This window comes from Daphnia magna, linkage group LG2 (genome assembly GCF_020631705.1).
Source record: "Daphnia magna isolate NIES linkage group LG2, ASM2063170v1.1, whole genome shotgun sequence".
Lineage (NCBI taxonomy): Eukaryota > Metazoa > Arthropoda > Branchiopoda > Diplostraca > Daphniidae > Daphnia > Daphnia magna.
Window position 1 is genome coordinate 12,712,419 of NC_059183.1, and position 70,633 is coordinate 12,783,051.

Genomic DNA, 70,633 nt, shown 5'->3' on the forward strand with positions numbered 1-70,633 from the left:
GAGGGAATTTGACGTGTTGAAAAAAAAAGAAGGGAAACGACAAACATAAAAAAAAACAAAACAAAAAAACAGGGAATATATTTATATAATAGGCTAGTGGTTTAGCTGTATATACACACTTGGCTACTGTATGTATCGTTTCAGGCGTTTTTTTTTTCACGCTTGCAACGTTTATGTGTAATGCTGAGACTGTCGTAAAAGAAATTCACAAAAACGGGTGGAAGTAGACCAGTAATTATTTTTCAAAAAAAAAACAAAAAATGGTTTGTGTTTGCAAGGACGAAAATTCGAATAACTTCTGTTTTAGCTTTTTCATTCTTCCAACATTTGCAACAGTTTAAAATCCCGAAATGTTGATCTGATTCCTCCTTACATCTTGACAATTACAAGATAGTCGTACTATAGCCATATTTTATATAGAAATATATCGAAGCTGTTTGAGAAACCTCAACTGATGGAGCGTGATGTTTCACATGGTGATCCTGCGTGTGTGGCCCTATAAATATAGCCCCAGCGTATAGTGTTATATCCTATATAGAATATAACTGTGAGACAGTTGGAGACAATGTTTATTGCTGGCTGCTGTTGTATTCTGTTCTTCTTTTGTTGTTCTGCGGTGTCATCGTGTGTGTATATAATGCGATCACGCCCGGTGACTATCCGATATATATCTCTAGTCGTTGCACTTTCTGTTATGTTTTATTGTATGGCCATGTTTTCGTTATATTTCTTTGCTGTCTAGTGCAATTAAAAGTCGTAACAAACGGGCCCAATAAGTCAATGGACCGTCTTCTTGTTTTCCCCAAAACGTTGTGTCCAATAGTCACGCTTCACGTGTTGGCTAGTGGAAAAGTAAAGTAGCTGATCCATTTCGATTCCTGATTCCTTGACGTAAATAAGAAAATACAATAGGACAAATGTGTCTAATTGTCAGCACGTTCCCTGTCGAGCTATTCGATCGTTGGCGTTGTGGCTGACTTCGTTTGTCATCAGCACAGCATCCACTTGATATTTTGCGTCTCTGTGTTATACTCAATTGTTTTTCGCTTGGAATCGTTTTTTTTTTTTTTAACTGTAGACCAGTTTTCCACGTGTAGGAAACCAATTTTTTGTTGTGTTAAATACATATTTTCTAACCCAAAAAGGTCTGTGAACTTTGAAGACGGTTATTCCTGTTTGGTGTATAATTGAATTGACAAGCCATTGATTTCTCTCCCCATCAAATCAACTTGAAGGAATGTCCTTTTTTTTAAAATCTTTTCAATGTTTTCTCTCCTTTTTTTTGGAAAAAAAAAAAAATTTAGTTTCCGTCTACGTCCTAACACACCCGTTTTTAGTATATATTCTTTTTTCTCCCTTGTACAAAACGTTGTATAAGAAAGCCAAGGCCCTTCTCGACGGAAAACAACAAGAAAAAAGTTACACGCGGGCGCAGACGGCCCGGAAAAAAAAGTCAGGACGTACGCAAACAACAATAGAGGCTTGATGAAGTATAGAGACGAGGCTCAGCAAAAAAAAAAAAGCTGCTCTTCTTCCTCCCGACCACGATAATCACAGAGGACAGTCACTGCAACGCATTTATAAGAGCGACTATTTTTTATATTTCCTTGTCTGCTTGTCCGTTATGTTTATATTTCCATCTCCCATTTTGTTTTTCGTCGTGTGCTCGCTCAATAGATTGTCTCGACGACTAGAATCGTTTTCAAGATTCCACCTATCTCATGAACTTGAGTCTCCCCGCTGCGTAAAATGGCTCACTGCCGTCAACTCTTTTTCGACATCCTTCCTGTTTTAGCCCTCACAAAGTCTGTGTTTATACCTTCAAACAAACAAAAAATGGATGATACACGTCTTCAGGGCCAATTATCTATTTTTCCAGCATTAGGAGTTGCAGAAGAAATGCTGATATTATGGTGATGTGCACGTGAAGTTTCTTATACGTGCGTCTCTTTTCATTTGAATTGAAAAAAGGAAGAGAGGCAGCGTGAGATCGACGATGCAACTCTTTTCTTTTTGTTTCTTACTCGTTTTGGTAGTTGTGCAAGTTATGAGATTATAGAAGAAGAAGAAGAAAAGAGAGAGACCAAGAAAAAAAATGGATATACCCCCGACCTGCAAAGTCTCACCGCAACAGTTTCCATTTCCTGGATCTATTTTCCTTTTTTTTTTTTTTAGTTTTTTCTTCTTCTTAGTTAAAGGTGTGCAGCTTACTGCTGTTTCATAAGCCATTAACTTGCTCACTAGTCCCTTCTTTTGTGTGTTTGGTTGACTGGGGGAAAGGGGTTTCTCGATTTTCTCATATTTTTCTTGAGCTGCACAACACCAAGAAAAAAAACAAAGTGGTAAGAGACCAAGAGCAAGAGGAACAAGTGCACACTACCGTCGTGTGGACTCTGTGATTTCCGGTCGTTTGACTTTTGAAAAGAAACACACAAGAACAAGAGACCCCGACTGAGTTGGTCTAGTGTTCCACGACGATTGGTTAGTGGTCATCTTACACACATTCTTCCGAGCTCTTTTTTTTTTTTTTCAAACAGAAGAAACTCGGGATTGGCCAGTCCACTTGTGAGGCCTGCAGCAAAAAGAAAAAAAAAAAAAGTTGAACATCATCGCCGAGCGTATCCGTTTCGCTCCATCATTCTTTGGGGTCTCTATCAAAATACGCGCATAAGACTTTTCATACATGTCGGGCATTACGAAAAAGGAGAGACCTAAGATAGAGAATGGCGTTATATTGAGTATGGCATTCCGAGTAGAGTTCTATTCTTTCTTATGTACCGATAAACGAAACAACTCGAAGACCTCCTCCGTTGTTGCGACCACTGCTGGTTGGTTCCTTTTGATCGCTATATGCCCTGTGTGGGAAGCAAAAAGAGGCACAGTCTATACCTTAACCCAGTCATAGTCGACACTTTTTCTTTTTTTTTTCTCCTTCTCTTGTGTATTATATGCTGTGATCAAATATATGAAATAACATTTGAATGAAAAAGAGGGTTCCAGTGGCCCTTTCTGATGAATGAAAGTTGTGGTATCAGCACCATCTTTTCTTCCGGCAAGAGGCTTCATTGTGTTTTGTGCTGGCCCATGATCCGCAGTATACCTTCCATTCTCTCCCATGGAAAAATAGAATTCCATCTTTTTTTTTGTGTGTGTTTGATTTAATATTTGATCTTCTTCATACCATCGTTCGTCTTTTTTTTTTAACTTTAAAAAACATAGAGGCATATGTGTGTGTGTGTGTACCCGAAAAAGGGCGCGACCGTGTGGTCGACCTGCTGTCATGACAATTGCTGGTCCCTGGATGAAAAGGCCAATTGTTATCAGTGTAAACCTCCCCCCCTTGGATGGCCATCGCCGTGGTGGGTTCGACGTCCATTATTATCATTGCGATGATGATTTTCCCTTTTTTTTTTTATTATTATTATTTATTTTCGACGTCGAAAAATGTTGAAGGAATGTGTCCCTTTTTATTCCTTTACTATTTTTATCTTTTAAATCCCACACGTTTGAGAAAAAAAACGAAATTTACTATTACCTTGATCGATGATGGCGACTTATGAAATTGTGAAGCTGATGCCAATGACGTGACACAATTCTTTTGATCGAAACTATTATACACAATACCAGAAATGGATACTCTACAATAAAAAGAAAGAAACTCAGACCGCCCACACGTATAACAAATATATCGTACATGTCTATCCGGCCTCGATTTTTAAACATTCCGTTCATTCCATTTTCTTATAAAGATTTTTTGCTTTGACAACTCGTTTTCTTAATTTTTTTCTAGTCCCGAAAGAATTTAAACTAATCTGATTTTCCATTCGAATTGAATGCGATCCGAATCGCGGGTATTAGAGTACGATCTTGTTCCAGTTAGTCAGCCACTAAATAAAGGGGACATGGAAGAGCTTTGAATGTATATAAGGAGGGAAATAGCCTAGGTGAGCGATTAGGCCAATGAGGCCTATTCAAGAAAGTCAAAACAGATCAGCATAGACGTACAGTTGGGAGCTAAGAAATAGCCAACAAGGAGGGGAAAAAAAACCTGTTCAGTTATCCTCAACAACAACAACAAAAAAAGAGGAGCTTCTTCAATTAGCATACATTCATGCTATGCGTTTTGTGTGTGTATAAATATCCAGCCACTCGAGCTATACTTATTTTCCAGTATACAACTTGTTACGGTTGACTGTCAAACGGTTAGGGTGGATCCTTTCATCCGCTGTCACAATCTGCATGATAATTCCGTGACAGGTATAGCTCAAAATGTTTTGAATCATCTCTCGTATATACAAGTGGCAATCGTTTCTGTCGATCGCTTTATAAAATGGTCGTTGTGTTATAACTGCGTGGATTATGTCACAAGAAAACAGATGGCAATGAGACCATCGGACAAATAGCAGCAGGCAAAGTTAAATAGAATTAACGCACCGCATTTAGATCAAGTATGCAACTATAACTGTGAATGATTATTTATGTACTGATGCACTTGACATATATACTCTACTATATTTAATGGGACGTGTGAGACGTCAAGAATGATTATACCCCCGAAGTCCTTTTGACTGAACCTGGCTCCTATGCAGACTGCTGGTATAGGTCTGATGAGGCCATTTGTCCTGCCTTGGTGATCCGGTGCGGATCAGGACTCGGTCCCTTTTTTCTTTGGCCCGTCACGCTCCAACACCATATTGCCTTTATGTTTTGTTTTTTTTGTATAAAAAAGCTAAAAATACAATCATAATAAAGTCTAAATTTTTACGTTTTTCGCTCTATACGTAAGGATGGATTGTCCTTCTTTTTGGCGGTGCCATTAAAAGTTCAGAAATAATAAAAAAAAAAAAAAACAAAAGAAAATGAAAGAAAGACAAACATTGAAGCTCGCGTCCGACCCTTGCGCCCCTTCCGCATCATAAAGTGTTTGAAAACAAACGGACGTGTTTTTTTCGTTTTTACCTGGGCTCCATTTCTTTCTTTTGATGGTCAAGTGTGTGTGTGTGGTGTGTTTGATGGCTTTATTTATACACAGAGGCATTTGTGTGTTATACTTCAGGCGGCGTATAGTCATTGCCTGAGCTTATGGATAATTGCATCTCAGCAGCAGTTCGGCGCTGTTTTTATTTTCACACCTCGCACTCCATTTCCTCAGCCTTTTGTTATGACTCAAAAGAAAAAGGAATTATTTTTCTTTCTATTCGAAACAAACATTTAACTAAAGGTGTATATACGTCTATTTACTGAGGCTCCAAACTTCCTGCAAAAGAACTGAGAAACTGTGGCACTATACCTGCTGTCCGTTTTGTTCAATCCGAACCGGCAAAATTCCAGCTGACGAAAGAAGACAAACAAGAATTTTTTTTTTGAAAAAAATATAATTCATTTCGCATAAAGATGACCGTATGATTCGCGAAAGTGACCAGCGTGAAAATCAGCGAAATGTGTAGCAACTCAGCGATTTGAAAGTTCCCACGCGAATGAGTCGATGCATTGAGCTGATCTTTCCCTTTTTTTTGGAACAATTTCATTCTCCTGTCAAGTGGATTTGTTCTCACGGCCTCGATTCAACGCGTCGTCTCTCGTCCATTTTGATTTTTCCATACAATCACCCCCCCATACTTTTAGAGCGTGCGCTTCCATCCGACTGCGGTCGTTTTGCGTAGTAGTCGATGCGGTTCGATTCATCTGTTCAAATAATCCAATGATGACGGCAAATGACGTCATAATCGTCGAGTTAACGCTGTCAGACTGCGCACTCCCCTCTATTACTCCCACTCGTCACATAGAGATGAATTAGAGAGGGGAGTTGTATCCTCTCCTTTTTTTTTCTTGTAGTATTAGACATCCAGGACTATAGAATTGAAACATGGGGGGGAGAAGGAGCGTAGGGTCGTTCACGTGCCGGGCACAAGACCGACATTTCCCAGTAACCTTTTCTTCGGTTGCGCAGAATTTATTGAAGAAGAAAGAAAGAAAAAAAGAACGTGCACGACTATGATGATGGGGGCCTGATGCATCAGAGGCCGATGATTACCGATTTTTTCCGCATGTTGAACATCATCCCCCCAAAAAAAACGGTGCAGTTATTTATTTTTTTTTTTACGTTTCCCCCTACGAAATTCGAATTTTTTTCTTTCGCTTCTCACGGAGGAGATTTAAATGTAACGAGAATTAACCTGTGCAAACAAGAATGAGAACAAGTGTGGGTGACTCTCGTTTTTTTTTTTTTGTATTAAAAAAAAAACGGCTAAACAACATTGAAAAGGACATGAATTTAAACGTTCTGAGAAAACAAGTGATCAACTGATTTTTCTTTCCCAGTTTTATTGTCTTCGTGTCAACCCGTTGCCTTCCATTCTCTTTTGACTTGCGAGTCTCTCCCCACTTTAATTTCCATCGTCTCACCATGATTGCGATCATTCCTTTCATTTATTCAAAGTCCCCGCCCTTTTTTTTTGGCGTGAATTCATCGACAAGCTGATGAGCTCACGACCAGACTCCAAATTATTGGAAGTCAAACTGCCATTGTTGCCTTGAAACTCTTTATTTTTTATTTCTTTTCTGGTTGTGTTATACAGACGCCATAACAATATAATAATACACATGTAGACAACACACACACAAGCAACAAAAGAGGGCTGGATCTGTGCGAGAGACGGCCACAGTCGAAGGCTATAGGAAAAAAAGGGCAAGATTTCTATAGAAGAGGGCGGTTCCATGTGGGCCTGCCCTCGCTGCCCAGTCGCTGCCGGGCGACTTGCGCAGTCGAGAGGCAATAACGCGATCACGTTCCACGTTTTCTTTCCTTTTTTTTCCCCACTGCGGCCCAATCGAGTTAGAGACGGCGTACCGTGTATATGTACACACAGTACACAAAGCCCTTGACGTGCCCCGACTGCATATTCGAAGACAAACAGACTACACGCAGAGAGGCATAAAGAAGAAGACGAAAAAGAAAAGGCGAAATATTTTTGCAGGCATCTCTTGGTTTTGTTATTTCGTGTCCTTTTTTCTTTTTTAAGTCAGCAGACACGTAGACAAGGTTCCCCGACTTTTTGATGACTGTGAAAAGAGCTCAACCACACAAAGGGGGAATGAAAAAAGTTTGTTTTTTCTTCTTCTCTTCTTTTTTAGTCGTGCGAAGAATAAAGAAAAAAAAAAATCGCTATACACAATCGATTATTGTTTCCTTTTATTTTGTTTTCTCACAGACTTTCTTTCTCGGCAAGGATTTTCTTCAAGTGGTTTTGTAGCCAACGAAGGGGTAGGGGGGGGGGGATCAAAAATAGAAAGAAAGGTTTTCTCTTATATAGACTTTGTCTCGTTTGTTCTTTTATCGATTCCAATAGGTATGCCAATAGAATCTAGTTAAAATAGTACAATAGAAACATGTACAAACTCTGGTTAGAAGACACTTCCTTTACACTCGTCAGTGAATTAGTCAACAGGAAAAAGAAAAAAAAAGTATGGAACAAGTTGAAGGGCTTGTTTGGGGCGGGAGGAACATGAGTCGCACGCCGTTTAACAGCCCGGAATGAAGTGACTGGAAATTTTATTTTTAAAAAAAAGGGCAAGTTGTACTGATGCGGATAGAAAAAAAAAGGGCGACGATCCGCAAAAGGATTTTTTGTCAAAAAAATAAATTTTTCTTAAATAGTAGAAGGGATGTTGTGCTGTCGTTTCATTCAAACCTAATAACAGGAATAAATCACGTGCATCTTTTTTTTAAAACCAAACAACTCACGATGTTGCGTTTAAAAGATCAAAGAGATTCTTTTTTCTCTCCATTTTCCACAGTGCATACCTTGTTGCATTCCACAACAGCAATAGCGTGTAGCCTGGACACTTCTTTCTGCTTCTTTCTTTGAAGAGATCAAAGAAAAAAATGTTGTCCAACGTTGTTTCTTTATGGTGCATATTCATTTCTCGCGTAGCTCCTTATACGCGATCCACTGCCAAGATTCACGGCCTATCATTATCATAAATATCTTGGTCTCTTTCCCTTTTTCCTTCGTAACCAAAAAAAGATGCTTCGTATTTTTTCTCCATAGATTTTATTGGCGTTTTTAAAGAGTTGCGCGCGCACCTCATTCCCTGACGGCAAATATAAGTTCGTTTTTGTTCCACTATTTTCCTTATAGACTCGAGAGTTCAAAGTTTGTTACAAAAGACAGAGGGTCAAAAGCTTGCATAGCTATTTTATACACGTTCCACATAGCCACGATTACAGGATCCATCACTCGTATAAACTATTACGCAGATGGGACGTTGTTTGCGTGTGTTGCTCCAACCGCAAACACGTCCCAAAATAGTAAAAGAAAACAGGTATGATGCACTATTTTTTTTTCAAAAATCAGAAATACAGAATGGATAGTTATTATTGCTAACGGGATATGTGGTATAACTCTATATATACGAAGACGCTCAAATCAAGAGAAAAAAAAGAAGATCTATACACGACCACCGCCCGTTATGTGTACACACACAACTATGTGGTATAGGTAAACCGCTGCGGATTGGTGAAAAGGAAAATACAGTCGAGGGTAAATGAATTATTGCCTAGAGTTGAATGAAAAGGAAACACCGAAAAGTATTTTTTATTTTATTTTACGACCGAATATTTAGAAAGAGAGACGTTGTGTGTAATGCCGAACGTTTTTTCTTTTTTTTTCTGCTGCGACTCTTGGCCAGGACCATATGGAGAAAAATAATTCGAGGGACTTTGGTGTCTTTGAAAAATTCTCCAGCTCCGTTCAGAAGGGAATGAAATATGTACCGTGTAGGAGGTTTCACACCGGCAAAAACTTTGAAAAAAACCCATCAAGTTCTTGCTGGGTGTAATAAGAAATGAAGAAGCGACCGTGAAAATGAGACGACAACGGGGGGAATATGAAAAATATGCCGCCTCTTTTGCGTGTCCCTGTGTGTATTACATAAATGCCTTTTTCATTGATGGACCTCAGACTGCTTAGTCGGCACACGTTAACTATTTAACGCGCATATACGAGCCCCCATTATTTTTGTTGGCTTATGTAAGGATTCTCTCTGCCTTGCACAACGCATTCCGTTCCTACGATTTTTCATCTTTTTTCAGTTGTTGTTGAAATGATAAATAATAGGTGTGTAGTTGTTAGCGATGATGAAACGTGCCCGATACGTTATCTACTCACCGTCCGTCCCTAAGAGGCTGGGAAAATTGCTGGGACCGGCCCGTTATGGAAAAAAAAAATCAGCGCATCTTTCCAAGAAAAATGTTTGGTGATCGGCGCAGAATTGGGCCCTGTCTACAACTCTTCTATCGTATCTTGTTATGTTAGAAATGAACGGCCAAAAGAATGGAAGGTAAACCTAATTTCTTGTGGTAAAAAAAAAATATATTTCAAAGATTTTTTTTTCACCTGTCAATGGCCTTGTGTCTCTTGTTACTAGAAGACACGGACCAGTCGTGTAAAATGTACAACATCACGGCGGTAAATTGCCGGGTAGCACTGGGGTATTTTTTTTAGATTGTCCGGTTCGATGGAGGGTAGGATAAACCGGAAAAAAAGGGGGGAGGTGTTCGTCTATCAGTAGAATGCGTGTAAATATGTGGTGGAGGGGAATAGCGATGGTATACCTGTAACGCGTGCGACTATTTAAATACGATGGACAACAAACAAAGACGGTCCGCTTTTGGAAGGGAAACAGTGTGGGAGGAGTCAAAGCTGTTCAATTTCCTGGAAATGTACCAGCCAACTACAATGTAATGCAGTTCTCTTAACTATTCTTTTCTATTTCTTTTAAACATTTATTTTCGGATGTGTGTTTTGTTCGGGGAGAACATCAACCTCTGCTGCTGGATTCAATGGAAGAAGTTCCTTTCGACTTTCGTTAGACCTTCTTTCCCCCATTCACCAAACTCTTGAAAAACTGGTCTAATTATGCGGACAGCTTCTGCTGGTATAGCCCGAAACGTTTTTTTATTTTATTTCAATTTTATTTTTCGTGGGCTAACACCTATCGAACGGTAGTTTTTAAATGGAAGATTGCTTATCTCTTCTGGAGATTCACGACTTTTTACGGGATTGTGGGGCTCTTCTCTATTTTTCGTATTTCACATTTGAAAAGAGATTGAATCTCACGGTCGATATCCAGCCCACAACAATAACAAGCGACAACAACAACACACTCTTTTTTATGAAGAAGAAGAAGAAAACAACAACAAATCTGGAATAAAATGTTCAGAGTTTGTTATGTAAGAAGAATTTCTTTGCCCTGTTGAAAGAGAGAGTTGACTCGGTTCGGGGGAGGAGGACACGGCCGCTCTTCCAACTGATCCGTGAAATTTCTTTGACACGAAAAAAAAATGCTTGAAATATGTGTTACGCATTTCTCTTGTTATTATTATCACCCCCCGAAGAAAAAGAAAAAAAGACTACCTCCAACATTTCGAGAATTTCCACCCTCTTGCCAACCCCTTTTGACGGGAAAAAATCATAAAAGAATATGATAAAAATAATAATAATAATAATAAAAAGGTAAAAATAGGCAAAGAAAAGAAGTACGAGGAGGCTTTCACACCTGTGCGCCCAGTTCAGATAGCCATCGGAGCTTCCATCGTAGTCCACCCCGCTGCTGCTGCTGCTGTGAAGCAGAAATTTATTTATTTATTATTTTTTTTTAAAGAAAAATATATCTCAAGAAGAAGTCATAGGAGGATAAGCTACAGGGGGTTTTCTTTCCCCCCTCCAACCCCCCTCCAAAAGTTTCGCCGAGAGAATGTTTCTGGCCGTGGAAATGTGTGTTAGATACAAACGCGTTAAATGTCCGCAACCATCCGCATCGAAGGCCGTTTTAAGTGTAGGAGGCAGGAGGGCAAAGATAAGCATCAACCGAGTCGGTGTAGGGATAAACCCCCGGTGCATTTCATCCAGCCAAAGAGAGGTAGTTTGCGCCCCGACCTTCAGCTACCCATTTTTTTTTTTTTTAAAGGAAGATAAACGCAAAGTAATGGGCCATTGGAAGGATCACGTTTATACCGTCAATATGAGCCGTTTTTCATTCAATTTGATGCTACTATTTTTTAATTGAATCAATAGTTCTTTCGTACAGTACATGGATTGGAAGTATATTACGTTTATTCATCGACACGGTTTTTTTTTTTGATTTTATTTTTTTTTTCTGTTTTTGAGGTTTGAATTGAAGCGGGAAAGGAAGTGTGGAGAACAACGCAATAAGAACACGCGGGATAATAATTAAAAACAAATTGTTTTTACTGTAGTGGTGAGGCTATGATCATTGGGGGGGGGTCAGTGCTCTGTCAATCTTATGTAATATGTACAAGTAATAGATAATATTCTGTTGTCATTTATAATAAGATTTTTTTGTTTTATCTTAGACGTGTTATACAAGAAATGTCTACAATAGTTTGTGGGGAATGGGGCACGAATCATAGGGGCAGAAATACGTGTGTTATCATTATATTTATAGTATGTAGCACGAGAGTGGGAATGAAAATCAAGCAGACAAGAGTTTAGTTAACCACCGTTTTGTTATTACACAAAAAATTTAAACATTTCTTTTAGTACTTTTAGCCTATTCAAATGAACCGGAATGTGTTAGTCTGTTTTCTTTTTTTAAACAACAATAACAACAACGTGTCATTGTTATTGTTTACCTCTCATACTCGCACAATTTTCATTCTATTCTGTTTTCTTATTATCTCAAACTCAATTAAAAGGTATGTACAAAAAGCGGGCAAAGGTTAAAGCTCATTCTCGTTCCAAAAAATTAAGTCCGGGTCTCTTGTCTGATAGAGAAAGAACAACAACATTGTTCGTGAAATCAGCGTAGGTTACAGTTTTCTATCACTTCACTTCAATAGCTTAAAATGAAAGAATTGTAAGGGACACGTGTTTTTTTTTCATTCGAGAAACAAAAATTGGGGAAGCATCAGTCGGTTTTTTTTTTGGAATTTAGAAAATCAGTGAACGGGAGACACACTCATTGTGCGTGAGCGGCAGCAGGACTAGAACCCTGATGATGAAAATCAGAAGAATACGATGGAAATGAATCACGCACACGCGGAACAATGTGCGTATACTGCGTGATTCCATATTCGAAAAAGAGATGATTTTCTTGTTGTTTGTTTGCGCAGGTAGATTATTTATCTGTACAGTGTTTGTTTTTTTACACTTTTGTGGAACGACACGTTTTTATAACGTCGTGGAATGATTGTCCAGTTGGCGGAGCAGCCACCACCCGGATGAGGAAGGATTTTGTTTACAAATCACCGCGGACCGATCTCATCATTGCGTCGCTCGAAGAAGATTCGCCACTATCTTTGAAAAGGCACAAAAAACAAAAAAATTAGAAGGTGAATAAATCATCACGCAAGACTTGGGTATAGCATTTCACGAGCGAATAAGTCACGTGGTTCATGAAATGGAGAAAATTCCCCGAGAAAAAACAAACAAAAAAAAAAGGAAAAAAATAAAAAGTGTAGATGGAAAATGTCTCACCAGGTGTTTGCATGGTGTAAGAGTAGAGCAGGTGCAAACTGTAACCAGCCTGTTCGGAGGAGTCCATCCGTTTGATACCGCTGCCGGGATTATTCTCCAGTTCGGTTGGCAATGAAACCGGTTGTTGACCATTGCCTGGTTTTAAAAACACACAAAAAAATGCCGGTAAAATCTTTTGTTTTGCCAATGTTCGTATGTGACAACGTTCAGTTAAAATACGACACGTAAAAGGCAAAAGATTTATCGATTTTTGTATAAAACGACTGGATCGATTAATGAAATGATCCACAGTCCACTGGACTTAACTCTCTTACACCTCCCACGAGTCTTTCTTTTCATTTTCATCCCCTCACAATGAACCCTGTTCATTACACGTCTCTCCCTGAACTTGCATCGTATATCGTTCAACGTGAGCGGAATAACTCGATAGGCTAACGATCCGCCAGCGTCCCGGACAAAGACGGAAAAACATCTTTTGAAATACCTGGGTTATTGCGACGTCCGCCTTTGTTGACTGGGTTCCCATTGTTGTTGTTATTGTGGTTGGTGTTGTTGATATTGTTGTTGTTGTTGTGACCGTTCGATCCGGAACTGGTGGACGTGCTAAGGTGTTTCTTGTGTCGAGCTCTCATGTTCTGGAACCAAACTTGAGTCACTCTTTTCGACAGGCCCGTCAGGTTAGCAATTCGTTCCAGGTCTTGACCGTCTGGGTTCGAATCCAGTAAGAAATTCGCCTGCAGGACGTGAAGTTGTTCTTCAGTGAATGTGGTCCGTACTCGTTTCGATTTCGATCGACCCCCGCCTTCCGGATCCGTTTCTAAATGAATGGGGAACATAAAATGATAATGTAAGCCAACGTGTTTAAACTATAGAATGACTCATTTCTATAGATCGGGATCTTTATTATCTGCCAGACGATTCAATTAAGGGCTGACTGGTTCCCTATGGATATTTTAGTGGGATTTCGTATGTCCCCTCTCTTTCGTTGCCATTCCCCAAATAAAGAATGTTGGCCTTCAAAGAAAATAGTCTTTCTTTAGCCTACACTGGATGTAATTCACATAATGGCCTTCCAAGAGGTCGCCGGCTCTTTATCCTTTTGCTGTTGCCCATGTGAAAAGATTTGACCAGCCGCTTGGTCCTGTTTTTCTCTTTCTGGACGTAGTTGCCCGGGCTGGGGTGATGCATAACAAACGAGCGGCGATTCATCAAGATGACACACGGTCACAAGTTCCACGGGTCTTTTCCTTCTTCTCTTCTACCAGTGCACATACAAGAAAGGAAACAACAAGTCCATCCTTTCTATTCCGTTGAAAACGTCAAGTTCTTTTTTTGTCAAATTTAAGAAAATAAATTTTTATTTTTCTTCCTTTTTTTTATATTCACCGTTTGTGTGTGACACATAAACAAGATACAACGCCCCGTTACGAATAAACGCGGGCAGTGGGGGGTTGTGAATCTTTAAGTTAATATGTTCGTTTTCTTAGGAAAAAAACTGGGGGACGTTTAATGTGTTGGTGCTGATGGCGACTTGACCAATCCGTCCGTTTTTGTTGCCTAGCGGTTCTTTCCGTCACATTCAAAACGTCTGAAAGAATGTCAGTTGCATAAAAGTCCAACAACCCCCGATCTCGTTTTAATGGGCCACTTGCCTTTCTTATTACAACGATTAACGACGCCATGACGTGTCTATCGTATAAACCATCGTAAGATTCGTACGGGTTACGTCTTGCTCGAATTCAAAATGAAAAAAACGCCCGACATTTTCATTGAATCTGTTAAGTTGAGAGAAAATGACTTGCGTAACAATTAACTTCGGTTATTTCTACAAAATCGACTGATTTCTAACGCATTGTCTCTCGGCAGAGGTTTGGATGAATCCTTATTGAAGGGAATTAAAGTTTGGATGGTTCTAGGTGAGAGATTAATGACGTGTGCATAAAGCAGTTTGGAAGGCCAACGAACATGTAGCAATCAAAAAAGAGCAAGGTCCTTTTTTTTTTTCGTAGTTGTGGCCTAGAATTTGAGAGAGTCATCATGGCGGAAATCAAGTGTCTTCGATAAATCGATTTCCCCTCTTTATGGAGAACTCTGTTGATCAGCCCAACACCATCCTCACGATCCCCAATCAGTATAGTTTGTCTGTCAATTTTCGAATACACGACGCCATACAAACGAAACCTGATGAATCATTGGCTGTAATTCGACGTTTAAACAGCCGCAGAGAAAAATGGCCACCTTGAAAAAAAAAAGAAGGGGGGTTCCAAACTAATAGTGCGTGCATTTTAATCTTCGTAGAGGCAGTACACCTTGTTGATCTTCAAGTATGTGTTTCGAACAATTGCATTCCAATCGCCACTTTACCCACGCTATTTTATTACGAAGGTGTGGGAAGAAGGCAAAACATTTTTTGTTTTCAAAAAAATCGAAACACACAATAGGACAGTGTGCTTTATATTTAGAAGCTATACGATCGGAAGTTGACGTTAAAAAAAAAACGCAGACCGTGTCTATAGAAGCGTGAAACGTTTTCTCACGGTTCACTTTCCCCCCGCCGAATGAATTAAGTTCTGATGCAGACCAGAAGAGCGAAAAAGAATTGACGTCATATTCTGCAAAGCACATTGTTTTTTCTTGATTTGTTTAAGGCCAAAAGTTACATGTTCTACAAGGAAGTAGTTTTTTTTTTTAAACGGCGGGATGTAACGTCAAGTTATTAATCCAGAACTGGTAAATAGATTTTTGGGAATGTTACCGTCGTAGATGCGATTGAACTGCGTTGTTGTGCGGGTGGGCCCATCAAGGCCGATTAAAACTCACAGTTTGGCCTTCTAACTAAATTTGTTTTGTTTTTTGTTTTTTTTTAAGCAAAAACAAAACAACTCGATTAAATGTACCGTTTTCCATGCAGAAGCAACTCGGAAAACGTTCATCTTTCTACATTTTCTTGATATCTCTGGTGTGTTTTACGAGACGGCAGGGTCAGGTGTCGTGCTGCATCGACCCCCGACGGCGGACGCCCGGATCTTTTTTAGCTCCTTATCACAAGAGCTAAACAAGCCGACAGTATATCCTCTACAGGAAAAAAAAAAAAAAATACCGCCACAAAAAAAAGGGGAGAAAAACAAGTTTTTGCCATGCATAGATGTTGAGCGCAGGAGCAGCCAGAAGTTTGAACCCCAAAGTTTTAAACCATAAAATACACACACATTGAGAGAACGTCGTCCCTGTGTCATATATTATCTTTTCCTCTCTCTCTTTTATATAGGTAACGGTTGGTGCTGTTAACCAGGAAAGAAGGAAAAATGAAGAGACACACAGCCTCTTCACATCGGTGCTAGTAGCATATCTCATCGTTCACACGATCTCTATATATATACCTGCAATATCCTACTGGGCTGTCGGTATGAGTGTCTTTCGCAGGCGGTATTCTAACATGTGTATTCAGTTCCTGCTGTTGGACGATTACGATTTACGACCAATGGTAATCGATGCACTAAGAATGATGGGCAGACGTCGCGCATTTCAAAAGCATTTATTCTCATTCTTTTTTTTTTTAAAGATGAAATCTTTTGCCCAGTTTTTTCTTGTAAAGAAAACAGGCGTAGGATTGAAGGACCTCATTCGTTCTTATCATTGGTGTCTATGCAGATAGATTTGAGTAATTCTTTTTTTTTTTCCCGAAGAAACTTTCAGGGTTGTCTCCTGTTCGCTTACGTTCCGACTACGAGTTGCTATAAGGAGTCAACGTAGATCTACATGTCTAACATAAATAGGAGAAGGCCATCATCATGGCTCTACCGTTGCTGACTGCAGGAGACTGTACCAAAAACCCGACAAAATCTCATATCATTATGTATATCCGAATTGGATAAATAGAGAGCGGCCAAGGTGAAGCCGGCAAACTGGCGGAGCGTTTTCTTAATGGCGTCGCTTCATATGCAAAGTTACTGTGTCGCTCCTGCTATCCTCCAGCTGGTAAAACCGCGCCCCTCCTACCCCCCCTTTTGAAATGAAAAAGAAAGAAACGCAGCACGTCCCATGGTGCAAGCAGCGGACATGTGCAACGATCGCTTCTTTTTACTTTTTAATAAACAACACATTGATCAACAAAAGCCAATCGTAGGCCTATGACATTTTATCGATGCAACATTGCCAAAGAATTTCCTTTTGACGATTGGCCCGTTCCATTTTGTAACGAGTGTTAGTATCGAAAAGATGTCGATGTCTTACCGTCGGATGAAGTTGATCCGGCGTCGAGTCCGTCCAGATAATGAGTTTTGCAGAGAACACGGCCTTCGTGAAGGGCGAATTCTTCTCCTGTGCTGAGTTGGCGACGGCAAGCGTCGCAAGCGAAACAGGCCAGGTGGTAGACGTGCTCTCGTGCCCGTCTCACCCAATCGGCAGCCGAAATGGATCGACTACAACGAGCGCATTTCGCTCCGAACGTCCTGCTCGATCGATTCGAATCACAGAGGAGAAAGAACACATCGTTAGCAAATTTTTAACAAATGAACATTACAGATTATGACTTTGAAAATGTACAAGTCGACCTTAAATTGTTTACGCGGTTAAGAAGATTTGATTTCTCTTTAAACGCTGGCTATTGTGCAGCCTGTGTTAGGCATGTAGAGTCTTAAAATAGCAACAGTGGAGCATAAAACAAACATCATCTAAATGAATGCGTTACGTCGTATTTGTTTCATATCTTATGTATGGAAGAGTATACGTTTTTTTTATACGAGCGAGTCTAAAACGATTAAACGTGCTTCCAGGCCTATAGAAGATTGGTATCCCCGCTGTACGCGTAACGTCCATAAAATTGTTGGTCTGATGGAAAAAAAGAAACAACAGACAAGCGCCTCCATGTCCGTCCCCTTTTAAATATTTTCGTTCACAACAGCGACACACCGTTCAATTAACTTTTGAACCCTCTTTTTGTATATACGTATAGGCGCCAGTAGAAGCCCTCCCAGATTCATTTTTTTTCATTACTCAAACAAAAAGTAATGAAGCTTCTTTTTAATTTTACCGTCGGGATTCGTCGGGAGTCCTGCTCTATTTGTATTTTGTTTTTAAAAAACCATTTCTATTAGACTTGATTGGCAGAACAGCCCTGAGCAGCTATTGTTTGATTCCATCGTGTCTTCATTTATTCACGTTTGCTCGAACAAAATCAAAACTATTTTCTGAATTAATAATAGGACGGAAATGACAGCTATACGTCGTTAAATATACAGGCCCCGTGTCCCGCAATCATTTCTTTTTTTCGGTTCGGGTTTTTGGGTGGGGATTTACACAATAGGAAAAAACCTCCCCAAAGTGGTCGTGTCCATCATGTTCTGCCTATGCGTCATTGGCCAGTCTTCTGTTTTGTTATCATAACGTGACAACTCCCCACCTAGAAGAGGGGACAAGCTAAACATATTTACAGTCGTTTCATGGCTTTTTTTCTTTGGAAAAAGAGAAACTCGGAACACAACATCTTCGAAAATAAAGAGAGAAAAAAAAAACATGGCTGCCTGTTCGTGGTGGGTCGCATTTATTTCTTTCCTTTTCTTTGTGGTGTCCACAATTTCGTCGTGTTCGTTTTTTTTTTTTTATTTTTTATTATTATTATTCTTTTCCTAAAAACCGTTCAGGTTGGAAGTCACGGAAGTCATCGACTTAGTACGAGCGGTCGGAGACGTCAAGTCTTTAACACTTCGTCCGGTATATTCAATTTTGTTTTTCAGCTATTCGTCCTCGTTGACATCACGAGCTCATCGACCCACAATGAAATGGCAAACAAACGTTGGAATGCCCAGCAATCTTAGCCTCGTATAAGAAAGGGAAAAGAAATCGTGTTGTTGTGTCGTTCAAATGTGTCCAGAAATAAGTTGACAAAGTTCTTCTTTTTTTTTTCTTCTTCCAGTCACGAGAACGAACTTGAATGTGTCGGCAAATAGAATTACGGAACGTGATAGACGTGGTGAGAAGGAGTTGAATAGATTATGTTATGCGGTTGATTTTCGTACCTTGTGTAATCAGCTCGACAGTAAATGGCTCCGGCCCTGACAAAACATGAAGGTTGGTTGTCGAGGGCCGTCCGGCAAACGGAACAGCGTAGGCAAGTCGAGTGCCACGTCCGGCCGGACACTTGAATCAGGAAACGGTCGGTAATCAGCTCACCGCAGGCGGCACACACTCCAGCTGCCACACCGACCTGGCCGCTAGATCCGGCTGTCAACCCGACGCTACCGTTACTGCCGACGCTCCCGATACCACCGACGCCCATGCCGCTGGTCGAGTCAATCGAACAGTCGGACGGCGAAAGAGCTTCCGTCTATATATGTAAACATTTTAGAAGTCGATTAATGTTTTCATTCTTGTCTTTCAGAGATGAATACAGTTCCACGGCACTATATTTAGATATTATCTCTAATATAAAAAGATTTCTTTTACATCTTCCCCTCCATTGTCTCCAAGACATCAACGACTAGGAAGACGTCTACTCGACTGGAATATTGACGAAACAACTCCCTGTAGGCCACCTTTCATACACTTCGTTAACCGCCAAGTATTTCAGCGTGTACTACAAGTCTGGCCTCACGTTAAGCGACTACAGCACACAGAGAGAGAGAGTAGTAGACTCACGAGTTATTAAATCACGCCGTAAAATGTCTCATAAAGAACAAGAAAGAAAAAAATAATGGGGGATAAAGAGTAGATATACAAAACTCAAAAGGACGCTATAATATAGCTCTACGGTTTAGCTAATATAGTTGCCGTGACATATGCAAAGGCTATAACGCATCCGCATTGGATACGTTGAGAAATTCCCTTCAGTCTCGTTTGTAATCTTTTTGCTTGGCATTTCGGCTGTGAATAGAATTTTACACTAATAGCATGGCGTGCGTCCTGGAACCAGTCCGCTAATGGGCGTCCCTTATTTTAGGCATCTATCCTTTGGATGTTGCACATTCCTTTCTCTTATTTCTTTTAGCTGTGTAGGTTACAGTATTTATGTCAGATGAAAAAAAAGTGTTTTTTTATAGACTCTCATCTCACGCTGAGCCTCTTTCATCGTGTACACTATGGTTACGGATGCCATTTCATTCCTTTTTTTTTTTTTGTATATTCAAGAAGATGTTTCAAAACCAGTACCGCCAAGATCCGTGTACGTTTTGATTTGTGGATAGATTTTTATGGAAGATAAAATAATATGTACGTATATAGGAAATCAAGGATATCTATACACTTGACAGTCGAATGGATTAATGAATTACCTTTTCTCTTTTGATCTCGCATGGACTGACCGGATGTAGCGAAGAAGCCGGAGACATTGAAGTGTCCATAAACTGCGAAATACATAAAACAATTATAGACGAGCCGGACATGCAAATGATTTTGATTGGTCGCTGGCAATAATTTTTAGGTGAATCAGCAATGAAATTTGGAATGTTGATTAGAGTCATGAATAATTTGTTTACCATGTCTTTGTGATTAATCCTGCGACGCACCTTCATAATTGCGTCACGCACTTTTGATCTCGAAATCGATCGAGCCGATGCGGAATGCGAAAAAAACAAACTCAAAACTTCAGAATCGATGATACGCACGAAACAGAGATACCAGAAGAAAAATAAACAAAGTTCTTTCAGATCAACCTGAAATCTAACGGCAGACTCACGAAATCTTGAATCGTTTGCTGCACGAACCAGTTACAAGAAACCGCAGCAGTTGAGAAACGGGCTCGTTATGAATTAAGCGAATGTCGCGAACTTATTGGCGTCGATGTGCTGTCACGAAAAAGAGTTACACACAAACGTCAGCGTGTCTACAACAACTCAGATATTCACACAGATGATAACGACAGAAGCAAACCTAACCGCCCCTACACAACAACCCACACTCGATGAACACCGGACGAACATTGGAGACTCGCTGGTCCGGGGCGGACGGACATAGTCAAGAGGAAGGTGGGTGGGATTGTTTTTCTCTCCTTTTTTTTTTTTTTTTAAAGGTGGGATAGGAGGAGGGCTGCTGACTTGAGCGCGCACGCTCAGGCTCGCACCTATTGAACATAAAAGAAAAGAAAAACCAGGTCGGGGCCCTCAAAAGTCGACGCCCTCTTAGCGGCCGGGGAGGAGGAGCTTGGATCAAAAACCTCGCCAGCTGATTGGCTGCCCGCCGGAGCCAGCAACACGCACCCACAATAAGAGATAAAAAAAAAATTGAACGAGGATCCTGCCCGTATCCTCTTGAAACCCCCGTCGCCGCGCTCGAACAATTGGTCGGAGACAAGTTTCTTTTTTTTTATTTATATTTTTCTTCCTATCGCTTACTGGTGTGTAGGATGGCCGCCTGCCTAACGTGTGGGAGCGTGACCGTCGACTTTTATTAGATTTTTTTTCTTTTCCTAAATCTTTTTTACGACGCTGCAGCAGCACAAATGTTTGAATATGGGCAGTCGCATATAAGGAGGTACCCGACGAAAAAAAATTGACTCCACTCTCAACAACAACAATAGCAACCCGTCGATCGAAGCGGATCTCAACTTTTCCTTTTTTTTTTTTTCATAAATAAAAAGTATATAATATTTTATTCTTGTGGCTGAAGTATGATCATCTTTTAACATTTCTCCTTGATTTTTCTTCTTGACGTTTGCCTGTATGTATACAGATTTGGGATGTTAAAAGTGTTTGTTTGCTGGCCGTGAATAATAGTATACGACATAGGCATACAACGAGAAACTGGGATCGGTTGTCCATGAAAATATTCAACTTGTGGAAAAACATAAAAATACCTGTAGGGGCCTTTGAACGCTGTGTAGCGCATTCCGCAATCTTTCTCTCATCTTTTGTCATTGACGAATGATGCCAGCGGTTCCGCCGTCGTCATAAACATGATTACTGATCGCGCAGTTTATCGTTGCGAAAAAAGCGGCCGTTTCTTTTTCCCCCGCTCTTTGCACAAACAAGGTACAAGATTCCCTTGTTATGCTTGTTATATCCACATGCGTTGACTCTATGGGGTCGAAATGCCGTCCTGATACTCGCCAAACAGTTGTTAACGACCTTCGCTCGTTCCCCTCACTTCGACTGGTAAAAAAGAAGTGACACATACAACTTACACCTCGTCATTGATTCATCATCGATGTAGTCCGATTTGTGTATTGAGATAAACCTCTGTAGATTTAAGCGGATCAATCGAAATTGGTGTCCGTAATCCACATTATCACGTAGAGTAAAAATAGAAGATCGATCATTCGGAACTTGATACAGTGAGAGTTGCTGAGGGACAATGACACACACAAAAAAAGTTTCTCCCCCCGCAGAACATATCATCCCTTTTATTGTGTGATGGGATTTTTTTATGGGGTATAGCCACTTGATATTGAAATAATAGCGGGGCCTGTCGTATGTGGTGTGAACTCGGCCGAATCCGATTGTCGACGGCCAACCAGTCATGAAGTGCAAGCCTTCCTCATCATTCTCTCTGTCTTTTATGTTCTACCGTCAGACATATGTACTTCATGATAGGAAACTATACGTTCTTGACTCCTTTTTTGGGGGAGACCTGACAACGATTGAAAGAATGAATGAGAAAAGCCCAAGTATAGCCTCTTTGTACTGCCAAAACGGAGGCTTTGGATGGAAAAAAAAACAACCAAATAGGGCGGATTCAGAGGGCATTCTCATATAATGCAAACTCACTGTACGTACAGCGAAAAAGAGATGCGACGATTCCACCGAAAGGCGTGAAGTGTATTATAATAGTTGACAACGTGACCTTATTGTCCATATCCCCCTCATTTTTTTCCCTGTAGGGTTAACCACAGCAGTAGTGACTTTGTCCCTCTTCTCGTGTTCGCCAACATTGGGGACTGAAACAGTTTTTTTCTTTCGTGTTTTACAAATTTATTTCTGATATTGCTTATGTATCGCAACCAGCAGGAGTGCAAAGCCTTCTTTTTATTTGGTTGAGAAGGTGGGGAGGGGATAGACTTTTTGTATCACCGGTGAGTATATAAATAACCGGGCACGGCTTTTGTGCACCGGAAAGCGAACTGCGGGGCTCACCTTTAGTGCGGTTTTTGGGCTCCGTTGACCTCTAATAGGTCAAATCGATAGACTATATATCGTAGATACATCACCTATAGTGTGTACCACAACGTACAGAATAAAGAAAGATATTCAACCCCATTCGCAGCTGTTGATGGGGGGGCACTGCTGCCGAAAACTAGAGAGAGAGAGAGAGAGAAGGGCATTCTACAAGAACAAGAAGAGAAAAAAGGTTGACATTCAAAGTCGGACAACGTCGATAGACTGCGCGGCTCCACGGTGCATTAACTCGAACAGACTCCGCCAGTGTGTCATAGTCCATCTCCCTAGCCTTTTTGTCCTTTTTTTTATTCACATACGGGATGAAAAGCAGGCCTTCTATACGGTCATGTCAAACCATTCGTTACACAGGTATATAGGTGTAGCAGTTTGAAGAGTATGTAGAGATTCTTTTGCTGCTGCCGTCTATTCCCCTCGGACAGCAAATCGAAAGGTGTTTATCGACGCCACAAGATCGTCGCCAAAATCATTAAGATTGCGGTTGAGGAATAAAAGAGGGAGAATGTGAATTGAGGGAAATCTCGGAAAAAAAGGGTGGCAGTTCATTCCAGAAGATGTTTGGCGAAGGCTTCCATTTTTACGTCGGTTCCATCAAAGCATATCAATAGGTGATCGATGCACCGTGGATAAATCGTCACATTCTTAGTCGCTTCTTTCTCTGCCAAGGTAAGGGGGGGAGGACTGCTTTTATATAATATGTGATCTTGAACGCATCGTCGGCTTAGTAAAAAAAAAAAAAACCCTTTGACGCGGCGAAATCTAGTCGATGTAGGCGCATTTTCGTAGCGAACGCGTCACCAATTTTTAGGCCTAAAAAGTGATTGAAGTGGAAATGGAGCCAAGTCGGCGGCGGCTGCTGTAAATCTCGTTACTTACGCATTCAGAAATGCACAAAAGAAGAAACACACTCTACATATTCAACAAAAATCTTCCTCTCCTCAAAGACCATTAGATCATATAAAAAGTTGCGGCGCGCAGATCGATCAATCTCGATTCGAATTTTCGGCAGCGGCACGAGACTGCTAAACATCATATAGTGTTCACTTCTTTTTATGTTCATCCCTTTTCAAAAGTTGCTGGAGCTTGAGTTTACCTTTGTTGTTGTGATGTTGTAGATTCAAACACAAGTTTGGAATGTTGATTCAAAAATCTTGGACACGACTCAAGCGATCAAAATGATGTGTATGATGATGAAAAAGGCGAGAAAGAGTGCAATAGACATGGTCCATTTTGGCTCTTTGAAGAGCACGAGCAAGCTCGGCGTAATCACAGACAACACACAACAAAAAGATATCAGGCGACGAGATAACGAGTAGCAATCAACTCGTAAAAGTTGGTTAACAATATACATATATATCAGATAATGTGGCATCAAAGACGGATAGACCGATAAGGGCCACACGAACGAGGTTCACGAAGAAAGCGAACAGCTTAGCGCTAACTGTACAGCGCAATCCAGAACGATGTGGACATCCATGGACGGAAAATTCTGGTGATAGAAACGATTGGTATTGGAAAATACGGCAATTTGTTTAAACAGTTAAGAGTGGAATACCTGAAGAAGTTTCAAATTACAAGGGAAATCGCCCGATAGAAGATTCTCTCTCAAAAGCCTGCGCAATAGAGCCCGGAAAAAGAAAACACATGAAAACCAGTTATATCGAATGCGCGTCTATAGAAATGGCAGTTACTTACACTATCATAGCTGTGCAAACGTAGATGAGAAATTCAAACCGGTTTTCATCGGCAAAAAGCGAATCCCATATTCGTAAAATATCGGGCAAATCGAATTCTTGAGACAGCAGAAGAGTTAGCCATCTAAGTGCAAAGACGTTTATCGGTTTAACGGATTTTGTGTTCTTTTCTTTTGTTACCGCGACTTTTACCGAAATGAATAAAATGGAGGTTCTAATTCTTGATTTTTTAGCCGATTCCAGACCTGAGGATCGCACTCTTTCAGTTTCCGCATCAGTCGGTTCATCAGGCCGTTTATGCCCATTTCACTTTCGTCGAGAGTTTTAATGAAGAAATCGCGTATTTCAGACATCAAACCGGTGAAACAGAAAAAAGTGTCGGCCTCGGCATATTCTATTCAAACAATTAAAGAAATATCCTGATTACGAATGCATTCCCAATTTCTATCAATTAATGAAAAAGGAAAACCTCTCCAGTCGCTATCAGCGTCCGTAGCAAAAAGGTAGTATATCGGGCCTATAATTTCATTCATTCCTTGGACGTAGCTTTGCCCCGGATTCAGTTTTGCATAGATGAAAAGAATTCGTTCAACAACTTCCCAGTGAGCTTCTTGTCCTGAAGACAGCACTGCATAATCTTCCTGGGCTTTTCTGACTGTGTAAGATACCTGTCATAGTAATCTTGGTCAGCTAAAACATCTAACTTAATATTACGTTTGAAAATTACTTTATTCATCCCGATTCCTTTGCGTTCGACAGTCCCCGCACTAAGTGCTGTATACTGTACTCTATTGTGTAGGCGAATAGAATCCGAATCCGGCCCACACACAATTTCTTGACATGGGAAATCAGTAGCTTGCTGGAAGAAAGAAATGTCAGGGCATAGTCTCCTAAAATATCAAACAATTGATATCATTGCAGTAAACTAGAGAGGTGAGGTTAACTTAGAAAACCCAGTAAGTTATAAGTACTGACTCAAAAATGCAATAAAATTATATAACCTATAAAATATTATCTAAATTTCTTTAAAGAACATGCAAATTTTTGAAACTGAAAATCCTACATGCAAGATTTTCACAGAAAAACCCTTAGGATAGCTTAACTTGTATACCTGACGTCTTTATCTATTTGTAACAGAACTTCATTGTCCTTGAAGAAAGTCTGCCATTTGCTATCAGGATTTATGCTAAGCGGATGATCGTCCATGGTGACGTCAATTCTTGGGCAATCTGTTCTTCCATCTTTAGGTGCCACAACCATTTCATCTACATTGATACAATAATAATTATTACTATCATTTCACAATTTTGATCAATCAGACAATGTCATACCTATGAATTGTTTGTACAGATCTCTCTTGCTTCTTAAGACTTCCTTCCATTGTTTACGATTTGGTGGTAAATAGTTCAGCAGGAGTTTCCAGCAAAGGGGACGGAGACCACTGTCATCAGGTACACCTGTCATCCAAAGCTAAGCTGTGTTTTAATGTCACATTTAAAACATTTCATGCAGGGTTACCTCTAAAACATTGCTTTCTGAATAATTTAAAATTAATGTTGTCTTCCTTTAGGAGCTCCTGAAGCTCATTGATTCTAAAAAAATTAATAGGATTAAAGGAAAGTAAACAAAAAATTTCATAATGAAAGCTGACTTTTCGCGATACGCCGCCATTACAAAAACTGGAATATCAACAAACGCAAAAGAAAATTATGAAATATTTCTTAAGCTGTCAAAATAAGTCGGAACTCCCACTTCGTGAATTTTTCCTCAATTTCCCTATTCCTGCCACCTAGGAGTAAACGGAGAAACCTTTTTTTTTTAAATGATGTAAAAACACCTGAAAAAAACAAAAACAACAACACACAATTCAACAACCTGTCGTTCAATGAACCGCCGGCGATGCGCCTAATTAAGCTAGTAAATATTTTCCGGGAAAACAGCAACATTCTTTGTCCGCTGTCATAAGAGAAGACATGAGTCTTCACGAAAATGTTGCTGTGGCAACAACCAACTACAGTACGGTGTCACTGGCTCGATCGTTTACCGTTGGTGTTTTTAACGATATTGGTGATATTCATCTATAACTTTAATAAAACTGCTTTTAACCATGTAATTACTGTGAAGAAAGAGGTTAATCCACTATCAAAAAATGGCTCCACTACCATTAGTGCTGCAAAAAAAACCCGTGAAGTCGTAACTAGTGCATCAATTCACAACGAATCGTCACACTTTAATCCCTTCAAGGGTTCCCTAGTATCGAACACTAACGACGTAATGATGGCTTATAGTCACAATAGTTTTGGCCTTGAATTTATGGAACTACCGGTGAAATCAATATTGTTTTGGAATGAAGCTTATGGATCAAAAGACTACGGTAATTATGTTTTTTGTAGAAATTAAAATTATGAATCATATGTTCATTACATTTTAGAGTAGGTATAGGATTTGGTCAGCAGGGTTTCCGGCAGTTAAATTGTCCAATCAGCGAATGTTACACGACAGACAACAGATCATTTTTTACAGCCACCGAAGAGTTCGACGCTATAGTCTTCCACCTGCGAACATTTAACATCGAAGACTTACCACCCACGAGAAGCAAACATCAACGTTGGATTTTATGGTCTTTGGAGTCGCCTCAATATAATATGCAAGACATTTATCCATTAGACGGCCTGTTTAACTGGACAATGACTTACCGGAGAGACTCTGATGTGATTCAGCCGTACGGATGGGTTCAACCAATCGGTCCGTTTAAACTTCGACCAGAATTAGAAGAAATTAAAAAAGAAATGGCAGTTTCCGCTACAAGAAAATCTACAACAAAAAAGATGAAACTGATAGCGTGGTTTGTCTCAAATTGTCAAACTCGAAGCCTGCGTGAACAATATGCGAATGCCCTTGCAGAGCACATCCAAGTCGATGTGTACGGAGACTGCGGTTCTCTTAGCTGTGATCGTGACAATGCAGCTAATTGTTACAGCATGCTTGAGCAAGATTACAAGTTTTATCTTTCGTTTGAGAACTCATTTTGTGATGATTACGTTACAGAGAAATTTTTTTCTATACTTCAATTGGAGGTTGTGCCAATAGTTTTCGGAGGCAGCAATTACTCAGCTATGGCTCCCCCCTTTTCGTACATTAATGCCCAAGATTTTGAGACAGCTCGTCAACTGGCCGACTATCTTAAAAGGTTGGACTCCGACGATGGTATGGGTACAATAAACTTTTATAGTACTTCTTCACCAGAAAATTTGATATAATTCTTTATTGATTGCCACATAGAACTCTACAATCAATATTTCTGGTGGAAACCTCACTACCGAATACGAAATCATATCCAAGATTTAAAATTGTCGATGTGTGGCCTATGTACTCGGTTACACTACGATAAAGCCCTACGTATATACGACGACATGGAGAAATGGTGGGTGAGGGAAAGCCATTGCCATCTACCTCGACGTGATAATGTTTTTCATATTCCGTTTTGGACAGATTAAAGCTATTCACGTACGAAAAATGTCTTGTTTTATTTTCATTTTTTCTCGACTGTCGTGCCTAACTGACTATATCTATATTAAATTAATGTTGGAATTTGGAAAGTCACTGGGGTAAATGCTTATGGCAATTAGGCAATCAGGCATTGACTAGGAAAAACGTTCCAAAAAGAAAAATGGCCAGAGGGTAACATGCTGGGTTATTTGTCTCGTCCTGTGAAGTCTCGCAAAATTTGGGGTGATCTATTATACGGGTTGATTAGAATTTGTTAGTTAACGAATTAAATTCAACGGTCATGTTTGAGCTTAATTTGTGTTAATTTCAAAGTAGCGGAGTGATCCTAAGATTTCCTTTCAATTGTTACCTAGTTTCTCGAAAACGAGTTTGCCAGTCAACGCAAACCAGGTAACATTGATTAATTTAGTTTTGTCAAACAGGATTGAGGTTATGTATGTAAGATACAAAATCGCGCATTTCTATTTAGGTTTAACATTTTATTGTACCTCTGTACAAGCCAAAGTACTGGATGCTGACAGTGGCTGTTGCTGATATCTAAGCTTATAAAACACCTAATTTATATGCAAGTATGTGGATTAATTGTTAAACAGTTTTAGATTATTTTGTACAGGTCTAGTACCAGTTATTGATCTATACTCAACAGCGCTAGCCTGCATTTACTCTAACTACCTTTCCAATTTTTCACTTCCCAAAAACCTAGGTTTTAAGATTTCAAATATGACCTCAACAGCCATGAAAGGCCCTATAGAAATTATTTACATTTCTGATGATGAACCAAATGATTGTTTGATCAATTCTGCTGGTTCATGTTTGAAATCAGGTAGTCAAGCCATGAGTAGTGATGGCAAACGGCTGCTCCATAACTTGCAAGGTGAGACTGATCATCAGAGAAATGTTATATCAGTATAAAAGGCTTTTTTGGACAATTTTATTGATATTTTAAATTGCTCTTATACAGAAGTTGTATCGCGAAGCGACTTGACCAATCTGGAGAGTAGTAACACAAAAGTTTCCTTGGACATGAAAAAAAATCATGGTGAAATATCCAGTTTATCAAAACATCAAAGTCCAATTAAAACTTATTGTGTTAACATTTCTTCTACTGATGGAACCCGTAAATGGTTCAATGTTGTACCATACAAAGCTAAGGTAAAAACCAATCCCAGCAATGATGGTAGTCAACCAAGTTCCTCGTCAAAAATCGCTTCATTACAAGTATGCCGTTTTAAATTATTCTGCGTATCCATGATCTGTTACATTTGCTTCACGCGACTATCTCTTCCTACGGTTTTAGAGCCTTAACGTAAATCCCTAAGGTTTCTGAGAGAAAAACAGATAAATCGGAAGGAATTATGTTCGTAAAGCTCCAGAAACGTCGAAATAGTTCTCGTGTGAAAGCGCTTTTTTTGGACGTTATAAGTTCCTAGTTTTATGCCCGGTTGAATAGAGGAACTTTTTACGGTTATCTTATCTAGGATATCCGTGGTGACCATCAATGCAGTTCCGCATCCTTATCTGAAAATTTAGAAAAAGAAAACGGGAAAACACCACGTTCCACGAAATCGCGAAGAAAAGTTGTTTCCGCAGAGGAGTGCGACACTTGCTCACCCCCGTTTCACACATGCAAACAATTTGCAAACATTACCGGCAATTTCACACCAAATAGGAGGAACATCAAATTGAATAAATTTGTCGAGTTGAAGCCAATTGATATTTATAAATGTGAAGTATGCTCAAAGGTAAGAATAAGTTCTACTAGTTCCATTTTTATTTAGATGTTAAACAGATGATGATAATCTGTAGGCATTCTCCAGAGAATGGATTCGTGTTCGTCACCAGTTGATTCATACAGATCCAGGAACTTGGAATAACTGCACACTCTGCAGATATGTAATACGTTTTTGTTTTTATTTAAATTGGAACATACCTTTACGATCCTAATTGAAACCCTAAGAAAACGCCACATATTACTTCCATGAGACTCCACTTGAAGCATCACAAAGCCAGAGGTACTTTGAGAAAAATAAAAGTACCACAAACAGAAATAATTGACCAGGCAAAAATAAGGAAGATAAAGGAGAAAAGAAGACCGTTCTGGCAGTGTATTTATTGTCAAAAGGTTAGTTGCGATTTTTATTAGAATGTTGGACGTAGCGAGGTAAAATGTGTATTATTATTAATCATTTTTTGCAGAAATTCCAACTGGCGGATTATTGCGAACAACATGAATTATGTTGCCGTGAAGGAAACAGGGGTAGGCGATCGAAAGTATTGGCAAGGCAACTGAGAGAAGCCCCGAGCCATCCTGAGAAATATCAATAAAAAGTTGGGAAAGAATTAATGGCGCCGCAGATGTATGACAAGGAGTCGGTGCGAATTTTCCGTGTCTAGGGTATTTAAAACAGTATTGTAACAAAGCGATAGTTGTTCAGAAAGGAAATACCGTGTAAAACTAGTCCAGGAAGGCAGGAAGTAGTGGCCCGAGCTCCGTAAATAATTCTAGGGTTTCCTCCTATTTGGCGAGTGGTTAATATTCACAGTAAGATTTCAGTTAAGACTGATATCCAAAATTACATCCTCGGAAGAGAATGTAAATATTTTAGATCCAGAAATACGTCTTCAAAGAGAAAGTACATTTTTATTTTGCGGATGATTTCTGCAGAAACCAAGAAGTATTTCCAATAAACAAGTACAGTTTTCTTTAAAATGAACGTTTTACCTGGTTACCAGAGAAGGATTTGAAACTATTTTATCTGTGGCAACTTGTTCTATTTGCGAGCAGATCAAATAGAATGCAAACTTCCTGTAAGTTACCTGTCTGTCCAGTATTTGAAAAATAATTTTTAAAACCATTTTTAAAAATAACAGCTGCTATACATTTTTTTAAAAGTAGACAAACAAATGCAGGAGTAAATATTTTAACGTTTGTTAGAATCTAATAAAAACTCGATCGATTAATTACGCTCCGAATGTGTTTCTATTTTGTATTTCATACAAAAGAAAGGAACGAGAAAAATCGATGATTTAAAGTAACGCTCTTCAACAAACTGAAAATCAAAGCTTGCAAGCGGCTCCCAAAGGCTGTAACGTTCTCTGGGAAACCAGTCACGTTTTTTATAGATTTAATATTTTCCAAATATGTCAGCCAATAGGCAATGCTTTCGCTATTTAAGGGACGAACGGCAGGCTGTATGCAGTATTCAGAAATATTTTTAATTCAAACTTTTTAAAGAACAGCTTGTAATTTTCGATTAGATTTTTCGGCGGAATTAGGGCTTGATCCCGCTTCGATCGCGGGTAGCTTTCTTTTGCTGCTCGAGCTGTTACGATTGTTTTACGGGGCTGTTCGGCTGGTTTGCGCGATGTATTTTTTTTTTACTGTGCTTATGGGGTTTTGATCGGGTTTCTAAATTGGGCACGCAACCCCTTCGATGGTGCCATCGAACCGCCATTTAGATGATGGCGCTGGATCATTGGGGCTATTTCGACCTGCCCTCATCATCCATTTTCTGAGCAGGTCAAGCTGCATGATCGCAGGTCAGTGTATATCGTGTACTTGGAACGTGGAGCGGTACGGTATGGAAGTCATAGTGGAAATGGGAGGAGCCAAAGGTACGGCGTGGAAGTCATCTTGGAAATGGGAGGGGCCAAAAGCCACGGAAACTGCCGGAGGCTGAGTTCCCGTGGAATTGTTTTCGAAAATCGTGGAAATTGGAAAATGTGGTAGAAACCACGTAGAAACCGCCGTGCCGGAAACACCTCCTTGAAGAGGCTTCAATTAGCCGGCCTGTGACGGAATGGCCGCCATACGCGAAGTTGCGTCTCTTTCGTGGAGGAACTTTGAACTTGACTTACAACAAGATATCGTTACGTTTGTATTTGCTCCAAAGCCCGGTTTGGATGACACTAGTTAGTATCCAGCACATCACTGGCGAGGTACTCGAAGACTGTCTTTTTTTAAGATGAAGGAACCCTGTACATGGCTTTGGCCATACAGCTTGGTTCAATGCAGTATTGTCGAAATTCCAGATTGCAATGCATGTAAATTCTTTGCATTTTTTTACTGATTATCTAATGGACTTATTTCACGGTCATCATTGCAGAATCTATGAGTGGTTAGGGACCACTATGGATATGAAGATCAAGCACTTTGAAAATAATTGTTAAAAATTTCTATGGCAGATTTCTTATTCATTGTTTTCCTCACAAAATTTCCTTGCAATAAGGGTTGACCCCCTAGCATTGGAACAGCAAGACAGCATGCATCTCCTTGTAAAGTCTTTGAAAACATCTTTCTTTTCAGGTTTTTATCTTAGAATAATGGAATATAATTAATGGTACACAAAATAATGTTTACATCACACACAGAAAAGTTGAATGTCCAAGATTGAGTAGGGTTATCACCCAGCAAATTCAGCGATTTCAACCCCTACTAACATTTTACTAGACAGCCAAACATGTGTTGACAAATGTCATCAAGAATGCAGACACCACTGGAAATATATATTTTTGACTTCTGGAATTTAGTGAATATACTATGGTGTCAATCTAAGCAAGATCTTCAGGTAAGTACAAATACTTTATTCCTCTGCAATTGCACTCCAATGCACAAAACATGTAGAATTCTTTGTTATCTTTTTTAAATTTTTGGTAGGTGCAATCTGCTTTGAATCTTCAAAGGTGCTTAATCTTTGAGTATATTATTGCCAGAATTTCATACAAGATAACTTTATAAAGGTAAATCCTTGGATTCCATGTTGCATTATGATTTCCATAATGATCTCTGTCTGATGTCTTGTCATTTGGACTATGGTTTTACACTGCAATAATGGACCACAAAAATGTCCTTGGTTTTCCTATTAAATTCTGGGTGTGATATCCCCATCCATAGAATTAGTTCAGTGATTCACTGAATATGCCTTGTAATTACGGACAATGTGGTGTACTCTTCATCTTGATTAGGTGAGCTTTACTCTGAACAGTTTCAGAAACTTTCTTTGCTTCAAATATAAATTAATTGCAGGTTTCCATTCTTTCCTCGTGATTGCTGCCCCAGTTGTTTAACTAGATAAGGACAAAAACTAGCAAAAACACTCATTATCATTCACAAAGGAATGAGCTGCTGTGTTGCAGCTAGCATAACAGGTTACAATATTGTCACACTTGACTTGAAAACGTTTGTATTTTTCTTAACACAGAAAAAGGGAATACAATGATTACACGAAAAATGAATTGAATCATTACTTTTACTAAGCGTCTAGTTAGGGGAAAAGAGAGCGACTAATAATGGAAAAACAGTGGGTCTCATACTAGCTTTGAAATTACGCCCTCTCCCTAAGGTTAATAGATTTTGCTGCACATTCTAAAGCTATTCTGGAACTGGTAGCCGGTGAAATAGGCCCGCACAAAATAGGACCCTACAATATAGGCCCGTCAAATAGGACCTACAAATTAGGACCCTACAAAATAGGACCACTTTAAAAATATTTTTAAAGCTGTCCTATTTCTACAATAGAATGGGCCTATTTCTACCAAATAATTTCAAGTCTCATAAAAGCCTCGGAAAACATTTTCCAAAAATTGACCATCCTAGTCTAAACAAGAGATGGCGGCTTGATAGAAACAGGCAGTCTGTATATACTTTGCCTTTTTCAAACCGCTATGACATCTGATATCACTTTACCGTCTTGTTAATCACACGTAATTTAGCCGAATTTAAGTTTCAATTTTTTAAACATATTAACCGTAGCCATAACTATGAAGTTCATTTGTTAAAAATTTCAATTTCCTTTCAGAACTGATAAATTTTAAAGAATAAGTAAAGAAAAGAGCTCGCTCTGCAGTTTTTTCTCCCCTAGCTAGATCTTCCCTGGCCTTCAACGCGTCTTCCCTCTACCGATGCCAAGGCAATGCCCATTGCTTTGGAGATGAATTCAATCAAACAATTTCGATGAAATAATTTGTACGCTGTTTTTGATTACGTTTTTATTAACTATGAAATATATTTTAAAGCAAGAAACGAATATTTGTATAATATTTTAATACCAAAGCCTGGTTCAAAAATTCTCCATCTATCGGTAAAGGTCGCATGGTTCGATAGCGTTATGAAGATGGCGTCATCTGTTCATCATCAACCTCAGCGTTAATTTACAAATAAGAAAAAAGTAAAATTATCAAATAAAATTAACTTTCATGTACCTATTTTTTATTATTTATCTTTTTTAATATGTAAATTGCATTTTCTGAAACATTTGATTTGTTAGAAATCGATTTTGAATCGGTTTCATTTCAAGCAGACGCCAAGCATCAACAGCGTGGTCTGTGCTATGTGATTGCATTGTTACTGCTGGAGTGAGCAATTTCAGGTAAATAAGGTTATAATGTTGTCAATTTCTATTCCAATATAATATTAAATTTGGTTGTAAAGATTGCGTTATGATGGCGTGCCCCGTTAGCGTCGTGATCGGCGTGCCCTGTTAGCGTCATGGTTGGCGTGCCCTGTGTTAGCGTCATGATTGGCGTGCCCTGTGTTAACACGATATGTTTTATTTATTCGTGTGCTGGTATGTGTGTTTGCAATGTAATTGGCATCATTTAAAACTAGTTATTCTCCAAACTTCTTACATAGTGATTTCAACACCAGCATTGGTCAGAGGAGACTCGCAAGAAAAATGTTCAGCTACTCTGACGTTGTGGAAAGACTTCGCGTTTTCGAGTGCGCTCTTGTGCGTTTTGTCGACTCAACGTTCGACAATCAACGTAGTTGTTACAGCCGCTTACTTCCAAGTGACCGTGTGTTTTTCTTCACCATTCTTGCGTAAGTTCAACGGACTGGTGGTCGATTGAGCTTTTCACCATCCGTAAGCACTGTCTGGTTTGCAGATTATTATTTCAGGTAACAAGTAATTATTATTTTTTTTTTATTTCCTTGCTTTCTTTTTAACAAAAGCTTCTCTTTCTTCTAGCACTTATTCAGGCTACGCCAAGTATCGCGAGTTGTTTTGTATGACTCATGCGCGCCTTCTCTGGTGGATTGAGTCTGATGAGGACATTTTCCATCCAATTCCGCACCGTTCTGATTTCTACACTGAAGTAACACAGGCTGAAATGGATAATCGTGGACCATCAGACGGTCCACGATTATCGTTATATGTATGTTTAAGATGACCAATTCAACTATTAAGTAATCCATTCAAATTGTTTAACAGATTAGATGGAGTAATGCAAAAGTGTATCAAATTGCTGTTTTCTTTAGAATTTGTGCGCAGTATAACCGAAATTTTCTCGTTCACCAAGCAAGGAGTGTTAGCAGGTATCGAAAAAAAAACCTTGTTTAAAACAGCGAATGAGCAAAATTGTGCCGTTCCTTTCCTCTTCTGGAAAGAATGGCCAATGTTTTTCTCCGTGGTTTATGCATAGTTGAAGTAAACGAAGTTCATTTTTTCATCTTTTATTTTCATTAAAATTATAGAAAAATTGATTGCAGATAAAAAGACCCTTGGATTATCAAGTTTAGAGTTGACAACATTCGGTTGCTCTTGCAAATGGATTCTGAAATGAGAGTTAATCAGTCATGTGTTCACCTTAAAGGGAAACCTTCAGGTAAGTACAAGTGTATTCCAACTCATTTCCTGCATGAACAAATTAAGGATTTCAAGACAGGTGCTGCACTTAAATCCACTGCGGAAGCAATTAGCCAAGTAGAAGATGGAACTGGCTAGGAAACAACAGCAGAAATGTTTACCAGTTTCTTCCAGCCATTACGTCATACGTTGATGCATTAAAAGTTCCACATGTCTTAATTGAGAATTAAAGCTCGCTTCAAAGTTGTTTGTTGATTAGTATTTTTGTTTTTTTGCTTTATAGGTACTCCTTAGAGAATTGTAAAACGGAGCAGGCGGTATTACAACCTCTTTTTGTTATGTAACACACCGAGGAGAGACCAAAAAAATGTCCTTTATTTTCCGATTCAATTTTGGATCTGACTTCTTCATTCATAGAAACAGTTCTGTGATATTCTCGGGTACCTGCCTATGTAATTACCGATGATTAAGTGTACCCTTCACCTTGCACGGGTAAGCTTAACGCTAAACAGATTAAAAATTTTCTCTGCTTTAAATATTAATTATTTACTATTTTCCCAGGTTTCCATTCTCGCCTCATGAGTGTTTTTCAAGATGAGGACAAACTATAGCACTACTGCTTCGAATGTTAATTTGTCAAACGACCATCATTTCATGTAGTATCTTAGTCATGTAGCATCTTGGCACTGACAAAAAAAAATCAGTATCTGACATTTGTCACAAGGTAATCATATTTTTTTCTAAGTCAAAGCATATTATTCCATTTTCATATTGTATTATTCAAAGAACGTTCGTATAATACATGAAGAACATCAACACCTACGCTACTATTGCTAAAGAAAAATGTGCCCTCGTTGCGAAAATTGGTACCTCAACTGTTACACAGTGCTCATAATGATTAGTCTGCCTTGACTACTACAACTCGACAAGAAAAACTCCTAGGAGAGTACATTCTTCAATGTGGTGAGTTTTTTCGTTGTCGTTTCAGGGCTTATGTCATACGATAGCCATTCTTTAATTTAATTTTTTGTTATTGCGGAAACCGTTTTGAAGAATGAGCGTCGGTGTTCTCAATTTCAAATAACATCAGTTAACCTGTTGGCTACCACCCATTTTTATATCGTTAACACGATCTTAAGGGTAACGGTTAACGTTATTCTTTAAGCTTGCAGTTAAAATGAGCTAGTTAACCTGTTGGCTACCACCCATTTCACGAACATAAGAATGATGTTTAACGTTATCCTGTAAGCTTGCAGTTTAACTAAGCTAGTTAACCTGTTGGCTATCACCCATTTTTAACCCGTCAGCACGAACTTAAGAATAACGTTTAGCGTTATCGTTAAGTTTGTAAATTAATTAAAATAATTAACCAGTTGGCTACCACCCATTTTTAACCCATCAACTCAAACTTAAGGATGAAGGTTAACGTTATCCTGTAAGCTTGCAGTTTAACTAAGTTAGTTAACCTGTTGGCTACCACCCATTTTTAACCCGTCAGCACGAACTTAAGAATGACGTTTAGCGTTATCGTTAAGTTTGCAGATTAATTAAAATAATTAACCAGTTGGCTACCACCCATTTTTAACCCATCAACTCAAACTTAAGGATGAAGGTTAACGTTATCCTGTCAGCTTGCAGTTTAACTAAGCTAGTTAACCTGTTGGCTACCACCCATTTTTATCCGGTTAGCTCGAACTTAAGGATGACAGTTAACGTTATCCTTTAAGCTTGCAGTTTAACTAAGCTAGTTAACCAGTTGGCTACCACCCATTTTTAACTCATCAACTCAAACTTAAGGATGAAGGTTAACGTTATCCTGTAGGCTTGCAGTTTAACTAAGCTAGTTAACCTGTTGGCTACCACCCATTTTTAACCCGTTAGCACGAACTTAAGAATGACGTTTAGCTTTATCGTTTTGTTTGCAGATTAATTAAAATAATTAACCAGTTTGCTACCACCCATTTTTAACCCATCGACTCAAACTTAAGGATGAAGGTTAACGTTATCCTTTTAGCTTGCAGTTAACTAAGCTAGTTAACCTGTTGGCTACCACCCATTTCACGAACATAAGAATGATGTTTAACGTTATCCTTTAAGTTTGAAGTTTAACTAAGCTAGTTAACCTGTTGGCTACCACCCATTTTCATTTCGTTAGAACGAATCTAAGAATGACCTTTAGCGTTATCGTATAAGTTTGCAGATTAATTAAAATAATTAACCAGTTGGCTACCACCCATTTTTAACTCATCAACTCAAACTTAAGGATGAATGTTAACGTTATCCTGTAAGCTTGCAGTTTAACTAAGCTAGTTAACCTGTTGGCTACCACCCATTTTTAACCCGTCAGCACGAACTTAAGAATAACGTTTAGCGTTATCGTTAAGTTTGCAAATTAATTAAAATAATTAACCAGTTGGCTACCACCCATTTTTAACCCATCAACTCAAACTTAAGGATGAAGGTTAACGTTATCCTGTAAGCTTGCAGTTTAACTAAGCTAGTTAACCTGTTGGCTACCACCCATTTTTATCCGGTTAGCTGGAACTTAAGGATGACAGTTAACGTTATCCTTTAAGTTTGCAGTTTAACTAAGCAAGTTAACCTGTTGGCTACCACCCATTTTTAACCCATCAGCTCAAACTTAAGGATGATGGTTAACGTATCCTTTAAGCTTGCAGTTTAACTAAGTTAGTTAACCTGTTGGCTACCACCCAATTTTTATCCTCTATCGACAGCATGGTAATACTGATTCTCATAATTTTTCATTTGACAGGCATTGCCTTTATTGTCTAGTGCTAAAAATCCAAATGTAGGGATTAACTTTGAGGATGAATCTTGTACCCAAGTTGAGTTTCCCGAGCTGTATTACTGTTTTCAACTTCGTTTCCAAACTGTTTTCACACTTACATCCATACTTTTCTTTTCAATAGGAAAGGATTTTGACCATACTATTGTGGCAATTTACGGTTTAATTCAATTATATTTGCCTGGGCACTGCTGGATGCCCAATCCACTTCTATGACCATATCCTTTAAACTTTCAGTTTAACCAAGCTAGTTAACCTGTTGGCTACCACCCATTTTTAACCCGTTAGCTCGAACTTAAGGATAACATTAAACGTTATCCTTTAAGTTGGCAGATTAACTAAGCTAGTTAACCTGTTGGCTACCACCCATTTCTATCCACTGTCGACAGCATGGTAATTCTGATTCTCATGATTTTTCATTCGACAGGCCTTGCTTTTATTGTCTAATGTTAAAAATCCAAATGTAGGAATGAATTGCCAGGATAAAAGCTGTTAGGCCACAGCTTCATCGCCAATTCAGCAATATACTGTTTTTCCCTACTATTTTTGCCGTGATCCGCTTGAAATTGCGTTCCAAAAGAAACAGACTGTACACTCGTTATCCATCAACAGGTTAGCAAACTGGATCCAACAGTAAGCTTCGAGTTTACTTTTATTTTACGTTTTTCTGTTACTAGTAGTCGATCGAGTGGATTTAACGTTTATGTGAAATCCACTCAATCTACTCATAGAAAACAGGAACGTAGCGTAAAATAACAGTTTTTTTAGTTTTTTTTTACAGGGTAAAGAAAATAGAGACAATGTATGGACATGGGCTTTTGATGCCACATGTCCTGAATCTTCTTAGCAATCCATCGAGTGACATACTCGATGAAATGGCAAATGAAGACTGTAGCGAGATTCAGAACGGACACAACTTTAAATACGATAAAAGCAAGGTCATCAACAGCAAAAGAAGGTCAATATGGGGTGTGTAAAAAAAGAAATTCTCAAGGTAAGCAAGGGGTTGGAATTTGAGGGTGATTCAAGGTTAGTGTAGAGGTATGTAGTTCTTGGTACTAGCTATTTAGTCTAGCATGAGATTAATGTGTAAATGACCTTAAATTAGTTCATGGTGGTGTGCAGCTACATGAGAAAGCAATTCGTATGAAAGGCCAATGAAAGGCGACAGGGATGTTCGTCACAGTCTGCCAAAGCCACGTGGGAATTCCGCTGACATTTGAAAATTACCACCTTTCATTTTTCTGGTATACAAGATATTGTATACCAGAAAAATGTTATGTTCATTTTAGATTTTCAGCATTTCCTGATATAGCAGATTTTGTGAAAATACGGGTTGCACATCATCTGATACATTGACAACGTATTCAACATTTTGAGGTTAAAACTCTTTATTGAAAACAACAACGACGATACACGATTGTGAAGACAAAAAGAACTGCGTCGTGCACTCGGTCGTGCACTCGGTCGTGCACGTACTGATCGAGACAACAATAACACAAGATACGGGTAAAACTGGTAAGTCCACTGCTTCTTCTTCGTAATTTTAAACTACGACACCAGCAATTTGAGTCGAATTGGTATCCATGTTCTGCATTGGACCTAGATCCTATTCAGTGAAATCTAAATTAACTGATGTTTCTTGTGATGAAAATAGATTTTAATAGTATGGAAAAGCGTTCGAAAATGCAGCAGAAACATCGACAATACTTACTGGGAATGCAAAACACATAGCAGTGGAGCCAATAATGTTGAAGGTGAGTGGCGAAATGGCAAGCCACAAAATAAGAAACGGGTTGAAAATCAGGTTAAAGATGAACAAAACGATATAGATGTAAGGGAACACACTACTGAAGTCTATTAAACTCCTTAGGTTATTGCGAAAACGACGGAAAGAGCAGCTAGTGATTCCAGATGGAGGTGGCCCTTCGATCTCGGTCACCTGTACCGAACTATCACCTTCGATTGTTGAAGCTGAAGTCACATCAGCAAAAAAAGTTGAGTCTTCACTCGCCATGGAATGGACTACAGAAAGCAATACGCCCACCAACGCGAAAGTAAGTCTGGAAGTTGAAAAAAGCATTCTCGTCGTTTCAACGTCAGTTATGGACAGTAGGATTTGCACCGTAGCATTACCTGGAACTTGGCTTAAATATCCAACACAGTGAAAGACGACATAAGGTTGGGTCAGCAAAAAAAAAAAAAAGGGCTGAGAAAGGTTTGCTGATAAACTACTGACGTTGGAGAGTGGGTTTTCTAAATATTGAAGGGAACCATTAAAGACGGAATAGTTTTTGGCCAGATTTAGGGGAGGGTAGTCTCTTTCTACCCTTCAAAGAAAAGGAAGAGTCATGTAACATCGCTTTTACAGTTCTGTTCCATATATTTTTCGTATCAAAGATAGAAATGTTACGTCGCGCTGATTCCAGTTTTTGTAAAAAGCACATTTCTCATCCTTTTCCAACCCGGTGTTTAAACACATTGTAATTCAAACCTTTATTAGGTCCATACATCCAGTAGTATTTGAAGACAACAGCAGTCAACGAAGACAGTATGTTAGTAGTGACTTGAAGGCTGGTTGAGGTGCTGTGTAGACAACCTAGTATCTTTTTACTGCTCAAGTTCAACAGTTATTGGATGGTGATACTCCTATCAGAATCGAAATACCTAGGGGTAGGAAAATACCTAAGATTATTTTGATTATCTTTCGATCAGCAGCAGAGCTAGTTGCAAGAACCCCATTGTACCACACATTGTTGTCTTCATTACTTCACTCAGCGGGTAATAGCGATGAACACCATCACTATGAAAATAAAAGGTAAGGGTGTGTACAAATGGTTTTTGTTCAATAATTTTTCTTAATTGTTGGTTCTTGTTGTGTGTTACATCTAAGATGCCTTCCTGTTACTTTGACTGTAGTGTAACTATAGCGGATTGTTGTTGACCTGTCAACATACTACGGCTTGCCAGTGGGCTTGATTCACGTCCAAATAGTGTTATCCAAACGTAAGTTAATCCCTCGTTGAAAGAAGGTGTTTAGAACGGAGACTGTTCGCATTTGGGTAAGTAAGAAATTGACTTACAAGTCCACAGCTTTTGGATTATTATTTGTGCATGTGTTCTTTGTTTTGATTTCTATGACAGTGTTTCATATTCTGCATGGGCTGTCTGTGCTATTTCCACCCATCTGTTATGGTAGTTTTGTAATTTGTAGTGTATACTTTCATCAAGTGCGCTGGGGAAAAAAATTGCAATGTGCTACAAATCTAGCACATGTTGGAACACAAGGTCGAAGTTTTTTTGTAAACTTAACGAAGAAAGACTCTTTCATTCTCTATTGAGTGCCCTTTCACGTGTCTGACTTCTAATATTTTACGAACCATCTCCTTAAAGCAATGGCCACATTTTCTTGTAGTATTTTCTAACACAAACTCCGGTTTTCTTGCGTCAAACCCAAAGCTTAATCGGAATATGGAGAGAAAAAAAAGTCAATTCCAAGAAATCTCGTACAGTCAAACTACTTTACAGGTGCAGAAGTCTATAAATTTCTGGAACAACGGAAGGGCAAGTAAAATAGCTGTTTTTATGCTCGCGTTTAGTAAACTGGTTTGGCTGTCTGTTAGGACTCGATACTCATTTACTGTCCGTTCGACGGCTTCGAACCACTCCATCAAGCATTAACAAACCTACGGTAACAATTCACTGCTGTCGGTCCGTCAAATGGAATCAGGTCTGAAAGTAATCAAGCGTCATGCAATGCCTGTATCATTCATTTAATGAAAGTTTAATTTATTTATTGGTCTCATCCATACTTCAAAGACATTTTTAGTCTTCTTTTTCTTTGTCACATTCAATATGGATCTTGAGTAGACGTAGCAATGCACCGCTACTCGTTGGAGCCAATATCTGGTAAGTCAGCAAAATGTAAAACAAAATAATTTTCTTTGGCTAGTTGAAAATTAGACCTAAAATTATTTTATGTAACCTCCGAACCTTTCAATGTTCGTTTATAACTTTAAATTATTTATGAAGTATCGTCTGTTATAATTTCGATGATAACCCTAGGCCCTAGGAATGATTAGCAGACTTGGGCGAGTCGCCAGATGTTTATAAAAATGAACGCGCCCAAGTTATTTTGGACCTTTCAGGCTTTCAGTTATATCTTACACGAAGTATATGTAAGAGTTCGATTCTGTGTTTTAACATTTGATATTTTGGAAAATTCATACATTTAATTCAAATGTGTATTATTAGAAATAAATGTTGTTTTTTTGTTTTTTTTTGCCAACTTCTCATTCTCGCGTATTTGGCACTTTTTGCACTGTTTAATCCCAAGCTGACAACATGTGATAATGTCGGTGTGTGACGAGAAAAGAAAGAAAACCAAGTTACTTTGTCTCAGACGAGCTTTGGCGCGCTTTCTATTGACTAAAACTTTCGATCTGGGAAACATGTTTGGCTTGTTAACGTCTGAATTATTTTGTGCTAAACTGCTTGTGTTTTCTGTTGGCTATTGTCCAATCGACATTTGGTAAAAAAAAACACACAAGACTGAGAGAACCCAAGACAGGGAGTTAAAATCGAGATTCTAATTCAGCAAGTGATACAGTGGCTACGAGATATCCAAATGCGACACGAGGTGAAATTTTGGGCCGCCCCCAGCTGACGCCATTCGAGGAATAGATAGTTGCAGCAGGTTGCAGGTAGACAAAAAAACTTGTTTTATTTTCAACTGTGATTCTTAGAAACCTCTTTGATTTTCTTGTCGTTTTACTGTTCACGTCACAATCTTTTTAATCGCTGTCTCCATCACCTTATTTTTTGGCTTGGGTGAATTTCTCTTTTATGTAGTTGGCGCCATGGTTATTGTTTTATTCACAGATGATAATGACTGATAGACAAGTTACCTAAAGAACTACTTTATCCATGTTCTTTTAGTTTCACTTTTGAACATTTAAAGCCATTCAATGTAATTAAATTCGCATGTCGATGAAATTTTTAAAACATTCCAACCATGTTGTTATGGTTATTGACGAAAAGTGTTGAATTTGGTCGCTAGATAGCGTCAGGTCTTGTTTGCTTCCGGATTCTTACCCACGAAAAAACGCGGAACCAGCGAACACTAATTTGATTCAATACCCTCAAATGCAATCCAATTAAGGAGGATTAAGCTTCACTGATGGCGGAACAATCCCCTTCTATTACGTATTAAACGTCAAAACAGGTCTGCATTTCAGTTTTGCAAGCGAAATGATTCAATTAACTCGCAATGCCATGCATTAAGAAATTGCCTTTATCGCATCCATACATCATCATGATAATAGCACGAGAAAATCCTCTGTCGTTTCAAATAGAATCCAATCAAAATTAATGTTTTTTTTTCACTTTAATTTTGTAACTAAAATTAAAGTTGAAAACACACGAAAGTTTTGATGACATGATAGGCATTCTGCAACCGTAGTAGGTTAGGTTAACTTTATTTCGCCAGCGTCGTTGTTGAGTAGATGATATGTCAATAAATGTCGAGTGAGGGGATTGGGAAACCGGAAAGGCAACTACCGGCGCGCCCTATGTATGAAAAGTTCCGTGTGTCTGTGTGTTGATTTGTAATTGGATGGCGTGGGTTCTACTACATCATCTACGGATATATCCGAAAGGTTCAATCAACACCACTTGCGTGATATATACAGTTTTGCTATTAGTTTTCTAGAGACGCTGCTGCTGTTGCCACACTTAATGAAATCGGTTTGCCGTTTTGCCATGAAAACGAGACTTTTTTTTCTTCCCCCCACTTTCTTCTTAGTTCCCAGGGTTGGATTGTTAATCATTCTGCCACTTTGCGCAATATTACGACCGCATAGCTCATTGGCTACGTATATATTGTAGTTTTGTGTTTAGCTGCTTTCATAAGGGCTGATTGAACGAATTAGAAACGAGTTGAGTGATCTTTCTAGAGGTCTCTCTCCAGCTGGTCGAACATCTGTCACCCCTGGACGTCATCATGAACTGCTCGTTAATCATCACAACTCTGTGATTTTGAACCGGATCGATGGGTATATGTCGCTGGCCTCAGCCGCCGCCGCCCGTGAAAAGGAGGAGAACCGGGCAACTTTATAGCCTATTATGATCGGATCCTTCGGAGCAAATTAACTCTGCTGCCGTGGCAGGCAAGGCTTAACGAGCGTGAGCACAGCCGTGTAACAACACTCTGTGTGTGCGCAACTCCAAGCAACTAATGAGATGGCGAGGTCGGCCAGAGAATTGTTATTGCGCGCTTCTCTCTTTGCCTGCGTGTGTGCTTGACGGGCTAACTTTTTAGCAGAGGGAGATACAGAGCCATCTGTCGGGTGAACGTTTCAACGGTTGAAATCGATCCGGCGACGGAGTTGCGTGACGCGCAACGATGGATCGACTTCCGTTTCGTTTGAAAAACACGCACATGTACACAGCACCGTGTGTCCCACACGCCAGACAACCAATTATTATGCAACAGCGGGAGGAATATAATCCGTTGGACTTGATCAAGTGGTTCTCTTAGGAATAAATAAGGCCAACTTAATTTGATGTCGCATGAGTGATCATTGATGCCCGTGCTCCCTCCATCTACCGATAGAGTTGATCTGATCTTGCAGTTTTTCTGTCTTCTTAGAGGTGGATCAAACTTGATCCACGTCAAAAGCGATGCTGCAGCAGCACCAGCTCGTTATAATAATGCGCAGCCGGTAATTGGCTATCAACATTTCACTGTGATGGCTCCGGTCCAGAACGGAAGCCTTTCACCCTCAAGTCTCTCTCTCTCTCTCTCTCTCTCTCTGCTGCTCTCTTATACTATTTATAGAAAGTGCCCGTTTTCTTCACTTAACGAGTCGCTTCTCTTTCTCCTTTTGTCCCATCTTGGATTTTAACAGGAATATATATGAGGCAAGACAGGCCAGTTTTTCTTCACTCGACGAAAAATGTCACACCTTTTCTTTCTTTCTTTTTTTTTCAAAATTATTCCCTGGCAGCAGCAACAACAAAAAATCGTATGTGGAAAGAGAATTAGGAAATCGATATGAGCGCTACATAGTTAATAAAGTCCAGTTGAAAGTTGTTGTATGGCTTGCGTGATGATGAAACATTCATAAATCGGATTGATGAAACTAGACGACAGGAGATATGTGGGTGGTGAATGTCGGTGGCAGGTTAAAAAAAAAAGGGGGGGGGGCGTCTAATACGTGGAAAGAAGCCATTTTAAAAACGACGTCCACGTCAGGACGGGCAACTTATCTATTCTCCGTTTATTCTATTTACGTAGCACTTGTACTTCTCCCCTTCAGGAAATGGGTATAAAAAAACAAAACAATTTAAAACATTCATTTTATCGCCTGCGGCTATAATTAAGAGCATAATGTTGGATTTTCGGTATAGAATCACTGATGAATTATGTACACGCGTAAGTATAGACTCTAAATCGATAGCTTTCAAAGTTTGGTTATCGTGACTTTGGTTCTTCTATTGTTAATGTGCATCTCTTTAGAAATGTACCCCGGTTACTATGGATGTTTTTCAGTTTCTAAATCACATTTTAAAATAATTGCAATTGATTTTAAATTGAATAGATAAATTCGCTTTTATTTAACATTTTTATTTTAATCTTCAAAAACAAGTAGCCAAAAGAGTCGAAAACTGTTTCAGAAACATGCAGATTTCTTGTTTTTTTTTCCCCCTCTCAAATTGATTCAAAGATTTTTCTCTTATCTATTAAAAGAGAAAAAAAAATGAAATCCCTCTTTTTTATTTAAAGTTTTTATTATTTAAAATTTTTCGTTAGTTGCAGGGCATGAGAGTAGTTGGAGAAGTGCTCTGGATATTGTACACTCAACTTTGCTATTCCTTTTAATCCCGACCGAAAAACTTGAGTGCTTGCTGCTATTTTGCTGTTCAAGTCAAAAGGAAATGGAAACTAAAAAAAAAAAAAAGGAAATCAACTGACGCAAGTAAACATAAACGATGTGTGTTGGAATTTCTTTTGCCTCCCCTATTATAACTCTGTGTACTGCCATCTCGTGATGGATGATACCCAACAAAAAGAAAAAGAGATCGTAGCGACTACAAGTAATCCGCCAAAAAGAGACGGATGTCACGCCAATCGGCTTGATGACGGTGCGAAATTCCATCCGACACAATCGGCCAGCAATGATTCATTGGTACCCTTCCACTCCGAGTCATCCTTATCGATTCCCCCCCTTTTCTTTCCCATGATTGGGATGCGTACAATAGACACCGCTTTCGCTACATCCGGATATGTGGGAAACCGTTATTCCTCTTTTTCAAATCCAATCTAGACAAGTCTCTACTGTGAATCATCTTTTTCCACAATTTCTATAGTCTATCATAAAGAGCACAAGAACTTTTTCAACATAAAATCAGCATTTTAAACGAATTGATGAGCACCACTACTAACTATCGTGTATCCACTATTCCAATTGTATTTAGCCCCCCCTTCCGAAAAGGTCCTCTTTAACAAGGGGGATGAGATAAGGGCAGCCCTCTGGTTCCTTCTTCTATGTGTGTACATGTGTGTGTGTGTGTGTATAACTGAACATTGCGCAGGATTTGGTAATTGGACTCGTGCGGGCTCTTCCTAATGAAGTCCCGGGCCGCCGCCGCCGCCGCCTCTCTCACTACGACGACCGAAAAGCTGGAGCTTGTTAAGAGACCAAGGGGTGGGACTCATCTCCTTCTCTCATCATCACTGTTTAGAAAAGACGGCTATAGAGATCCTTGTGTGTGCCAAAAACTCGTCCAGCAGAATATAGCTTATACAATCAGCTAGGACTCTTGCCCTCCCACTTTTCTCTCTCTCTCTCTACGTTAGAAAGTACAGTATGTACATATCTTTACCTCCTCCCCAATTACCCAACCTTCCACCGTTACTAACTTTGCCCCCTTCCTCCCTCCACCAAACTTTTTAATGAAGCTCATTTCCTCCTTCTCTGTCTCTTTTCCTCCGTTTTCTTGTGGTACGCACGTCCCCTTGCATCCCGCACGGGAAAAACCTTTTTTTTTTTTTTAAACCCACTCCGGTTCCACCGCAAAACTATTATTGTGCATCTCCCCCATATATATACTGTATGCGCTTAATCAAATGCATGTGTGGTGTCATGTTGCCCATTCCGTCATATACAGAGACGGTTACAGTAATTAAACAAACACAAAAAAAATGGTGGTGGGGGGGAGAGGGACGAGTAAAAACAAATACTTTCGTGAAAAATGGCTGACCCAGCTTGGAAATATCCTTGAAAGAAGATGGAAAAGTATATAATCATCAAAAGCAAAAATCTAATCATCGTCTAAATAAGGTGGCCAGCAGCTGAGTATTTTTTTTTTTTTTGCGGAAGGATAGTTATATAGCAGACAGAATAAAGACGCAATGCAATCAATACTGCTAATTAGATCTTTGAGTCGCCGCCCTTTTTCTTTTTCCTTTTGCCCGTCTCTCTCTCTATTCTCAGATATAATTGCCCCAGCACGATCTCTCTCTCTCTCTCCCAAACCCATTCTACAGTACTTTCACCCGTTAATGATAACTATATATACGTGCTAGCTGGGATGTATGTGGGTGTGTGTGTGTGTGTGTGTAGTTTGTGCGCAATTCCTTTTTTTTTTCTTTCTTCAACTACTTTCTGTCTTGTACACGTAGACAAGCTCTCTCTCTGCTATATCTGACGTGCTATTTAGTAGTTAGTGTGTATACAGTATAAAGCCTATCTTGAAAAAAAAAAATAGAAAGTTTGGAAGGGTCTAGACTTTTGTGGAAGGGGGTAGTTAATTTGTCATTGATCGCGTTACGATGCATTTCAGGTTTAACTTTTTTTTCTTTCTTCTTTTTCTAGGAGATCCGATGTACTACTTGCCCCTTTTAATAAGTAAACGGGGTGAATGTTTACACGACCTCTTGGGTAACACAGCATCTCTTGGGAGTGACAGGTTAACCTAATCCGACAAGAAAAAGAGGACGATGACAACGAGGCAAAGGTTTCCCCTTTAGACATTCAACGGATAATCTTATTTGATGTACAGCACACACACGACGCTCAAAGAAATATTATCGTGTAGTACATGTCGGAATTTAACATGATGGGGCTTGTATTAATGCATTAAAACATTTTATTTAATTTTGTTTTTTTCGTCTAAATTCTTTGGTATAGACGTGAGCAGTAGAAAATGGCGGATTTATGGCACTGATGGCGCGCACCGGGATCGATTTAATAACCGGGATTACAATGCTTGAACACAGCGCATAATACGTACAAGTCTATCTATTAGATGGCACTAGTACACGGGCATTTCAAATACATAACACTTGCTCGTCCATTTAGGTACGTGAGAAAAAACGAGAGGGTATAAAAACTCATTATTTTTTCTGTTCTTTTATCGTGAAAAAATGTTGACACGCTCCGTCTGCCATCACAACGCATATTATATATACCTGCAAAATGATGGGTAGAAAAGAAAAAAAAAGGGAAGTTATCAATCAACTTGGAATGTCTCTCTCTTTTTTTTTTAATCATAAAAACTAGGCCAAAGTTTAATTGACTGTCTTGTATATTTGACGTCATTTCGTTCCGGCCTATTCGTTTAACTCTTTTATTCTTGTGTGTGTGTTTTTCACGTGCAATAATATGCAAATTTAGACAAAATTTGTGATTTATTTTAAAGGTCGTGTTGATGAATCACGTACGTACTCTGAAAAGCAGGGAATATAATAATAAATAATAACATATCAGTCTTCATGGACTTGCAATCAAAAAATCGCCCGCCAAGTTTTATAATTGCCTGTCGACCGTCTGCGGGTGTGGAAACTTTTGACACGGTCTCGCCAGTGTTGATTGCACGGTATTTCATCTTATCTTTTTTTGTTTTTTGTTTTTCTGTTTTAGCTTCTCTTTTGTTTTTTTCTGTTTATTCGATTTTTTGTTTTTCGTCTGCTACACATGACTGAAATTCCTATGCAACATTTCAACAAAAACGAAATTTTTAGGTTCCCAGTTTAAAATGTTTCTTGTCGTTTGACAAGATATTTTTGCCGTAATGAGTCGATAACATCCAAATGGCCAAAATGTGTGGTGGCGGCGCGATGATCGCCCAACGATCCTCTTCTTCTTCGGTTGACGGCTATTTTCCCTTACATTCATTCATTCGGTGATTCTCTTTTGCTTTCACATTCATCCACAAAGCTTATGGCCTCTCCCTTTTTTCTTTTTATACTCGTGTTACTGGTGGAAAGGGGGGGGGTGGGCTGTTGCGCTGTGTGTTGCCCCTCACACACTCACACACACACACACACACATACAAAAGAGGAGGAAGGGGAGGGAACCGGTCCGCCAGCTGTGTGAGAGAGAAAGAAAAGGAGAGGGGGAGAAGAATAAGATGAAGAATGAATAGAAAGAGAAAATCGGATGAAAAAAAGGTGGGACGATGAGGATGAAAGAGAAAGAAAAGAGGGAAGCGGCAGCGGGTGGGATGCGCAGCCGCCGGCAAAATATCATCACCCATCGACGATACTTTCAGAGTTTGGGGCATATTCAAAAACGTTCGACACATTCGCTTTGATACTCACAGACATTTACTTGAATACCCAACCGTCTTAATTATGAACGAATGAAATATTCGAACCGTTTAAACCCAAAATCAATCGGAAAAAAGTAATAAAAATTGAAGCGAAAGCTTGATGCAAAAGTTACGAGACAAAAGCTCAGCCACCAGAGTATGCATGGTCATTTGTCCGCCAGAGCGCAGCACATTGGCGCTATCCCCACTGCCCAAAACCGTTCAGGTTCTCTCTTCCCAAATTTTCTGTCGTCAGTGTCGCCTCGCATCACGGGCTCACCAGGTGGCGCCTGGCATAACTCTCGATCGTTGTTGTTTCAACCCTTTTTTTTTTTGTTGTGTTGATTTGGTACTTTCACAAGGAACGTACAAGTTGAACACAACGTGAACGCAAAACGAGGGAAATAAACCGAAAACAAGAAGCAAGACACAAAAACCCCGACATAACAATCGACCATCTTGTTTGCAAGAGTTTTTTTTCTTTAAACTCTCGTGTCTGTGTGTCCATTGACGTGAATTTGCATCGAAATTGTCTTGATGTGATGGTCCGGTTTCTTTTTCAAAGTGATACATCACAAATTCGAAACGTGATCATAAACCCGAGACTCGTAATAATTTAAACCTGCCTTTTGTTGAAAATCAAAAAAACGAGTGCAAAGCGAAAACAGACTTGGCTTTTTTATTCTCTCTGTTACTGACACGCTCCTGTTTTGTTCTAACGGATTACGTACGTCAATTCCACGTACACATTTTGTGTGTTCATCAAAAAAGCATGTGTTGATTGCCAGGTGAACCCCACAAAGTGAGCGTGAACCATGTCCAAAACTAAAGAATCATTTGAACACTCATCAATTCAACTTGCTCGCATAATTTAACAAAAAGAACAAAGGACAACAAGAAAAAGTAAATAAATTTGGCGGGTAATTTTTCAACTATTTGCCTACCCTTCCCCCCTAGAATGATCACACTACCCGAAAAGTGTCGTATGTAAGTTGTGTATACATGCGAAACGGTTAGAGATAGACGGCGGCGTTGCCAAGTGTCTGGCATTAGCCAACTATTCGTGGCGTGTGTGTGTGTGTGTGTGTGTGTGTGTATCGAGTGTTGAGTGTGTGTGTGTGTGACACTGAAGAAGAAGAAAAAAAACAACATCAACATTTTATTTGTGTTTCAACACGTGGTGAGTTTAAAAAAAATTTTTTCATCACCTTGTAAATGATATTCGGTGTGACCTTAAGAACGAAGGAAAAGATTTAAAAATAATTTATTTTTTCTTTTTGTTAAATGAGACGCCGCCTTTTTAATATGCGGTCAAATTTCGATCGTGTGCAGTTCCGGGTTTTATCTTTCAGTGTTTGGTGCGTGCGTTTAAAAGAAAAAAAAAACTTGAAATTCTGCCTGCCGGTTATTGTTGAAAGGCAATCTAACGAGCGAATGTGATTGGATTACTTAACAGATAGAAATCCTTTTTGCATATGTATATATATATAAATAGCATGCAATGCGATTCGTGTGTGTGTGTAGGCGGACTAAAAGGATAGCCGATTCATCATCGAGTAGGTGGAATCGCTCCATTACCAAAGCTCTTGAATTTGAGTTTGGAACGGCCGATTAACCGTGTGGTCTGTCGACGGTCGTTTAATTATTACGCGCCACGTTTGTTTGTGTGCACGAGGCCAGCATCACCGCACGCGGCCAACACAAGAGATCCATCAAGGTGATGGACTCTTTTGGCCGTCCAAACAAAACCTTCCATACTTCCCCTTTTTTTTTATTCTCTTTCTCTCTGGTGTGGAATCAGTGGCCATCTTGGAGAAGAAGGTCTTTTCGTTCAGGTGGAGAGAATGGGGGGGGGGATATTCTTTTTTCGGTATGTTTCGTACCTTGAGGCGAGATTGTCCAGCAAACTGGGGAAAGGTGGGAATAAAGAAGAACTTTTGAAGCCCTCCCTTTTTTTTTTTTTTTCTTTTGAAGTTTTCTTTAACGAAACAAAACGCAGCAGGGAATCTTCTATGCACGGAGAGGAGGAGTAATGTTTTCAAAACGCCCGCGCTGTGGCTGCTGAGGGCTTGACCTCTTTCTCTTCTTCTGCTAGAGGAATTAAAAACAAAAAAAAAAAGTCATAAAAAGAAAAGGTTCTACCGCCGACCTTTTTTTTTTTTACTCTTTATTAGATTTACTTCATGTCAATTCGAGAATTTGAAAGGGAAAAAAAAAATGGCGCACAAACAAACGATGCCGAAGATTCCGAAACCCAAATGCCTTTTCGCCAACTTTGGTGAAATAACTTGAAAAACGTTCGTCGTGAGTTGGTGTGTGGTGGCGCATATTTTATGCCGGAATGAAAAATAGGAAAAAAATACGTTTTTTTTTTTTTAAGAAATAGATAATCGTGTTAAACGGACAACTTTCCCATGTCCCAAACATTGGGGCATTTTCTTGTTTTCCGAAGGCTGGGGTGGTAAAAATATAAAGGGAGGTTTTTTTTTCTTTTTCTTTTCCCCCACTAACTATTTTGAACCCCCCCTCTTCTTCATTGTGTGTCCCCTAAACTATAGAAAACATTCCTCGAGGAACCTGAACCCCCCCCTCTCAGGTTCCTCCCTCTTCAAGTTTCGTCTTTTCTTCCCAACTTTTTTGTGTGCTTCAGAAGAACCCCTCTGCTATCCCACTGTTTCTCCTCATCAAACATTGTGTCCCCCCCCCCTTTATTTTATTTTTTAAATAGATATTTTCTAATTCCATCAGGAAAAAAAAAAGAGAATCATTTTTTTTGGGGGGGGGGGTTGGGGGGGGGAGTTCATTGAACGAGCGGAATCAGTTGAAACAGGTAAATCAATCAGCGATGGAAGAAAGTAACACATACTCAATTCATCAAGGTGATCAAAGCTGATGGATTGTGGGTCGGCCAACAAGTCAGCAAAAGTCGAATTTCATCAAGACGGATGAGTGTGTGTGTGTGACTTGAACGTCGGGAAGAGTCAAGTGCCAAAGGCTTTTTTCTTTATCCGGATGAAGGGAGAGAAAAAAAATAAAATAAATATATGTCTATATCTCGTGTTACTTGAGCAGGGGGCAGATGGCGTCTTGAGGTCTGGTGCAGTTTAGCATGACGGGAGGGGGGGGGGGGAGAGAACTGGCGGTCCGTTTTTATGTGGAAATTCCCGTCCCGACACACAATGAAGTTTCTTTCTTCTTCTCCCCTCCGCTGTCCACGTCATCGTTATAAAGAATAAATAAATAAAAAAAGGAACAAGTTGGTTAAGAACACAATATTGCCTCGAGGGTTCAATGTCGTTCACTGCCACCTTACCTTCAGACTGATTGAAATCTCCACACGACGATTGCCATTTTTTTTTTTCTAAGTCGAAGTGTTGAATTCACACGTTGGGGGAGCTGCTGATTGAAATGTTTACCTGTTTGGACGCAGATTATCATTATTTTATTTTTTTTTTTACAGGTGTGTCATTTTTGTGTGTGTTTTGATATCGTTGTGGGAGATTAGACGCGCAGAGTTGCCGTTACTACACGTGAATACTCTTGTTTCTTTCCCCTCCAGTGAAAACTATTTTCTATATTTAAAAGAAGAATTTTTGTTGTTGTGTGTGAAGAAAAAAAAAACAAAATTCGAGGTGTGTAATTTTACCGGGCGCCCAGGTGTATGTTTAGCTTCATTTCATTAATTTCTACTCTATGCGTAGAACGTAAAAGAGGATCCACCTTTTGGCTTGGGATTTTTAGAGGAAAAAAAAAAGGGGGGGGGGAGTTTGACTTTATGATGATGATTACACAAGAGTATTGTTATTCTTTTTTTTCGTTTTAGGTTGGGCATTATTTTGTTTTTTTCTCTCTTTAATTTCAAGGTCATTACCTGCCAGCTTGGGAACATTCTTCATTCCCAACTTTTGTTTATTCCCGTTGCGTTTTGAATTCGAAATATTTCAGGTGTTCAATTAAAAACAAAATGCCAAATAGTTTTGCCCGTCTCGTTGGGTTACGTGTTTTCGATGTGCTCTCGTGTACGTGAGCTTCCACCAGCTCGAAACGAATTGACCATTTTCGACGCTACTCGTTTCGTAATCCCCAAAACGAGAAATTCACGTTCATCAAGTTGATTTGCCTTGGCTATCTGGAAAGATCATTTTAAATGCCTTCAAACTGGTGCCACTTTTCCTTATTGACGAGCAAATCATTTTTTTAAGTCGTTTGACTTGATGGCATCGATCGTCTTTAAACGACCCCCCTCTCCCCCGTCCATCAACAATGGATTTGTCCGGTTTTCTGTAACTACCCAACAATTGATCAAACAATCGTCCAACTGCGAAGAAGAAGAAAAATTTATATTTTAGTTTCATTGAAAGAAACAAAACAAAAACAAACGTGAAAGCAGCCAAACAGAGATTGAGATAGGTAAATAGTTAAGGGGGGGGGAAGGAAAAACAACAGAATGTGAGTGACAGAACCTCTTTGTGAGTAATATATAAAAACAAAAAAATGTAAAGAGGAAGAGCATTAAACAGTCGTTGTTCATCTAATCAGGAGGAGCACTGAGCCTCAGCATCGGCACACACATACAGCACTTAAAAGCCTTTTGTAAAAATGAAAAAAAAAAAAGTGAGGGGGGGGGGTTGATGGGTTCCCTCTCGGCAGCTAAGAGCGTTGTGTTGTTTACCTCCATTAGCAGACAGCTAGTGGCTCGCAGCTTTTGCTCTCACTGACATCCTTTTCCCCACATTACATACATCTCTCTTTGCCTCCCCCCCTCCTCCTCTCTTTTTTGTTTCCTGGGGTAGGAGGGGGGAGTGTCTGTTGACTTATTTGCTTTTTTTGGGTGGGGGGGTGGCTCTCACGAGAAAAAAAAAATATATAAGTTGTTCACATTATAGCTGTGTGCCATATTTGTCGTGTCAATATTATTAGACCTAAAGGCTCTGTGAGTAAAGGGCTGTGTTAGCAAATCCCCGTTCCGAGAGGCCCTTTTTTGGTTGTTGTTGTTGTTTAAACGAGAAGCCCATCTGTTAACTATTGAATGTCGTTAACGTATTGAAAAAATATGTAATAATTGTATTTTGTTTTCTTTTAAAACAAAAAGAAATGAAGTCTTCTTCCTGTGACCACCGATATCCCCCCCACTTCCGGCTTAATGTCTATACGGATGTGGGCTTGTTTGTCGTGTGTATTGGGCGGTCAATCTCGGGAAAAAAATAATCACCTTGCTATTATGTTTATTACTTTATTTCTTATTTTTTTTTAAAGATTAATCTGGGGGGAACAAATGGATAAGTTTGATTGAATTTTTCTTTTTTTTTTGCGCAGAGTCTATAAAAATGATAAGGGGGGCAAACGTGTTCGGTTTTTACTACAGGATGTGAGCACAGGAGAACCGCCTCCTTTTTCATTTGTTTATTTAAAAAAAAAATGGTTTTATTTGGAGAGAAGATGACGTCATCCATCACATGTCATTTTTTTAAAAGGAGTTATTCATTCATGTTGTTGTTGTATGGGGTGAAGGTGTGTCTACGGGTGTGCGCACACACACACACACACACACACAAGGTTTTCATTTCCTTCCTCGCCTACTCCTCCCTTTTACACCAAATTTTTTTTTTCTTTTTCTGTGGATAAAAAGAACATAAAAAAAAAGAAAGAAAGAAAATGAGCGGCTTCGATTTGGTTGGTTCCTTTTCGGATTATTATGACGTCGTATCCGGTCACCGGAAATGACTATTGAACGACTATTTTTTTATTGCGTGTGTGAAACTTCTCTCAAATTTTAATTTTTTTTTATTTTTCGCCGACAAAGTCGAAACCCTATTAACTTACACACTGACGCCGCCTTAAAAAAAAAATCTCCCAATTTTTTTTATTTAGCAATTTCTTTTAATTTTTGTTTTCTATATATAAAAAAAGGGCCATCCGGTGACCAGGTGTGTATCCCACCTGGACACGTTTTGTAAAACGGCTGAAAAGTTAATAATAAAGAAAAAAAATCGATCCCCCCTCTCCCCCCCCAAAGAATAGGGTGGGTATTCCTCTCTGCTATTGTGGAATGTGTCAATGGCCCCCGAATTTTTCTCGCCGCACATTTTTGATCGTATTGTAAGTAAATAAAGATCTTCTTGTTTGCTGCGTTATTTTCTAAACTGCAACGGGAAGGTGGAGATTGCGCATTGGTTTTGAATAAATTTGATTCATTCTTTCCCTTTCCTCTTATTCGGTGAGCGTCGGAATCTAAAAAAAAAAAAACAAAACAGTTTTTGAATTCGTTTTTTTCCAAAGGCGCTAAAAAAAAAAACACGACGAAAATCTCATCAAGTCGAGATGGATTCGATCCGCCTCGACTGGCGCGCCATTTTACATTCCGTGTATATAAATTTTTTGTTTTGTTTCCTACGCACAAAGAGAGTTCGGAGAGATTTGGTATCCCCCCACCATCCCCTCCCGCTTTTTCATATTCATTAGTGTGGCAAGGGCGGACTAATTAAACGGGGCTCGTCCTCATCACGCGCCTCATTTCACTTCTTCTTTACCCCCACTCGGCGTTTTCTTCTTCTTCTTTCTAACGTGTACACACACACACACAGAGCGAGAGGACGGGACTAACCTGGAGGCCAATCGCATTGATTCAAGGAGAAGAAATTAACGATCCTTCCGAAAGTGGAAGAGAAAAGAAGACAAAGTAAAAAAAAAAAGAAAAGAGGTTCTTTCCTTAATTGGCAATTTTACACCACCAATGGCGCGCGGCTGGCCTTCCCAGTCAAGAGGCCGGTCCCGGGGCCCCCTTTGCGCTCGTCTGAGATCATAAATCTCCTCGCTACGTGCACAAAAACACGAAAACATTTTTCAGCCCTTCTTTCCCTCTTTATTATTTTTTTTTACCAATTAAAATTCAATCTCATTTTGATTGTTATTATTTCAAAAAAAAATAAATGCGTATTCACACCGACATTCAACTCTCCAGTTTCTTGATGTAGGACTCACTGGGAAGTATGTCGACATTGATTTGCATTCGAAGCGTGTTGGCTCGTTAATCAAGCAAACGATTTGTGGCTGGAAAAATGTTTAAAAAAAAGAAGTGAAAGAAGAAGAAAAGGTTTTAAAAAGAGAGAGAGACTCGTTTGCTGACGATTGGACCGGAATACAAGCCGTCATCCAATAAGAGCTCGTTAGCTCATTGTGAAATATGCGTGGAATGAAGTTTGGCCCTGAAGGCGCAGCTCCGAAACGTCAGATCTTTAAACGAACGTGGCTGATGTTGGCCGTCTTGCCGTGTTCACGTCATCAGTCAATTCTTTGTGGAGGCCAACAGAAAAAAAAAAAAATGAACAGCCGACCACTTGATGATGCCGGATGGTCATCAAGTCTGGAACGTTTTCGGGAGGGGGTTCGTTCTTGTTTTTTTATTTTTTTTTAAAGAAAAAAGAAACAAAACAAAAAAAAGGCGTTTGATTGGGGGTCTTATCAGATTCTCAATAACTAACCAAAGAAAGGAAAACTCGCTTCGCCGCTATTGACTGACAGTTGGATAATCGAGATTTACAAGGGACAAGCTTGTTAAAGGTTCTCTCTCTTTCTTCTTTTTTTTAGGGCATTTTCGGGCGTGAACCACTCGCCGAATCGATCGATATATTTTTTCTTTTCTTCTTTTTTTTTAATATGAAAAACAACTTCTTTTTGTGTTTGTGTGTATTTCCAACCGTCCGTGACTAGGCCATCATTTTTCTTGGGGTTTCCAACAATTTTTTTTTAGTGATGATGATTGGGGGGCTCGGGGTCTGTCCGCGCATACAATCGACCAATCGGGATATATATTTTTTTTTCTTCTTGACGCCTGCGGGCACTGGTCGTGCACACTTTGGTTCCTATCCCGTTAGTAGCTGGGGAACTTCCGACCCCATGGTAACAAGCTGATGCTCCCTCGTTTGATGCCTTTCTTTTTTATCGTTCAAGCTGCCGAACTGCATCGTCCAACTCTTTTTCTCTTTTTCTGGGGGCGATCGAATGTCTACCTCCTTTATCCAAGCCTGGTCGTTTTACCTTAATTGGATTATTATGCTAGCAGGAGCATGATAACTATTTACCTAATCATGGAGTTTGAAGGAAAAAAAAAACGAATTTCGGGGAAATTTGTGTGTTGATTAGTTCGATAGAATTGGAAGGTGTTGATCAACAAAAAAAGGGGGGGGGATGCAGGGTGTGGTGCGTGTTTTTTTTGGTTTTTTTCCCGCTATTTCTTTCGTGAATGACCTTGTTGTAAACATCGCATTCAAGATTACCGGTATGCCAGTTTGATGTGTCACCCCCCCCCTCTCTTATTTATTTTATTTTTCTTGTTAAATTCCGCCCTTTTTTTTTTTTGATTGTTGATTATTAGGTGGATAGTTGTTCTACAAGTTCCCCCTCCCCCCCAGGTGTTTTTAGGGCCTTGGGTGAGTGAACGGGAATGTGTTTTTTTTCGGGAGAGTTTGGCGACAACGTCAGAAAGTTTGAAACGTGTCGCGTTAAAGGTGAAAAACGGAAGAAGATTCAAAGAAGGAAAAAAAAAAAAAAAAGATTCAAAGTCATTTGATGCGCAATTCAGACGCAATTTGTTAGCCCATTGTTGCCAAACAAGTTTGGAGACCATTTTTCGATTGGACGAAAGTTTAGCGAAAAAAAACTAGGCCGTCATGTTCATTAAGGGAAATGGACAAGTAATAAAAAATAAAATGATGCCAGTCAGCAAAAGTGGGGGAAGAGATTACCATTTTTACGGGGCCATTTTTAGGATTCAGCGCGTTGCGTTGCTCCTCATCAGTGCATTGTCAAATCGATCATTGGAGCGCGCGCAATCGAATCGAACCGTCATCAACAATCAACGGAGAAAAGACGGGCGTCTACGTAATTAGGGCTTTTGAAAATAAAAATCAAAAATCTTCTTCTCTACTTCGTCGTAGAAAAGACATTTTTTTTTTCACAAATATATTTTCGGGAATTGTTGTTGTCGGCAACGCAAAGTTTAAGTCGATTTTTTTCTTTTTCAGACGCGCTAACGAACACCAATTCTCTTCTGCCCCTTTTTTTTTTTATATGTCTGTGTGTGACTTTTCTTGCAAACCTTGTGTGTTAGTACTAGCAAGACGACTGATAATCCCCCCCCCCCCTTCATTAGAGAACCATTTCTCTCACTCGACCATCGTTCCTCTCTCTCCCCCTCCGCTCGTTACGAGCCGACACCCGAACCTTTTGGCTTGTTCTTCTTCAACTCTGAATCAAGCAAAAGCAAAAGAAAAAAATGTGTATACAAACATTGTATGGAATTGGTTTCTAGCAAACGATTTTGATGATTGGGCTCATCGTTGGGGCTGAAGGAATTGATTGCATAAAGATAGGAGGTCAAACGAATGATGGGTGGTGTAGGGCTCGCTCGGCTCTTGGACATGTTGAAAAGAGGATAACACAACAAAAGACGAATTATTGTAATTATTTTTTTTTTGCGTGTTCTCTATTTCAATTAGAAAATGTTTGACTTGAAACAAGGTGATTTAATTATGCAAAATGAAACACAACGTTCCCCTCCCCCTCCTGTTCCCCCGTTTTTAGTCTCTCGGTAGTTCTGAAATATCAAAGTTGAATTTGACCCGAGTCAAAGCGAAATGTTTAATCTATATAATAATTATTATATATAGCCAAACACGAGACGTATAGTTTTAGATGTGAAGTCTGTGTAAAGCGAGTGTTCCCTACCTCCTGCCCTCACTCACTCACTCACTCACTCTAGCGCTAATTAGCTCATTAAGTCTCGCTTGGGCTTGTTGTTTGCAGCAGCCAGACGAGGAGGGAGGCAGAAGAAACACAGCAGGAGAAGCTCGGCAGCGTTGGATGAACTTCCTCTGCTGCTGCTGCTGCGTTTTTTTGCCAATTAAAAGGATCACACAAATAAAATTTTAAAAAAAGAAACAAACTTAATTTTTTTTTTTTCTCCTCCATTTCCTTAAACGAGGGAGTTGGGATAGACGGATGATGTCACGGGGACGGACATGGGAAATAGGAGACTAGGAGAAAAGAGATGAAAGACGAGCCCACGGGCCACATTGAACGGATTTTCCTGTTCATTATAATTTACCTCGTCGACGCACGCATCATCCAAGCAACTAACTAACTAAGTAGAATAAATATCCTCTCTTTCTCTATCTCTTCGTGAAAGGGATACCAAAGTTCTCTCTAATGAACCCCCCCCCCCTCGTTCAATAAAAAAGCCTTTTGTTGAGCAGAGATGCCCTTGTAAGCTTCATTTGCTTGATTGCCAATTTTCCATCTTTTTTTTTAAATTGTTGGTCCGTTTTTTTTTGGTTTTGTTTTTAATTATTTATTATTCGATCGTTTGAGAACAGATCATACGCACGCAAACAAATCAGTTTCGAATGGCAACCGACAGGCCGTTGATGCGAAATATTTTCTATCCAATTGTGGCCGAGTCATTCAAACTAAACCGCCTTGTTTATTGTAAACCAACAGGTTTTTTTTCTTTTCTAATTATATACCTTCAGAGAGATTTGTATATATTATATATTTTTTTTTATTTAGCTTATTAATGACTGACGATCGTGTTTTCTAATGCGGTGTAGGTAGTTGGACTACTACCCCCACCAAGGATTTATTTCGATGCTTGCCTGCAATTACCGAGAATGAATCTGCGCTTTTCTGTACTCCCTTCTATCTTATTTCGATTTATTTATTTTTTTCCCTTCACATGAGTTCCCTACACCCTGAAAAAACAAAACAAAAAAACCAACAATCTTTCAGGGCATAGCTGATTAACATTTTGTTTTTTGTTTTGGTTTGTTTGGAGTCGGTCACAAATAAAACGGGGAGGGGACGCAACACAAGCGACCTCAAGCGGGGGGAGGTTGAAAATAAACCGAGACCGTCTTCTTATGTTCTATAGCCATTAGGTGTGTGTCTCTTGCGTTTTATTTTTGGAAAGACATTTTTTTATAATTGGGGCACCCGTCCACCTTTTTCTTTATCTCTTTCGAATCTTGTCAGCTTGACAATCTTTCGCCTCATTATGCGCCGTATTCCGGTTCGTTACTTTTTCCCTCGTTCCAACAGAACAAGAGGATTTTTTTTTTTAAATCTTTTTTTTAACGTTCACTTATTCCTTTTGGAAAAATTATGAACTCGGTTGACGTCTCGTAGGAATAGAAGAGACAATTGTCGATTTAATTTGATCCGTTATAAAAAAAGTCAATGACGTCACGACCCTTTTTATTTACTTTGAATTGATTATTAAAACGTCTGTTTCTTTGTTCTTGACAGATAACGAAGACAAAAGAAAAAGAAAAAGAAAAAACATTGGGATCCTCTTGATTAATTAAGAAGAATGATGAACCCGATGAATCACATGGCCACCCATTTTCCAGGTGATATGGGTGGCTATGGACAACATCACACAGGCCCCGGACCAGGTTCACCTGCCCAACAGCAAGCGCACGGTGCGGGCGGACCGGTCGACGGCATGAATGGGTTTCGCGCTATGCAACAACAACAACAGCAACAGCAACAGCAACAACCGGCTGGACCCAATGCCATGTTCCAGGGGCCAGCCATGGAAAGCCAACAGCAAAGGTCGATGATGGGCAGCAATGCGCACATGGCCGGCGGTCAAGTGGTGACTAATAATATGATGAACGGCTCTTCGATGGCGCTCGGGCCTGGTCCGATGAACGGCATGATGAACATGCAAATGCCTCCTCAACAACAGCAACAACAGCAACAATCTCAGATGGGTGCAGGCGGCATGCAACAGCAGCACATGATGCAGCAACAACCGCAACAGCACATGGGCGTGCACATGGACGGCAGCAATATGGTGGGAGGCGGTGGCGGTGGTCCAGTGGTGGGCCAGCAGCAACAGCAAGGCGGCAACGGCCAAGGAGTCAGAGCCTGCGCCGGATGCGGTGGCAAGATCCTGGAGCGTTTCCTCTTTCACGCGCTCGATCGTTTTTGGCACCACGGATGCCTCAAGTGCTCCTGTTGCGGGGCCCGTCCTCGCCGACATCGGCGTCTCGTGCTACACTAAAGCCGGAATGATCCTCTGTCGAGCCGACTATGTCCGGTAAGTCTTCCATTTACCTCCTTTCAATTCATTTTCATTTTCGCATGTCGTTGTGCAATAGCCGCGATTTAATTTTGTTGTTTTTATTTATTTTTATTTTTTGAAATGACGTCACTAAAAGCTCAGAGAGAGTTGGGCCGGCTATGATGCCATTGGCTCTTGTGTACATTATTTAGCGACTCTCCACTCGATTTAACGAGACACTCTCTTAAGTAATTGGCCATTTCCCCTCTCTCCCTACCCCCACACATTTTTTACTCTCTCTCCCTTCTCTCTGTTCGCTTATTCTATACGCTCTCTCGTGTGTTGCCATGACGACGTCTTAAGACACAAGCCCACACCACTTCCTTTTTTTTTTGTTTTTTTCTCACTGTAGACGAGCATTTACTACTAGTGAGTAGTATGGCCCACTCTATTTTCTCTTTTTTATTTTTATTTTTTTCAAAGAGTAGGTTCTCTTTTATTTTCTTACTCAATACTCATCCCCCCCCTTGCTCCCCCGTTGATTATGCATGCGCACGGATGGCGACATGTCTCACCGAGATTTTCACTCAACAGCAAAAAAATCGGGGGGGTTGGGCTCACGTTCTATTGAATGAAAGAGGAGAGAGAGAGAGAGAGTGGATTTACTTGACGAAACGCTGCCCTTTTTTTTTTTTATTATGCGCACTGCTTTTTATTTTATTTGCATATGTGATCCGTTTCGGCCATCTGTGTTTTTTTTTTTCCTTACTCCCACTCGCTTAGGTCAACTCACAAATTTTCTTATTTGTGTGTGTGTGTACGTGAGGCTGAACGTAATCGACGGATTGCAGACGATAATTTTGTTATTGTTGTTTCAATTGAATTTGAATATTTTTAAATTGACGTACGCGTTTGAGTTTTTTTTTTGGACGGGGGGCAGAAGCTTTTAACGATGACGGTGTTGAGTTCAATGTTTGTGTGTGTATATATCCATCACCTGCCAAATGAATTTGCTGGCCTCCCCCCCCCCCTTTTCCCTACCCTTTGCTCGTCGTGAACACACGCACTCATTATTATTATGCCAACTGACTTATATAAAACGCTAAGCCCCCTCACCCACACACCCCCGTGATCTGGGTTTGTGTGTGTGTGTGTATATGTATATGTGTGGGAGTGTGTAAACATACAAAGAGGGGAGCAGGAGGAGGAGGAGGAGTAGCTAATTAAACGAGAACAGAAAGCTATCGTTGTTTCTTGCATGGAAAATGGGTTCGGAGTTAATTAAAGTCCACCAGCTTTGTGTAATGTGTGTGTGTGTGTATATATATATGTCGGTGTGTAGAAGAGAGAGATGGGGTAGTGGTGATGGTAGGGGGGTTAGGTTGGAGGCAGAGGGTGATAGATCAATACCATCACCTTACTCGTTACTAGATGATGAACAGTGGAGAGAGATCGTATCCCTTCCTCTCTTTCCACTCTGCTTGATTAGCTCATTCAAAATGGCCGCCATGCATCGAAACTGGCTGATATCTCTCTCTCTTGCTCAATGTAGATGCATGTTCGTGTTTTCAAAGCCCCCCCACTCTGCACTCTTTTGTGTGTGTGTGTGTGTAGTTCACCCCGTGAGGCGGAGTGGGAGGTTAGTAATCCAATCAAGTCCAGTCGCATACGAAAACAAAAAGAAGGAAGAGAGAAAAAAAAGGGGCAATCTCATCTTATCAAAGTTACGACAGTGTTTTGTTTCCAGTTTTTTTGTTTTGTTTTTTTGTTGTGTGTCGTCGGTCCGATTTGATTGGAACAGGCTGTGTAATCCAGCCAGTGTGACATATCCATTCCAGGATATGTAGACGCAGCTACAGTTCTTATATATATATATATAGAGCAATAGCGATCCATCAGAGTTCTTTACTGGATTACATCCATCCAACTATATCGTCCTTCCATGTCTCTCTGTGTGTGTGTGTGTGTGTGTGTCTCGCAGTTCTAGCTGCTACTTGCATCGATAGCCAAAACACTTTCACCACCACTACCATGAAAGAAAGAAAAAGAGAGGAGGAGAAGCAGAAGCTCTTGGGTGTAGTTGGGTAATAAATAAATACGCCTTCGGGGCAAAGACATGGGCAAAGCTTTCAGGTCGATTGTATCAAAGGCTGAAACAATTTTCTCGTTGATTATTAGAGTGTTGCGCCAAAGTCTTTTACGTGCAACGTGTGTCAGTTTTCTTCTTTTTTTTTTTTTTGAAAGGGGGGAGGAGGAATCCGGAAACTGGTCGTTTGTTTATTAGAATGGAAGAAATTTCAGTTGAGACGAAATCAACTTCATTTAATTTTTATCTATTTTCTGGATTGATTGATTGATTTGATTAAAATTTGATTGTGACGTTCAGGTTATTTGGGAGTTCGGGAGCGTGTTCAGCGTGCGGTCAAGGAATTCCTGCCAATGAATTGGTGATGAGAGTCGGTGGCGCTGGGCCGGCCGGCGGTCCTGGCGGAGGAGGAGGAGGAGGACCTAACGGAATCCATCCGCCATCAGGTGGCGGCGGCGGCAATGCGGCCGGCGGCGTCTATCACGTCAAGTGTTTCGCCTGTACCAAATGCCAGACGCAATTGATGCCCGGCGATCGGTACGCCCTCATCGGCGGCAGTTTGTTGTGCGAACAGGATTGCCACAAGATGATGAAGAACAACAACAATAACAACAACAACAATAATAACGCCAACAACAATAATCACGCCGGACCCGGCGGCGGTGGAGCGGGTGTCGGTGGGGGTGGCGGAGGTGGTGGTGGCGGTGTCAACCAACCACCGGGAGCAGGTGGTCCCGGAGCGACGGGTACCAACGCCTCAACGGGTGGAAGTGGGGGAGGTCCCGTCCGGAAAGGCAAAGTCGGCCGGCCGAGACGGAGTCGAGATTAAATTTTGTTTTTGTTTGTTTTTTGGTTTTGTTTTTTTTGTTTTTTTTTCTCTTAAATAATCCTCCCGTTTGATCGTTATTTACTTAATTTCTGATGTAATGAACGAGAAAAACAAAATGGCGGGGTTTAAAAAAGAAAACGTGTATGTTTAACAGATTAAAATAATGAACAATTTTGTTTGAACAGTAACAAATCGTTGAAAACAAAGCGGAAAGAAGAAAAACAAAAATAGACCTTTGTATGTGCGTGTGTGTCTGTTTGTATAAAAAGGGGTCGATCTGAATTGTTTGAAAAACAATTTTAAAGTAAAACAAAACAAAAACAAATGGGAGGAATAACGATGCTAATAATTAATTATTACGATGAAGATGACACGTGTTTGTATTTTGCCTCCCTCCCCAGTTGAATTGAAATTGTCTCGATTTTCTTTTGTTTTTGCTAAGCTCGCGTGTGTGTCTACACACATTCTATACCTTCCTTTTCTTGATTTAAAACAAACAAAACAAACCGTTGGATAACAGAACAAAAACAATAATATTGCAAAAAAACAAAACATATTGGGAGATCTCTCGCGCTCCGAACCCGATCGCGTCTTGTACAGTCCCTTTATAACCTCCCGACTTTCACCTGTCTCTCTCTCTTTTATTATTATTATTTTTTTATTTTATACTACCGCCTCTATTACCCCGTCTGTCACGTGTTTCCGGTTTGAACAAGCCGGAACTGCAAGAATCCACCTTTGTTTCTGTCAAAAATCTCTCAACTCGCAAATCTTTGAAAACAAAAAACAAACTCAACTGTCCCTCACAAATTTCTCAATTTATTTTATTTTATTATTATTTTTTTTTTGTGGAAATATTATTATTATTATTAGCCCGTTCTGTTACGCGCGTGAAAGAGCGTATGTCAATTCCTTCTCAATTTTTTTTTATTTTTAAATTTTTTTAAATAAAATTCATTTGAAAATGCCCCCCGGCTCCTCCCGTTTTAGTTTGTTGTTTTAATTATGTAATTTTTTTTTTTTTTAACTTGTGCAAAAATAAAACCCCGATTGGGTTTGGCAAAAAGACACACAAAAAAAAAAGATTTTGAGAGAAAATGATCGCGCATTTGATCCCCTCCCCCATTTTTTTTTTTGTTATCTCACACGATTGTACCATTCCCTCCCAACTCATCCCATCTGCCCTCTCCCTCAAGCGCACTCCCTCCTCCATTTGATCAATAAAAAGAAGACAAAAAAAAACAAAACAAATGAAATTCCAATTTTTCGACCAATTGTCTCTTTTCTTTTATTATTTTTTTATTTTAAAAAATTGATAGATTTCAAACAATTCATTTGATTTGCTAATATCATCAATTAGCAAGTAGTAACTTCATAGGGGAACTACGTGTCTTGATTCAATCACCTTTTACTTGTGTCAATGGGGTTCACTTTACTCCCCCCTCCCACACACACACACTATCCGAAATTGGACAGAGAGTTTCCACATTAACGTAGAGTAGTTTTTTATTCGGTAAAAAATGATGATGGCGTGCTTGTATTATTAGCGCAAACAGTCAAAGTAGATGGCCGCGCCATCATATCATCATGTAATGGCTCAGTCCAAAAAGAAAAAAAGGATGGAGGTTAGTTTTCGGATGAAATAAGAGAGAAGAAAAGTGATTGGACGGTTATAGAGTGAGCCAAAAAAAAAAAAATGGGGAAGGGGGGATGGAGCTGTGTATACACAAAACTCACGGAGGGGTCGGGGACGAAGCTTTTATTTGATTATTAATCAAATCAAAAAGCGGTCGCGCTCGGCAATCAAGTCCGAGTGGTTTCTCCCCCCTCACTCTGCTCGATATCCAATAAGATAGAAACACAAGTCACACGGACAAAATATAATCTCATCATCGTCATTATTTTTAATGGAACAAAAGGAAATGAGATGGATTTGTATTAGCCAATGAATGGATTGCCATTGCAAAAAAAAAAAAAAACAAAGTCTGATTGAATTTGATTTTATTCATAAATGTGCACGAGTCTCTCTTCTTTTTTATTGGCCCGGCAACACATAAAACTAATCATGGAATGGCCGTCGGTACCAGCTGGAAAGGTCCGTCTGCTTTTTTGTTATAATAGAGTAAGAAAAATTGGATAATGATTTCCTTAGAGAGACTTGCATTTGCAACATTATCTAATAAATACTAAAGCGTATAGGTTGTGTGTGCAATATATTTATAATTTATTTTTTTATTATGACGCAACTGCAACAGCGTCGTTCCAGTTTGTTTTCCCCTTCCATGTTGTGCGTGTTGACCCAACAAATTGGACTGATTAGTTTTGACCTCTCTTTCCACTATTACAAGCAGACTACACTCAATTGTTTCAATCAAATGGGCGTGTCCATTTGATTTGCCAGAGAGTGAAATTCGATTTTTTTGTTAAGTGAATCTGAATGTTTTTAAAGTTCCAGAAGAAAAATATTGGCAATTTGCAAATGGCGTCCAGGCTTTAAAACAAAAAAATGTCGGGCCTTCTTTGGATGAAATTGGGCCTTTGCGTTGACGAGAAGAGTTGGGGACAACTCTTCTCATCTCTCAGAAGAGCAAACCCTTGGGCCAGCCCCTTCCACTTACCCATGTGCTTCTCTCTCTCTCTCTCTCTTTCTACTTAATACAGATAATTGATGAGAGGAGATGCACTCGAGAGAGAAGACAAAGAGAGAAAAGAGACGGACTTTACATTGAGAGACGGACTGGGCCAGTAGGGAGAACACACACACAAGCGCCAACTGCTTTAGCTCCCGAGGCCGGGAGTGTACCCCCCCTTCCTCATGCTCCCGAATGCCCGCCAGCCCAATGGGGGGTGGGGACCAGCTGATGGGAGTGGATGGGGAGAGATGCACTCTTCCACTTTCAACATTTATTCACATCCACTTTGCCGAGTGAGAGGAAACCGGATCTTCACTATATCCGACTCCATACCCCCCCCCTTCCCCCCTTCAAAAAAAAAAAAGGAAACTAGACATCGTTTTTTTTCGTTTAAAATCCACACTCATTCAGACAATGGATTATCCAGAATAGTTATGTAATATTCATTTGTTTCGGTTATTCAATATTGATATCGTAGCGTCGTGAAAATGTGGCATCAACATAGTTTTTAATTCAATTAAAAAATTCGATTGGGCCGTTTACACGCCAGACGCTAATGAGAGCACTACAGTTATGACTAGCGACTAGCGCGAAGCAGACGGATTGAGCAAGGACGCGAAAGGCTTTTTTTTTTAATGAGAAGTCTTCCTCAAAATAAAACAAACTTCATCTTGTCAGTTTGAATATACAGACGCACAGGGAAGACAATAAGACAAACACACGAAGACTTTGCGTCATTAATGAATAATGGCAAGGCACACGCGGGAATGAGGGACCGCTAGCCACTTCACGATGACATCGTCTAGGCTCTTGTGCCAAATTTGATTCTTTTTTTTTTTTTGCTCGACGTGTACACACACACACTTGGGTTTGCCTTGGCTGGGGAGATCACAGCCAGAGCCATTGGTTTTTAAATAATAGCGAAATAAAATGGCTGTTTTTCTGATTCATTTCAACCTCCAAATATAAACTTGTATTTATATATTTTTTTTTTGACTGGTTTAATTTACCACCTGGCCAACTAAAAATACGAAATATGTTAAGTCTTCTAATTAAGGACAGTTTGGGAATCAAAAAGAAGAAGTGACTGAATGCCTGTGAACGACAGGTTTATCGTCTGCGATATATTTTTCCCCGTCGAAAAAAAAAAGAATGGAATGTTTGTTGTTTTCACGAACTTTTGTTGTTGTTGTTGCTCTGTGCCTTAAAAAAAAAAAAGGAAAAACGGAAGGAATCCTCCCGTTTCTATTTATTTTTGAACCGGGGGATGTTTTAATTGGATGCCGGGGGAGTTGGTTTCGTCCTGTTCTACTTGGCCAAACCAAAAGAAAAGGTGCATATAGACTATGTTTAAAGATGTATACAGCCGCCTGTTGTATACACGCACGTTTTCAAATTATTGGCCGAAATTGCGTACCCCTCCTCCTCCTCCTACTCTCTCTCTATTTATACAGATAAAAGGTATGCGTCGTAAAGGAATGCAATTGAATTGCGCTGATGGCCGTAATGGCTGGCCATCCGTTTGATATGCGCTATTCGCTTTAACCGACGACGATCCACAGACGAAAGGAGACGGCCAATCTAACTTAATGAAGGCCATCTCATGCTGCGATGGGATAAATTACACAACTGTCCAGCGAATAAGTTGCGTTGACCTTACGCTGTCCAATGAAATTGCTCGTTAAAACGACAGTACACGGTCGTCATCACACGAGACAAACACGACAACCAAACAATTCGCTCTCCTAATGTTTAGCCAATGTAATTATCAATTTTCACGCGCCACGTCCTGTCCCCCTCGTCCGGATGTCCGCCGACATTTTGCGGAATTTGCTAATATCGTGAAATTACGTTTCGTTTCCCATTTGCATTTGCAATAAGAAAAACGTCCCGTCTGTGGTTCATAATTTTAAAAAAGGCGGGGGTTTGTTTGTGCAAGAAATATTCTTAAAAAATGAGAAAGGGGTGGGCATCGATATGGGAAATTGATTGGCGAGAGTTGATTCAGTTGATGGAAAAGCTGATGCGGCAATGATGGCCCAAGTAAAAGAAGAAGAAAAAAAAAAACGACTCTATCTAAAACGTACTTCCGTGGGAAAAGAAATGCGGGTCGGATGGATCGACGGATGAGGGTCTACTATACCGCACTATCTACAAGGCTTTATAGTAGGAGGGTTAGGATGTCTCCCATTCTGTAGTATACACACACACTCGTACGATAAGCTAATTGAATTGGCAATAGGATATAGCGTCAGCAAAGTGCTTGCTGCTGCTGCTGCTACTTTAGCTTTCAAAGAAGAGATAGAAATGTGTATACAGTAGTGACGTCTGGCGACTAACATCACTGCATTTTCTTGTTTTCTTTTTTTAGAAACTGGTAGGACTTGTAGTAACAGCCTTTTATTTACTCGTTTCTTTTTTGTGCGTGGCTCCATGTGCCACACAAACGTCGGATACTAGGAAACAAGAGTTTAAAAAAAATAATAAAAGTTTAAAACAGATTTCGTACGTTCTTGGTCGTGGGAATCGAGAAGCGGGACTCTTTGATGAACATGGGTGTGGCAAGTATCGCTTAGCAAATTAAATGTGTTTGATATGTACACACACAATATCCCTATACGAAGCACAAGGGTTTCAATCGATACAGTACAAAAAACTCTGATTATTTGATTTAGGAATTAATTAACTAATAAATCATCATTCTGGCTATCGATCATTTTTTTTTTCATTTGTCAAAGAGGATCGTCACCTTTTTTTTTTGTTATCTTATAGTCGATACTATTATTTGTATTTATAGTACTATTGTCCTGTAAATACAAATATAAAAAAAAAAAAGATAAGGCCTGCACTGATGGATAGTGTACGGGGGTGTGCAAAGGAAGGGCCCGTTTGTTGCTGCTGTCGGACAACAAACATGTCCAACTCTGAATGTATCGTCCATCACCATTTGCGTCGCCGGGGTTAAAAAAGAAACTTGGCCAACCTCCGCCTTTTCTCTTTTGTGTGTGTCTGTGTGTGTGAGTGTCTCTTAGTTAGATACACATAAGGGGGGGTGGGGTGAAAAGAAAATGGAGAGATTGAAGAGTCTCTTGTTTCCTCAACGATGGGTCATCCATTTAAAAGAAGACGATTGGCTTACTGCTGATGTCCTCTCTCTCCTTTTTTCTTCTTCGCATCGGCGACACTGTGTAAACGAATTAGTCGACAATCTTCAACCTCGTTAC

At 39.7% G+C, this 70,633-nt stretch overlaps 5 protein-coding genes and 1 long non-coding RNA gene across 11 annotated transcripts; 4 read left to right on the plus strand and 2 right to left on the minus strand.

Moving 5' to 3' along the window:
* Positions 1–11,099: 11,099 nt before the first annotated feature.
* On the minus strand, positions 11,100–20,501 carry LOC116915974 (LIM/homeobox protein Awh). The gene is made up of 7 exons (XM_032921146.2): positions 19,973–20,501; positions 19,769–19,840; positions 18,518–18,825; positions 16,734–16,951; positions 12,985–13,317; positions 12,501–12,635; positions 11,100–12,320 (listed from the first exon to the last, which is right to left on the minus strand). Exons 1-7 carry the CDS (start codon positions 20,006–20,008, stop codon positions 12,262–12,264), a joined length of 1,161 nt encoding a protein of 386 aa, XP_032777037.2. The 5' UTR covers positions 20,009–20,501; the 3' UTR covers positions 11,100–12,261.
* Positions 20,502–23,768: 3,267 nt separating this feature from the next.
* LOC116917597 (TBC1 domain family member 13) lies at positions 23,769–26,104 on the minus strand. Its single transcript, XM_032923120.2, has 10 exons — positions 25,952–26,104; positions 25,819–25,892; positions 25,632–25,757; positions 25,412–25,565; positions 25,028–25,190; positions 24,770–24,968; positions 24,493–24,694; positions 24,302–24,424; positions 24,162–24,219; positions 23,769–24,095 (listed from the first exon to the last, which is right to left on the minus strand). The coding sequence occupies exons 1-10, from the start codon at positions 25,969–25,971 to the stop codon at positions 24,018–24,020; spliced, it is 1,197 nt and encodes a 398-aa protein (XP_032779011.1). The 5' UTR covers positions 25,972–26,104; the 3' UTR covers positions 23,769–24,017.
* A 50-nt stretch (positions 26,105–26,154) lies between these two features.
* Positions 26,155–27,825, plus strand: LOC116917596 (alpha-(1,3)-fucosyltransferase C). The gene is made up of 3 exons (XM_032923119.2): positions 26,155–26,674; positions 26,737–27,507; positions 27,583–27,825. The coding sequence occupies exons 1-3, from the start codon at positions 26,290–26,292 to the stop codon at positions 27,795–27,797; spliced, it is 1,371 nt and encodes a 456-aa protein (XP_032779010.1). The 5' UTR covers positions 26,155–26,289; the 3' UTR covers positions 27,798–27,825.
* A 130-nt stretch (positions 27,826–27,955) lies between these two features.
* LOC116917598 (zinc finger protein 552) lies at positions 27,956–30,771 on the plus strand. 6 transcript variants are annotated; one of them, XM_032923123.2, is made up of 9 exons: positions 27,956–28,200; positions 28,280–28,379; positions 28,514–28,684; positions 28,772–28,849; positions 28,919–29,028; positions 29,289–29,552; positions 29,617–29,703; positions 29,768–29,932; positions 30,007–30,771. In XM_032923123.2, the coding sequence occupies exons 3-9, from the start codon at positions 28,531–28,533 to the stop codon at positions 30,133–30,135; spliced, it is 987 nt and encodes a 328-aa protein (XP_032779014.1). In that variant the 5' UTR covers positions 27,956–28,200; positions 28,280–28,379; positions 28,514–28,530; the 3' UTR covers positions 30,136–30,771. The 6 variants fall into 6 exon arrangements, with proteins under 6 accessions (XP_032779014.1, XP_032779017.1, XP_032779016.1 ...); XM_032923126.2 differs by having other exon boundaries at positions 28,919–28,962; XM_032923125.2 differs by having other exon boundaries at positions 28,958–29,028.
* Positions 30,772–34,084: 3,313 nt separating this feature from the next.
* LOC116917599 lies at positions 34,085–48,366 on the plus strand. The gene is made up of 14 exons (XR_006643329.1): positions 34,085–34,178; positions 34,241–34,376; positions 34,442–34,708; positions 34,779–34,996; positions 35,069–35,888; positions 35,958–36,120; positions 36,183–38,595; positions 38,670–39,449; positions 39,503–39,720; positions 39,860–40,009; positions 40,076–40,636; positions 40,706–41,020; positions 41,096–42,905; positions 48,081–48,366. It is a non-coding gene; the product is annotated as an uncharacterized LOC116917599 (long non-coding RNA).
* A 9,840-nt stretch (positions 48,367–58,206) lies between these two features.
* Positions 58,207–66,038, plus strand: LOC116917601 (homeotic protein female sterile). Its single transcript, XM_045169390.1, is given in 4 exon segments — positions 58,207–58,226; positions 61,099–61,828; positions 61,830–61,897; positions 64,248–66,038. Coding segments are annotated over 3 exon segments (1,263 nt in total). The 5' UTR covers positions 58,207–58,226; positions 61,099–61,162; the 3' UTR covers positions 64,777–66,038.
* The last annotated feature ends 4,595 nt before the right edge of the window (positions 66,039–70,633 follow it).

Excerpts from the sequence above, each read along its gene's own strand:
- LOC116915974 (XM_032921146.2), bottom strand. The coding sequence starts at position 20,008 with ATGAAGGTGCGTCGCAGGATTAATCACAAAGACATG. Across the intron at positions 13,318-16,733 it reads CGGATCAACTTCATCCGACG|AAACGGATCCGGAAGGCGGG; the intron begins GTAAGACATCGA and ends CCATTCATTTAG. Across the intron at positions 12,321-12,500 it reads TTACACCATGCAAACACCTG|ATAGTGGCGAATCTTCTTCG; the intron begins GTGAGACATTTT and ends GCCTTTTCAAAG.
- LOC116917597 (XM_032923120.2), bottom strand. The coding sequence starts at position 25,971 with ATGGCGGCGTATCGCGAAAA. Across the intron at positions 24,969-25,027 it reads AAGGAATCGGGATGAATAAA|GTATCTTACACAGTCAGAAA; the intron begins GTAATTTTCAAA and ends TTACTATGACAG. Across the intron at positions 24,695-24,769 it reads CGCTGATAGCGACTGGAGAG|AATATGCCGAGGCCGACACT; the intron begins GTTTTCCTTTTT and ends TTGTTTGAATAG.
- LOC116917596 (XM_032923119.2), top strand. The coding sequence starts at position 26,290 with ATGTTGCTGTGGCAACAACCAACTACAGTACGGTGTCACTGGCTCGAT. Across the intron at positions 26,675-26,736 it reads TTATGGATCAAAAGACTACG|GTATAGGATTTGGTCAGCAG; the intron begins GTAATTATGTTT and ends ATTTTAGAGTAG. Across the intron at positions 27,508-27,582 it reads AAGGTTGGACTCCGACGATG|AACTCTACAATCAATATTTC; the intron begins GTATGGGTACAA and ends ATTGCCACATAG.
- LOC116917598 (XM_032923121.2), top strand. The coding sequence starts at position 28,531 with ATGACCTCAACAGCCATGAAAGGCCCTATAGAAATTATTTACATTTCT. Across the intron at positions 29,029-29,288 it reads CAAAAATCGCTTCATTACAA|GATATCCGTGGTGACCATCA; the intron begins GTATGCCGTTTT and ends TATCTTATCTAG. Across the intron at positions 29,704-29,767 it reads ACTGCACACTCTGCAGATAT|AAAACGCCACATATTACTTC; the intron begins GTAATACGTTTT and ends TGAAACCCTAAG.